Raw genomic sequence first — 72,089 nt, forward strand, 5'->3', positions numbered from 1 at the left:
GAACTGCCGTGTTAATAGAATATTCACACGTTTTAAATAACCCAAACAGGCACTAAACAAAAGTAAACATCATGCTTGAAGCCAATATTCCCCTAATGAAAAACCAACAAGTAGTTTGAGTTAGGAGTTTTGCATTGCTAGCCTGCCAGTGGCCAAGTTTCAATCTGAAGGTCAGGCAGGAATCATGCCCCACGGACCCCTATACCCCAGCCTATACCACACAGTGAGACCCAGGGACATCTCAGTGCCTTGCAGGAGAGGAAGCTCACGGCATCATCCCTGTAAGGGGACAATGAGACTCAGCCTGAGAGAGGGGCACTGAAGCGGTGTGTAGAAAAGGACAACGCAGCAAGAAGATGCAGAGAGCCTCCAGAGCCAGGCAGATAAATGTTAGACATGAAGATGCACCAAATATTGTCATACCGTTGTGGGTGTGAGTTTAAGAGGTTAACTATGTTTTGGCATGCAGCTTCTATTATGTGTCTGCTATCTGCCACCAACATAAATGGAAATGAAGTGCGTTGTGACCTCTGAAAATATGGTGTGCACACTCAACCCTAAAATTGTAAACCTAAGCCTGCCTCCATAGCTCCTTTCCCATCATTATCACCTATCATACATGCCAGTTTCCCTCTTCTCTTATAAAAACTACCCCTTCCTTGTAAAAAGAGGTTAAAAATTCCATCAGTGACATAGTCCAGACTTTATACAGGAATAAAATTTAAGATATTTGAAAAGCAACCTCTTAACGTGTTATTTTTACCTGATTGATATTCTGCCCAATTTATTCCAGATTAGATTATCTGCGTGATCTTGAACTGAATACCAGGAAATGATGCTAAAGTTGTGGTCAGGAAAAAGAAATTAAAGAAAAAGGATTTGATGAGAATAGGAATCCACCTAAGCTAAACTGAGTTTACTGTGAGAAGTAATCAGTTTTTTGTACATTAAAAAAAAAAAAAAAAGAAAGAAAATTAAAAAAATGTGAGGAGGATTTTGAAAGCAACTTCACTGTAGATGCTGATATTTACTTTAATCTCTCTGAACTAAGCATTCAACTAGGAAATGGTAGCAGACTCAGAATCGATATTTCTATGAATTCAAAATTGTGTGATATATTAGTCCTGAGTAAGATGGATGAGGCGCTTGTTGAGAGATAGCATTTAAAATTAAGGACCAGAAGTGATTATTTTTCTTAATTGAAAAAATGCTGTGAAGCTTATTACAACCAAACGGTACACCAGGATTAACTGATCCAAATAATCAAGAGGTAATCGCATAGAAGATAAGTGGCATATAAAAATATAATTTTAATTGTGGTCTGCTCTCTTTGAATTCATTGATAATAAACAAAGTTTTGATACATTCATTTTGTGTACAATGTTTCAAATTTTCTCTCATTGGGAGATGATGCTTGTTGCCTATTATCTAATTCTTCTCATTACTTCCCAAAACGTTTAACTGATGAATAAAACTTTTTATGCTATTTAGTCAGAATTAGAAGATAGTATTTAAAAATATACCTTAAAAAAAACATTTAGCATGAGTTGCCATCACATCCTCTGTACAGTTTCCTGTCTCGCCTTGAATGAAAGGTTTTTCCACCATTTTTTGGAGTTCTGCACTTACCCCGGTGTGCTCCCCAGGTCAAGCTTCGCAATGACACCATCACCCTGGGACAAGACAGAACAGTGGCAGAAGAGGAATTGAATCCATGTTTATTCACCTCCAAAACATCTAATACTACTAGGGTAGCACAGGGCATGTCACTCTATCCGAGAATACAAGATAAGACTTAGAAGATTTGAGGTCTCCTCAGGAGATTTTCCTTGTGCTTTGTTCTGAGATGTGGTGGGACTCTTCCACCGTAAGAGCAGCATGTGCAACTGCTAGAGCCCTGGGGAGGGGACACGTCACCTTGCATCACAGGTTGCCTTTGTGGTGCCGTGAACTGTGCATGAACTCTGACACTGATATAAATGTTACTGAAATATTAACAGTATATCATCTGTATTAACATATTAATATATTTATATATACTAAAATATTAACTACTATATTAATATTATATTTTATAATACATCGCCTACAATCTAAGGTCTGTGATGCAGTAAGTGAGCGTTATCAGACAAGAAAATAAAGATACTAGCCCAGGAGTATTGAAAGAGGGGGAAAAAGGACAAAGAAATAACCATCAGAGGAAAAGAAGCACCTTACTCTGCTCTGTTGAGAGGACTTTTGAGCTGCCAGACTCAGATAACTATTGAAAATAGCCACGTAAACATCAAGGCGATATAAGATTTTTAGTCCTATTCAATCAATATCTTGCAATTATGAGGGTTAGTCTAACTAGCTAGGCTGCCTAGGTGTTGGTTATGATTTATTTTGCTTACATTTAGTTCCTTTGGTTTTCTCTCCATTTTCCATTACTTGTGTCAAATAAACTCCGCTGTATTTAATCTAATTGTAATTGGTGCCTGTTTAATAAAGAACTTGGCAGGAGGTTACTGAGGGAGGAGAGCTGCTCAGGGACTGCAGGAGAGGCTGACGACCCACAGCGGATGCCGGGGGAGGCAGCTGGCTGTGCCGACAGGGAGCTGCTAGGGGATGGGCTGGGGCAAAAAGGGGAAGCCCCAGAGATGAGGTACGAAACCTGACCCAAAGATAAAGTTCTTTTTTCTGTAAACTGATGGACTGAAAAATTCAGACCTCGGATGAATTCAGTCCTTCACCAGGACTGAATTTAGCCCCAGCTGTAAGCAGATCCTGGCACAAAACACAAAAAGAAGGAAACTTGCCTTTGACATCACATTTTAAAAAAAAAAAAAAAAAAGAAACCAAATTTACTCGCTGGCTTTGAGGAATATTTTATCACAAGTTAAACGTTGCAATGATTCTTGTACTGCTGCTACTTCTTAGGGCTGCTGCAAACTATTACTAAGATAAATCAGCGTGGCTGTTAGGTGAGAAGAAAGCATAAGCCTCGATTATATGCATTAAGCTCCACACCTTTATGGAACAAGGATTTTGAAAGTGTTTTGCTTAAACACTGATTTTGCAGCATAATCCTTATTCTCTTGTTTTGCTCCTCTGTTCTGGAGTGGTTGTGCTATCACCACAACTTTCACTTTAGAACCTTGCAGAAACAGGAGCCCTTGTTCCAGATTTTGGTTTCCATGTGCTTCACTGAGTAAATGAGGCCCTGACCACATTAATTACTTTCACTGGGAAGCTCAACATGCTACCAATGTCTCTGTAATTATTCAGTATGCTGAGTGTTATCATAGCAGCCATGTGGATCCATTATCATTTTGCTCCTCTAAATGCTGCTGATCTAACCATTAGCATAGCTGCAACTCATGCTCCTAACTAATAAAAGAAATAATAGAGTTTAATTCCTTGTCTCTTTTTCAATTTTTCATGCTCCCTATCCATAGGCTGTTTCTTTCATAACCATTTACTAGCTTGTGCATGAGTCTCCATGCCTAAGATAATTCTTATGGTTTATACATGACTTGTGTAAACAGGTAAACTCCATATAGAAGAAAAAGACAGCCAAATTACCTTGCAAATATTATTTCCCTGCAAAAAGATCTCTTCCACTTGGGCATATCTGCAAAGCAATCTTAATGTTTTGTGATCTGTAAAGATTGTACAGACAGGAAAAGAAACAAGCCCAAACAAAGGAAAAAAAGCTGGGAAAAACAAGGTTGGACAGAGGTATTTAAGCTATGGATAGATAGCTTATCAGTTCTTCATTTTGTTTACTCCTTGTTCACAAAGCCTGATTAGTCCCTGACACATCATATGGGCTCAGTTACTGACAGTCTCAATGATTGGCATTTCTCAGCCAGGAGACTAATGAATAGCAAAAATGAATAATCCTTTGCATGTATGGTCACCCTTGTTAACATTGCTAGTAGGAGTACCAAAAAAAGAGTCAGACTTCTCAGAAATATTCAAGCAAACATGAAAAGCCTACCCATCTAAATGTTCGGGAAAAGGGAATAACAATAGAACACGAAAACTGAAGTGACTGATGTGCTTTCAAACACCGCTTTGCAGTATTCATGCAATTCTATTCAGATCCATTTGCTTTACCTAGCATCACTGTGTGGCTATATTTTTAATGAGATGAGTTTTACGCTTGAATCTCTTGTGTCAAAAAACGTTTCAATTAATCTTATTAGCTACTCTAAGAACTAATTTGAAATTACTCTCACCCAGCCCATGGTATTATGGAAACAGCAAAGACAGAAATCCAAAAAACACTGTGTATGCAGGTTTGCCAGAAATCCCCTTTTGTCACTCGCCGTTCAGATACAGCTACAAAAGTAATCAGAACTAAGAATTGCTGAGGGTCAGCCTTTCCATTTGATTAAAGATTTTGCAGTGTGGGGGCCAAAATTTCTGCTGGTGTAAACAGCCGTAAATCATTGATTTGGCTGTGGTGATTACTGTCAAACCTGTCCAAATTATCCACCTCCAGCAGGTAAAATATAAACATGCAGCAAAATAAAAAAAATCACTGTTACATGAAACTGCAAGCATAATTGAAATTGAAATTCTAGTTTTGAACTGTGAGATCCAGTGGGGCTACATACAGTGCATACAGATACAGAAAGAGAGTATATAAGTACTATGGTGCATCTTCTATCTGTACATACATTTATCCTCTTATTTTGTTGAAATCATCTTTTTTTTCTCAAGGTACTGCGGCAAAAAATCTTCCCCAAAATATCCTCCCTAAATATAGCAGTTATCGTAAAAAGGAAAATTACAGACAATTAAGTCAGTTCATTGCTGTTTTTAAAGGAATTATTAACAGAATTAAATTAATGAAAAACAAATAAATATCCTTCTTGGCTAAGAACTATTTCCTATTTAACGTTCTTGACACTTAAAAAAGGGATTTGTTCTGGAATGGGTATACTTTTAATGTAGCAACACAACCCTTAAGTATCCTCACTGCAAAAAGCATTTTTCTTTTACCTTTTTTTTTTCTTTTTTCTTTGAGAAATGTTAAAAAAGAAACCTCAATAGGACAGTCTCATTCCTTTCATCTCTTCTACCATATTATCTTCTGGTCTATCTTATTTTATACATAGTCTTTTGATGAACGTCAACTTGGGCAATACATGATATAGATCTATTTCTGATAGCACTGTGAGGACGAAAGTCTCAATTTTAATTAAAGCTCAACTGAGCCTCCTGCCTAGGATATATGATCGTTAACACCATTGCTGGTTTTATTTTTTTGTTGGGAAGCATACTGAGTTTTAAGGACACTGGGCATTTCAAGTTTACCCAGAATCTTCAGCCTGTTGTCCTACCAAGCTAAAACTTCTATGTTTTTAACTCAATGTTTGGTTAAACTGGAGGTGAAAATTCTGGAGTTGAATCTGGTAAGGGACATGAAGAGCTGCATGAAGGGCTTTTACAGGTCTATCAGCAGCACAAGGAAGATGAGAAATATGGGCTTGCTGCTAAATGGAGCTGGGGACCTGTGACAAGGGACATATGCCTGAAGAGGGCAGGGAGTAAAGAAGACAGAGCCAGACTCTTTTCAGTGGTGCCCAGTGACAGGACAAGAGGTAATGGGCACAAACCAAAACACAGGAAATTTGATTTAAAGATTAGCAGAATTTTTTTCACTCTGAGAGGGGTTAAACACTTGAACAGTTTTCCCAGAGAGGTTGTGAAGTCTCCAACCTTGGAGATATTCAAACACAGGCTGAAAACAGTCCTGAGCAACCTGCTGTAGCTGATCCTGCTTTGAGCAGGGCATCAGCTGTTGTGTGATTCTGTGAGGTTGCTGTCTCTCTGCTCAGGCATTAGGAAAGGTCTTTGGAGTGATCCATTATCTGGGTCAAGCAAAACTAACTACTTAGGTTCATTAAATCCCTCCTTTACTGACCACCTATTACCTCGGGCAGAGCTGACTCTGGCAGCAAGGATGAAAGAGAAGAGGTACAGGCAGTAATACCAGCTCCACTGTTTGCAAGATAAACCATTTCTAGCTGTCTGTACATCAAAGGGAACATAACCTAATTGTACAGAAGATGGTTGAAGCTGCTGAGCAGTCAATAGTGTTCCTCTCGTGTGAAATACTGCAGAGGAGCTGAGATCCTGGCTGGTGGGATGAACTGAAAGAGGCAGGAAAGTGGATGCTACCTTCGTGCAAGACCTCTAAACCAGGTTATAATCTATGCTGTAAGAAATAATCCTGCTTTTAGAGAGAGAAAAGCTAACGGGAATTTTCCATCTCCAGCTCCTTGATTCTTGGATAGATAATGCACCATCTATCTTGGATAGATACAGTCAAGGGTAGTCAGGCAAAAAATGTAGAAAACAATGCATTTTCCTAAATTCTGTCTTTAAGCTGTATTAAAAGAAAATAAATAAATATTTTAAAATATTTTTTTGAGTGAAGCTTATATGACACGTTTGCCTCAGGCTGTATGTGATCATGGCTAAATTGCCTTCTTTCTCGTTTAAGTGGTACAAAAGTAAAAGCAGGAATGATTATTCAGTACAAAAGTAGTAGAAGAAGTGATTTTAATATGCTTCAGCACACCTCATGCCCGATTTCTATAGATGTGCAAGTGGTCTTGAACTGATGAGAAAGAACATGACTGCTACATTAATCATTTGGAGACATACACTAATTTATAAATGCTTCTCTCCCCTTCAGCTTTCTGCCGAGTTTGAGTTCTGCAAATAGAATGGAAAGTGGAACTAAGTGTAACAAGCAAGCTACAGGGAATGTTTTTATTAAATGGATTTTAAAAGAAATATTTCCTCACCCACAGCTTTCCTTTTACATTCCCTCTGTCTATTTTTCTTACATTTTTAAAGGTGTATTTTAAAAAGGATTTATCATCTTGGTAGTTAAGCTACTTTCCTTTCAACGCCCTCTTGTCTGTCACTAAAATTTACAGTCTTGATGATACTTTCTGCAGTTGGATTACAGAGATCATTCAGTTTCTTTCTTTTCCCAATGTCAGCTCCGAAATGAGGAAATAAGATTAAAGGCTGCTCTTCCTTTTCACGATTCTATTCTCTTTTTCATCCACGTAAATGCAAAATTAAAAAGCTATCTGTTCATTACATCAGTTCTATGGGTTGAGACAGTGAGGCAGGTGCTCTTCACGTATCTATAGATTGCTTTAACCGGTATGAACACAAGGGAAGTGCTGAAGAGTTTTAGACCAGAATCGCCAAAGTGTATTCTTGACACACCTGGGGGGTGTCTCCACCTGGAGACTGGACTTCTGATCTTCTGGCCTGGATTGTCTCCCACTGGAGTAGAATCCATCTTACGGTATCTCGATTGTCCCAAAATGCTTTCCTGCCCACGTTGCATTCACTCTGTGGAGCTTTGCTGCTTCTAATTGAAACTTTCTTGATTCAAAGGGTCTCTGTGAGATGGTGTTTTAAATTTCATCTTAATCTTAACCTTCAAAAAAAATGAAATTAGTACGATTTGTGTGATGAGCTCATATCCCAATTCTCGGGTAGAGTGACCTGAGGTTTTGCTATGAAAGTCTTACAGAATTGAGAAAGACAAGTTCCTCTTCCCAGGCAATGCCTCAGGACCATCACAGCAGCAGATGGTCACCTCCCAGCTCTGCCATGCTCCCTCCTGCACCAGTGCTGGCTCTTCCTCTCGGCGGCAGCAACGGCAGCCGAGACGCCCTGCCTCTGTCTTGGTTTCAGGCTGCTCAGCAGCAGCCAACACCTGAAAGCTACGAAACAGCCTGTAAAAAAATGGGAAGATGGTTTTTGTACTTCGTTGTGTGCAAAAATGTAGTGATGTGGAAAGCAAGCTATGGAAGAGCTAGGAAGAAGGGGAGCCATAGATTAGGAAACACAGAAATTTGGAAGCTGTAAGGGAGACAAAGACAAAGAGAAAAAGAGCTACAGAAAGATGGGGAAGAGAGGTATAAGGGTTTCAGCTCTCTTGACCTGAAGACAAACTTTTCAGTCAAAATTTTCCACATGTTGCTATGGACATCTGAAGCTTCACTGAACATCTTAAAGAGGTGTCCAAACACAGGTGAGTTCAATCTCCTGTCACTGTTATCAGTCAGGAACCCTCAGCGACAGCCGTGGAGTTTTAAAGTCCAGGTAAAATATTCAAAGGACTGCATCAGCTTTTAGGGTTAAACAAAGTTCTCTATCCAGAGCCTTGACCCTAAATACATTTTACTGACCCCAGAAGAATAGTTTTTGGTTTATACTTCCAGCCCTGGTACCAATACCTGGAATTAATCTGGAACAGATTTGTAGTCTTTCCCTCCTTTTTCTAGTATTCTTTCAAGGCTGTGGTGTTTGAATAAAAGTAGAAATGTTCTTTCGGGACCACATCCAAACTCTTCTCTGGAGGGTTTGTCACAGAGACAAATGTGCATTCAATAGTCTTCTTCCACTTTGTAAGTGGTGCTGCTTAGATTTTTTCAGAACTGAAGTATTTGCCAACCCGCCCCCCCCCCCCAAATGTATTCAATTTTATCCTCCACACTCCTGCCAAGTAATTTGTGCAGGTTTTTGTTTTGCTAGATCCTTCCTCAAAAAAAAGGAATTTAATTAAGTTTAATTTAATGGTTCGACCTGAACTGAAACCAAACAAAAGAAAAAGAACAGGATTTCTAGTTCACCCCCAGAAACAACAAAAAACAAACCAACCAAACAAAAACAAATGAACAAAAAAACAACTAAGAAAATTCATCATTTTCCCAGCCCTACCTTTAAGGCTTATCTCAGAAATGCTACCACATTGTGGCTGCATGCTGAACAAAACTGTACTGTGCTCTAGTTCTGAGCATTACCATATGGTTTCACCAACTGCTTTGGATCCCGAGCACGGTGTGCTGCGAATTCCCCACTGGACCGGTGGCATGATTTCCCACCTAGGAATGTCATTCAGTGATTTCAAAGCCTTGCTATGTACAATATCATTAACAGGAGGAATGGCATGAATCAACACCATTACAAGGAACCTTGTGAGCTGAGCTCCAGAGGGGCTTGTTTCGCAGAAGTCGAATTTCCAGCAAACCACACACTGCATCCCTAATACACATCAAGCAATGTGAAGATAAAAATAACAAAGAAATGTTTGGATGTTTTAAGCTTAGTAGAACCACATTAAAAATACATTGAATAGAGCTATTCATTCTAAAAAGCCAGTGATAGATGGCATGAGGTTTTCTCATTTCCATTCATTTTTATGGAAAATGCTAGCAATTTTCCTATTGCATGGTGTTTTCATTATTAAGTCAAAGAGCCATGATTGGCTTATTACTGCAGGAAAAGCCAGCATTTGTCTCTATGATTGCACTAACACTGAGAGATGTCAAAGATGTATGAGCAAAATACTACCACTTACTAATGTCCAGCTAAAACATTCATTGTATGACTGCAATTTCTTTCGTCTTGTAGTTCTTGAAATTACAAGTGTGAAACCCACTAAGTAAATGAAATAAGAAGGAACGATAGCTGTGGAAATCAGTTTGATGATTTAGCTGTCCTTTTGTTGCAGATACTGTAAATGGACAAAATCCGTAGCGTTAAGTGTTGTATGAGTCTCAGCTACAGCAAGAATAAAATTGCCAAAGTCCTTTTTTGGTCAGAGTAGGGCTTTCTTAGGTTGTTTTGTAGCACCTAGGGCTGGGAAGAGGAGTGTTAGCAATCACTCTTGCTAATGCTATTTGTGATATTGGTTATGGAGCACACTGGCAGTGCTCGAGTATTTGTAACGTTTGGTACATTTCGCTTTAAGCATTTCACATTTCTTCGGTCGCGTTATAATAAGCATGCGACACCATAATCTCTTTGACTTATTTCTTCCTCATTATTTTTTCTTTAATTTAGTGTTTGTGTAGCACCTCAGACGCAGCAGTGATGAAATCCAGCAATGCCTCTACAGATGGTATCACCGTGAAGGGAAAGATAGGGTTTATTTTCTCTACTCCCCTTTAAATCCACACTCAACTGCATACCAGGACAATGGGATGAGAATTCCCATGACACATGGAGCTTCACAGGTGATCACAGCAACATATTTCTGACTGCAGTCATTATTAGTCTTGCCTCTTATCAAGAAATGCTGGCACATTTCTATAATTTGTAATTTCTTTTCAAAATACTCTACCTTCCTGCAGTGCATGAATTCCCTCTGCAGAAAGGCTGATACTTTATGTGGCTTGTTTGTTTACTTGTTTTTCACTCTTATGCTCATTTTAAAATGCCCCCTATTAGTTTTGCATTTGTTGTGAAGTTATGATTCCTTTTTAACTCACTTCATGGTGCTGTCATTTTGCGGGTATATTTTCTCCGATACATGTAGTTGCTGTTTCCTTTGTTTCCTCATACTTAATATTCTAAGTGCAGATATTATCAGTGGTGCAATCTGTGCCAGTCAAGCACTACAGTGAGGACATAGATAGATGTCAGTCATTTAAATTGCATATCTATCTATATAAAATGACAACTGATGAAGGACACAAATGAAGCAGATGATACCCAAAGAACTGAAGACAAATTTGAGTCAAGACTAACAGTGTTTTGAAATTATTTCAATAATGAAAGATAAGCTTTGAAATAGGGGAAAAAAAAGTGTGAATGTGTAGGTATTTCAATTTATGCTCATTTTATACATACATATATATGCGTATGTGTATATATATGTTATTTGAAAGTGAGAAGGCAATATTCCTGGATTACAATCAAATATTTATATTTTTGCATAGAATAAATAGAATAAAAATACCTCCTAAGTCTAGATGTTTTAGAATTTGCTGCTGAAATGCTGGTAGGCTTAAAACCAGCAATATTAACACACATAATGGATTTCATGCTGTGCTCTGGTACATCAGGGAGAGTTACCTATAGCTATTACTGGTTGAAAGGAAGATAAAGATTCCTATTTTCTAAATAAGAATCCCTGCCTTCAGTGAAGTAGGATTCTCAGCTTCACTTGAAAAGAAAGCGCCAAATTCTGCCAGATACGGGAAGAGATCTTTTCAGTGGAATTGCTCAGATTTGGGGGAGGAAGGATTAGAATTTGACCCCCTCTTACTTAAAAGATTCGATTTTAAAGTAACAGCTGGAGACGAATTGATAATTCAGCAATTGCTTTATCAACACCACGTAGCCTGCTTTTAAGCCTGTGCTTTCTCCTTTATCAGTCTTACTCCCAGCCCATGATTTGCCTTGCATTACCTATCTGTCCTTAAGATTTGGTTTGCTTCTTAGGCCAGTACAATCTGACTTTTCAAATGGCAAAGGTTTAAAACTTCCAAAGGTTAACGATCATTTTCTGAATCTCTTTCTAAATATCAAATAAAGTTCCTTGAAGTCAGCTGTGCCAAATATTATTCCCTGCTTTTATAGGAGAATTGCTTGGAAGGAGGAACGTTCCTGACAGAAATCCTTTGGAGGAAGGAAAATTTTATCAGAGAACAAGAACAAAGCTGTCAACCTAAAGGTACATAATTTAATCACACACGCGGTTGCAAGGTGAGAAAGTAAAGTCCCTAAAGTGGCAGTCAGCACTAGACAAGCTTTGGGATGTCTCCTATAAATTTAAATATTTGGATTATATTTAATACAAAGGTAGAACTCCATCAAGGCGGTGCAAAAATTGTTTTCAGTTGGTAAAGTCCATAGCAGTAGAATCTAGAAAGGAAAAGTCTGCACTATTTACTTCTTGGCGTGTCTTTCATAGTCAATTCCCAGTCCCTGCAGAAAACAAGGAGCTTTGATTTTCCAGAGCAACATATTGCTTAAATCTGCGTTGGTTTGCTAGGATCCAGAAAACAAGTTACTTCACTAGCTACAGCATGCCTCTTCTTTCTTTACTTCTTCACAGAATCCCTCCTTTCTGATGAAAGCGTTATAAGCAGAATTTGAAGGGGCCCATGTATTGGGTAGTTCTCAGCTTATCTACAAGAAGAGCCCTGGGCAGGAAGAAAAGCAGAGAGCCACAGGCAGATCTGTGGGCGGATCAATTAGGTAAAGGCTTAGGTAAACCACTTCCATGAAATCCATCTTTTGGGGCCTATCACCATTCATGGCATTTAAAGCAAAGCTGTCTTATCCAAAAGCCTTAATTGTAATGACAAATGAAAATAGCAGTAGATGAATCAAACAAACCCTACTCTGTGTTCCATGCAAAAGTGTCTTTTATTAGTTTGAGGAGTATGGAAGGAAGGAGTCTTCAGCCTGTAAGTAATTATTGTGACAGTTCTTGTTTATTATTTTCATTTCTCAACTTTTTCTTCAAACCCATTTTATAGCCCTGTAAAGTTTGATAAAATGGTATTTGGTACTTTATCTAAATATTGATCAGCATGTTTATAGGGAAATTACTGTGCCTTCTGCTTGAACAACGAGAAGTAATAAATTAAGCATTAAAAAAAAATTCACATGCTGAGTCCCATTTTATTTCATCATCTATAATCCATTACTTTTCTACAATTAATTTGCCCAAATGTGCCCAGTATTTTTATCATTTATCTACAGTTCTACTGGAGCCTGATTGAAGTTATATATTTTCTAGCGGATAAGCAAAATAACAGTAGCAATTACTATACATTAGTCTGATTGGAAACAGAGGTGAGGAGAGCTCTACCTAGTTAAGTGAAATTCAAGCCTGATATAACTCAGAGAAAACGGACTTGACATTTTTAGTCTAGTAACGAATGTCAGGACTGACTTCATTTTATCAAAGTCTTATTCCTGTTAGTCTCCATCCCACAGCTTTGTTCTTAAATTCTTGTTCATGCCTGTGGTTCATTGAGAAAGCACCATTCATCCACAAAAAAAAAATAAAATAAGTACTTTTGATCTGGATATGTTTTCGTTCTTTCTTCACAGTAAAGGGTAGGTGAGAAAAGGTATTCAGAATCACTGAAATACAGTATTACATCACTGTTTTTCACCGAGCACGTGTGATTTAAATATACATTGTTGTATTTGGCTACAATTTGCCTCTATCTGAACAAGCTTCTTTCAAGAATGTAAGGGGTGTGTTTGACTCTTCAATAAAATCACATAAATTTCACAAATATTTTCTTCACTTGAAGCACGTTTTTCAACCTTGGCTTTATTAGAAGCTTGAAAGAGGAAATGTGGGAATTATCCATCTGCAATATCGCTGCTGCACATAGAGGTCCCTGGAGAATTCCATGTGTAAGCTAGAGTAACCATTTTCTCATTACCTTTGTAGATCTTTTAATTCTGAACTTCTGGTGTAAATGTACACCACTGGTAAGGTCACTGCTTTATTAAATAGTTCAGTGATGCGATCTAAGCTTTCGCACAATCCAGGGCTAACGGCGTGAAGAACACAGTAAGATGACCTCTGTACATAAACTGGGCTTTTAAAATACGTGTGGTATTGACTATTTAAAGCAATAAACTGGCAGTACCTATAAGCAACATGAGCAATGGAAAAAAAGATGCCTTCTGAAAGATTTTTGCTCCAAGTTTGTTTAAACATAACAATAAAAAAATCTGCTTAGGGAGGCTGGAACAAACTATTCTACTAACCTGACTATAAACTGTTTAAATTTAGAATTTGACTACTCTTCTAGGTATTTTCTTTCACCTATAAAAATCATATCAATTGGCTCATTTGCACTTTACAGAGCTTCCTCTGCTCTACTAATAGATGCTATAAATAATTTAGGGCAACACTGGGTATATAGACTTGTTGTGTGTTTTCCCCTTGGAAACTAATAAGCTATTTTTCTTACCTTACTCTCTCCTCTTTGCAGATATGTTAGTTATATTATGCAGCCAATATTTCACCTGAAATGAGGAAAAAATCAAACCCAGCAATTTTAAATAGGTAAGCAAAACTGCAGGTAGACATATCATTTGTCTTTCCACTTCTGGATTGGACAAGCCAATTAGGTGAATCTAGCATCTTTGAAGTCCTCACAGCATCATTACCCACTTTTTGCAGACTCATAAAGGCAGAAGGGACCAGAAGAGATCTTCTGGACTGTCCTCCTACGTATCAGTAGCTGTTGTATTCCAGTGGAGTCTGGCAACGCATGACCTGTGCTGGGCAATGCAGATAATTCTGATATTCCTCTCCTGATATCAAGAGACAGCAGCTCTTCATCGCTTCACCACTTCGTTCCACTGGTTAACCACCCTGACTGTTAAAAATGAGTAGCTTATTCCTAATATGAATTTGTTTTTTAACTGCTAGCCATCCTTTCTTGTTTCTGTCTTCCTCTACTAGATAAAAGAGCCTTTTGTATATTCTTCCCCTGAAGGGACGTTATTTACACTAGTTATGTTGTCTTTCAGTCATTTTCTCGGTTAACTAGAGCAGACTGAGTTCTCTAAGGCATCCTCTCTAATTTGTGAATCATTCTGGCACTCTCCTATATATCTCCAATTTTTCAGCAAACTCAGAAAAGTATTTTTCCGTGGGGCTTTAATTCGGTGAACCAAGCAGTGGACATCAAACCAAAAGGTGCTCCTTAGTCCCACAGTCCTTGAGTCCTAACACAAGCCAGGAGCGGGGTGCAGAGGCAGAGGGGAAGTGCAAGGAGCCAGTGGGACGCCCCATCCAGCATGACAAGCAGTGAGCACACCCAGAGATTAACTGTTGACAAGTCTTTTGTAGGCATCGTGGCAAAGGCGAGCTCTGATGAAGGACTGGAAGGAGGATAATGATGTAGCTCCACAGATGTTTACAGGGAGCTTCACCCAAGCATAACTAATTAGCACTGATAATACTTACTATCTTCAATGGGCGTGGAGGTTTTAAAGGGTGTCTGAATGAGGTAGCTTGGGTACCCTAGGCAGCAGACAGACAATAGCGTGACAGTACCGCCGCAAACATCCCCAGCTTCTCCACACAGCTAATTAGCTAAGCCGCAGCATCACGTTATGCTGTTTTCCGTACTTGGCAGTATTATTCAGGGGAAGCAGAGCCATCCCTCTGCGTGGCAGTGCACTGGTGCTGTGTGGACATTCTCTGAAATGACTATAGGTTATGGATCGTGAAATATGGTAGGATTGTTTTATTTACTTTCCTCTGTATCTGGAAGTTTCCTGATAATGCATTGCCTTTTCTGGGTCATATTTAAGAATGGGAAATAGCATATTGATTTTGTCATGCCAGTGAAGAAATGTGAACCTGTCAACGTCTATGGTCACTCCATCCAGCAGGCTGATCCTCCATCTCTCTGCCAACTGTAATGTGTTGAAAAAATAGTTCTATTGGAGGGACAGAAAAAAAAATATTTTGGACAATTAATCGACATTCAGTCTGGCTGTAACAGTTCAACAGAGTGTAATAAAATTGCTTTTTCTTTTTACCCAGAAATGTTCCCTTCTAGTCTGAAACTAAACCATTTTGGCAGCAAGCTCTTGCAGCTACATAGCCACAATCACTTCGAACCAGTATCAAAATCTTAAACAAATATGATTTTAAGCTATCTTGTAGGAATTTCTTTTCAAATGAAATGTTCTGCATTTTGGATTGGTCTGTGTCCAGTCTATGTCTTTATGTCCAAATCTCATGGCTCTTTATTCTCTCTGTTTGCTGATTGTGAACTATATCAAAATTCAGCCACCAAACAGCACGGAAGTTCAGAAAATTTCACATAAGGGCCTGGGTCACTTATTGCAGGTGGGAGGCTTCTCTGCTGTCTACATAAAAATATGATATTTCAAAAGTTACTGCTGTCCTTGCTGTGTCTGAAGAGCTTTCTTGAGCTGTTGAGCTATCTCTGTAGACAAGAAGAAATCTTAGGTTTTATCCCTAGATATTCACATCATTTGCAAACCTGAGCTCAGAGAGTCCTGAGAGCTCTTCAGGCTTGTTACTTCAAAGATAAAGGACTGGGCCTGAGACCACAGTAGGAAGAGGCAGAGGGAAACCTCCCACAAGTGCTAGAGCACTGCTCTTGTGCTATAGAGGTGCAAAGGGAGAAGCAGGAGCAAAACATATTGCTTCCAGGATGTCCCTCCCTTCCCTTACAGCCACACAGCTATTCCAAACAGCACAAACCCTCTTCAAATGGCAGCATCTGCCATGTGCATGATTTCTGGAGGTCCATCAGAAATGGCCAAGAAATGGGCTGTGTTTACACTGGCACCCCCAGAAAGCTGCATTCCCCGGGGGAACTCCCTGCTTTGCGTATACCTTCAGCCAGCTCTGCCTATGTGTGTATGCCATGAAAATCCTATCTTGTATCTACTTCACTGAAATATTTATCAGAGACAAATTTGAATTTGGGGAGCTAAGAGGAAGTACCGGCAGCCCTTAATGTGAAAAACTCACTTTAAAGCCTTAAAGTGGGGTTCTGATTTATTGGAAACTGAGGACTGAACTGTCAGTAGGGATTTTCCGGGGCAGCAGTGCAGATCTTCCTCCCGTATAGAGTAGAATTTGTCTCTAGTTTGAAATCTAATCTCTTTTTGCTTAGAGAGAGCATCTTTAACTTTTGGTCTGATACAGAATATTTTTGACTCCTGGACTTCACCAGCCTCCACTGCTCTAGTGAGACGGTGGAGTAGAACCAGCTGAGGCAGCAAAAGGCAGCCGCATGCAGCTTTTTTGAGGACAAGACAGTAGCACAGACTAGTGAACTATTTCAGTCTTAATACAAACAGTTTTAAAGCCAGACTGAGCCTTTGAGCATGGAAAAAAAAGAAGTGATTTTACCCATTTTAACTTTTCTACCTATGAGTATTAGGTGCTTACATTTTGACTACACCCTCCCTCTGACTCAGAAATCACCACTGTAACCACATTATTCTGTCCTTATCTTCTGAGATGCAGAGGCTGATGAGAGATAAGGTAAGTAATCTGACCGGCCAATGCATGCTCTTAATTTTCTTAAAATAATTAGAGCAAGATATTAAAATATAAAGGATGCTACTCATTAATAAGAATGATAGAATAATAGTCTGTCTCTCTGCATGACTGTGAAACTAATCCAATCATAGATTGATTTCTAGGAGAAAATAAACAGCTATCTCTTTACCGTATCTTAGTTGCTTCTAACTTACATCTTGTCCCTAGGGAGAATTTTCTTGGTTGGTATTGCCTAATTATACTTCAAAATTTTGCCTTTTAGCAGATTGTCATCTCTTTAAATTAAGATCTACTATCTATTTAAATCAAGGGTCATTTTTCCATATTTGCTGATAGAAGGAAACTAGAGAAAAGGCTCTGAACTTCCTCCAGCTAATGAAGAGACTAAAAGGATGTACTTAGAGCATGGCTTTGGCCAGGCCACCTAACCTCAGCCCCACTGTCACAAAACTCCCTTTGTTTTCTGTGTCAGTACTGCTGATTAAGGAGAGAAGAACTTGTCCACTGATCCATTTAATATCTTCCAGATCCCTACCCTTCCCTTAATCCATCATTTTTTCAAGTGGCAACACTGCTCACCATCTCATCCATTACACACAGTACCTACCAATGGAAACTTCCCACAAATCAAACTGAACTTGAAGAACACGGGCATTAATGAAAAGAAAATATATAGAAAAGTCTGAAATTGAGAGCGGGGCTAGGGAATTGTAGCTCCCTAATTTTAACCAGAGGTCTGTTTTCTTTTACTTACTTCTTGAAAACATTTTACATGGGCTCTACTTTGTTTTCCAGCTGTCAGAGTTAGAAACAAATCTAGTTTATCCCCACTGGTTTTGTACTTTTATTTGAAACTTCTTCGTATTAGACACTTTTAAGTCTAGAGCACATATTTTTTTAACATTCAAACAGAATTTAGAAAGCTGAAGGAAAACATTGCAATGCATTTTGTCCATCCAGAGCTAACTGACTGCAAACATATAAACTGTAATAAGTTAAAAAAAATCTTTTTCTAAATCAAATTCACTTTCCTCAGAAGTGTATTTGAAAATGAAAGCAAAAAGCCTTTACTTTGGCATTTTAAATTGTGCTGTTGTTTTCAATCAGCTGTGACTTTCCCTGCAGGAAAAGTCCCAGTTTACACTGAATATAATACTTCAAGCTTCAGAACCTCTGATATTAGCATGAGTTGGAGAGTCAAGTAGGTAGGAATTGTTTCCTTTTTGAAGATTAACTCGCAAGAATTTTGTGCCTTTTTGCCACACTGAGAAGAGGGAGTCTTTTTCCCCGCTACTTTCCTCAAGAAAAAAAAGATCCTCGAAAACCCCAATAAGGAGGATGCCAGCAGCAAGAGGGAAGAAGGCAGAACAGAGTGTGAAAACTGTGTACAAAAGCAAAACAACAGTGAAGCCCTATCCTTTACTACCCTTGGTGGGAAATTAAGTCCAGTCAGTAAGACTGCTTTTCCTATGGTGAGTCCCCCAGGTTTCATAGACAGCTTGGTTGGGGTGCAACCAGACAAGCTGGAGGAAATGCAAGAAACCACAGAGAAAACACAACAGTAGAGAATTTCCACTTCCCTGCAGAGGATAACTAGTTAGTTAAGCTGATGATATCAGGACTGTACAGTTTGTGTACTGATCCCCTCACTTTTCTTCTCAAAAGAAAGGAAAGAACTGCCAATATTGCTATTACTGCCCCTCCTAATTAAGTATGTAATATGGCAAAACTGTTTCTTAGGTGGATTTTTTTTTTTCCCCAGGAGGATACAATTTTACCAAACGTAATAAAAAAAATTCGAATTTCAAACTAATGTTCACAAAATCACAGTCCTAAAGTGCTCACTGATACAGGACTGTATGAGGGATAAAATCGTTCTACTTAATTTGAAAATGGAAAAAAATCTATTTGTTTTTCTGCTTTTTACATATAACACTTAAAATTGTTGCCTACAGAAAGATTTCTACGTCCTCAGACAAATTTAATTTTAAATGCACTATGTGCTCAGTGGGGAAAAATCGCACAGCCGAATAGAGCTCACTCTATTCAGTTCTCATATTCTCCTTTCTATATTGCCAAGTCAATATGTGTATATTTTGTCGTTCTTTATACGGACTCCCTCGTTACTTTATTTTTCTTTCCTCTTATATTTCAATGCTTTCAGAAAAAAAATTCTTGGGAAAAACAGTTTGCAAAGGTAAAGGAAAAGTTCCACTTCAGTTTTCAAAGGCCATTTTTACCCTTCTTGACTGTTATATAATTTTCTAGAGTTTTTTTCAAAACATCCATATTATTTGGTAATTCCTACACTTTCATTTCATGGCTATATAAATCTATGAGGTAACTGTAGAATAAATTAGTTAATTGCATATAATATCACTCTAGACTTAGCTAAAAATTCCAATATAATTGCCTACACATAACTGTTTAGTTATCTAGCAATTATAGCATAATTGTTACACTGTTTCTTGCAAAAAAGATGTATGGAAGAATGGTTTGGTACTTTCAGCGCCATGACTCTGGCTATATGTGAATTCTCTCTGTTTGGAAGTTTTGAATTGAAAAAGATGACAATTGTTTAACCCACACTGGTCTTCATTTTGTTTAAAATTGTTTCCAACATCTAAATCGAGAATGTAAATTACGCTGGTTTTAAGCACATAGTTTAAAAAATCTTACCTCCAAAGTAGGTAGGACAAAGGTGCTCATTTAGAGTTATTTTCTTCAAACTAAATTCACTCCAGTGAACAGCAAATACTTGTGCAACTGTTCCAATGGAAGACATAGTACCTGATAAATTTAAGCAACACCTTCTTACCATAAAAACCACTGAAAAAATACACTTGTTCATACTTTTTCCCTTATGTTCATATCTTCATCTGCTAATGCTACTATATATATATCAAACATGTCTTACACCATCAACATGTCTTGATGTAAAGTGTGCATCTGCAGAGAAAGGTGAACGAATTTGCAATCTTCCAGTTTAAACTCCAGATTTCCCTCTTGTCATAGAGCTGAGGCCAAGAGAATGGGGCCGAGCTCGTCAGCATCCTCCTCAGCATCAGAAAACAGCAGTCTGAAAATCCTCAGACGAGGAGGGGATTGAAACAAAGTCTCTCTGGAGCTGGGTGGCTTTTCCCGGTAGGCTTAAACAGAGTAGGATTAAAGGGAGAAAAATGTACCACTGCCTGCAGACATGACATTAAAAGAAAACAGTGAGTCCGTGTTATCAGCTCCTACCAATTAACTGTAACTACATTAGACATTTATTGGATTTGGTTAGTACACAGTGCAGATAATTTTAAAAAGTTGTGGGAAAACTGTAAAAATTAACCCAAGTTATTAAATCAGATCTAGATGCTGGAGAAATCTTTGGTAGTTTTGGGACACCTGATATTTGACCCAGATCCATTAAGTAGAATTATTACGTTAGAAACTCATCAGAGTATAATCTCTGAGACAGAGTTCTCTCCAGTCACTGTCTATAACTACGGCATGGTATCAGGAGCGAAGGCTGAAAAAGAAGAGTGACTTGAGAAGCAGTGGAATAGAAGAGGAATAATCGGGCAATGTGGAGCATGAATTAAAAAATCTAAAGAGGCTGAAACTCTCCAGGAGTACAGCAGATGACTGAAAAGGTTCAAGCAAGTAATTGTATCTTTGTGAAGCCAAGGGGAAACCATGAAAAGAAAAATGGAATAAGGCGGGTTTTCTCATTTCAGTATTGCAGAGTATGAGATTAATTTAAGAATCAACAGTTAAATGAGAAAGAGGAAGCTAGTTAACATATTATGTTACTGAAATTTAACAAACATTGTAATCCAAGAAGTGGATTCATGTAGTACATATTCAAGAGACAAACAGACTGTTCTGAAAGCTTTGACAAATCCTTAACCTGAGATTAGACTGAAACAGGCATCATAAAGCTGTCAAAACCTGTAAGAAACGCACAAGTAAGGGAAAAAAAAAGAGCATTAGATTTACATCTTGGATTAGATTTAGAAAAAGAATACAATGATGCCAGGATGCATAACAAACTGATTCGACTGTAATGTTAGAGGGGAAAAAACTTCTTGCAGGTATGTCTCAGGCCATAGAAATGACCAGAACAAATCAGAAAACTAAAAATATGACAATAAAAAATCTAATTAGAATAAGAGAGCAAGAAGCATAATGAAAGAAAATATAGACTTTAGAGGAGCTCAGCCTTTCAGCAGAACCACTATATTCAAAGGAAGCTAAAATTTGACATAAAAGGATTGAAACTACCTAAAAGAAAAGATTTAGAAAAAAAGAAGAATTTGTGAGGATAGTGCATGTTTCAGCAACACCCTTTGGTTTTTCTGAAAATTAGAGAAGTACTCATTCCATATACATCCACTGCTCATAACCAAGTTAATGTGGTGTCTAAAAATGCAAGAAAAAAATTTAAAGTTAAAGCATAGCCTTATTTACAGGTGTGGATAGGAGATGTTCAGATAAGTCACAAGAAGAATCCTTTCTAAGGAGGGAAGATGAAGGCAAAGCAAAATCTTGAAAAGACAGAATTTGAACTGTTGCAGGAGATGGAGCACATATTGCACGGCTGAAAGAGTATCAGAACCTAAATCTCAGCGAGCAAGGTTATAGTGCAGAGGCAAGAAACTGAGAAGACGGAAAGTAAGAATGACAAAGAAAAAGTAGGACTAAGTGAAACTACAGAAGAGCAAAGGTGTCACAGGAGAATTTAGGGGTGGGGTGCCACAAGGAAAAAGCCATGGCACACCATCCCATAAAATTTAAAATTTATTTACTAACCAGGAGGAGTATTGTGGGTGGGTAGCAATTTTTGTGCACGTGCCATAGAGATACACCTCCACCAGCCAAGGCCTCGGGTCCAGCCATGAGAGTCACGGCAGCCTCGGGGCAGCAGGACTCCCCACAGCCGGACAAAGTGCCTGAGCCCTGACTGGTCTCCTGGCTTTCACACAGCGCTTCCACCTGGGGCTCAGCCTTCTGCAGTGAGCTGGACTCCTGGGGCAGTCTTCCCATCAAAGGGCTATTGGTTTACCTATTTATTGCTTTCTAACCTAGATGGTCAGCCTAACTTTCCAAAGGCATCCTGGTCTGTTACTCCAGGACTAATACCTTTGACTTTCTCTATATTTAAAGCCAGCAATCTGTTTCTACATGGGCTTCTCTCATCTTCTGATATCCCACCCTAAATGTATTATGAAGATGTAGTGTTCTTAAGAACCTTTTTGTGTTTTTTGGTTTCTTCCCCATGCATGCCTAAACCACTAAAGGTGGGCAGATGTATTTCAGAGGGTCTGGACAAGACTACCCTATAACAATTTGTGCTTGGTTTATTTTCCCTGCACATACCATAATCATCTAATGAGTAAGAGCTGGGCAGGTGTAGTCAATCACTTACGTGATTTGTGATTTCGGGTAGGCTTCAATACATCACACAAAGGAAAAAACATATTTTTAACAAGTCAGGAAGTTATAGAAATAAAAAGCTGACATTGTACTGGCACTTTTAACAAATGGAATTCACATCAGCATGAGATTCAAAAATGCTATACCTATTGCATATAAGAACAAGGAAACTATAAAAGGTACACAGTTTGCATAGAAGTTTTTCTACACGCTGGAAAATACATATTGATTTTGGATTATGATTCCCACTTAGCAGAAGGATGAAGAATAAAAACCACAACCATTACAAATTTGATTTCATGTAAAAATCAATATTTGCAAGATATGACACATGAGCCACCATAATGACATAAGAAACAAGTTTTAACACTTTGCAAAGGTTTATTATTTTAGTCATAGTCCAAGACAGGCACTGTGAAATGGGAAAAAAACTATAAAAATAATTTGAAGGATTCCTAAATGCCTGCGCTGTTAGCTCAGATCTGCACTTGGTCCTGGTAAGTTATAGGAGTGTACCTCTGGAATTTAAATTCTCACTGGCCTGATATTATTTAGAAGAGGAAAGCAAAGATTTAGACCAGTCTATCTCATTATACAACTGGTGCTATTAAAAGTAGAAGTACTGTGAATTCCTTTTTAGCATAATGAAAACAACAAACAGAAAGGTCGAATAGGTTAAACATGTCATGACGCAGCCATCTGACGGTGTGCATTCATATACCTAAAATATGGAGCTTTTTCCTATGAAGCCAGACCTTTTTGTTAAAGTGTTTAGACACCAGTGCCTGATCTAAGAGTAAAACAGGAAGAACAGAGCCAAGGTGAAGAAGTTTGGCGGAAGAGCAGCATGTGGACTAGGCGTTACCGAGGGAAAGGTCTAAGACAAGCACTGCAGGGACCAAGCACAGCTCTGTACAGGCTTAAATACATGCAACATCTCAGAGATCTCAAAGACATAAGGTACCAGCTCAGAGACTGGCTGAAAATACAGGTGCGTATTGTATTATGTATACGTTGTATAGTTATTACCTGTGTACACGTTTTTCCTCTGGAAGGGGGAGTTGTGAGAGTATGTGCTCCTTAAGAAGCTCCAAGTACTTTGATTTGAAGAAGCCCTGCAGCCTGGAAGGCTGGGACACCAATATCTCTTCCAGCCTCACAAGGGCCACTCTCACTTACACGTAAGTCTATTCATCAAAACAGCATTAAACTTGTAGACCTCAGTTATCACTCCCCAAGAACCTTTTTCTGACTGCATCATCTTCTTGTGTGATGGTGGTTATACTGATGTGTAGCCTGATGGGTGACCTGGCCTTGTGCAGAACTTCTAGTCTGTGCCTTTCTTGTTCACCACACCAGAATTAGGAAGTCAGATTAATACTTCTGAAGAGAGAGCAGAATTGCTTTTAATTTTCAATTTAAATTCCTGCCTCTTAATAAGGTGTATATGTAAATTATGTTTGTAATATTAAAACATCATAAAAATGTAATAAGTAGGGTTTTTTTCTAATTGTCTGCACCATAGTCATTTTTTAACAATGAATATAAAATCAAAGACATTAAAAATGAACTATAATTATTTTATTGCAACTGCAACAGAGGAATTCAAGAGACTGAAAATATACACAAACAATATATGGAGCAGAAATGCAGATCCCTGACATAATTGTCAGGCTGCATGAAAATGGAACTGGAGGCACGCACCACAAGTATAAAACCCTGACAGCACCCATGGCATGAGAACATCATCCCCAGGAATTTTGTCTTCACAGCACACCACCTTCTGCAGATGAGGGTAGGCAGAGAAAAGGTGACATGAACGGACAAAATGCAGAGAAAGGCTGCCAGAAGAGCAAAGGCGAAACTTCTTATTTGCTCGGTTGCTCTGGCCAGAGTCCCGCACATCTAGCTCTGAGAACTTTGTGAGAGACCGAAAACTCTAATTTTCTCCCTCAGAATTTGTGAACCTTCAACCACTTCTTGCTAAATGAGGTACTTAAGGTCACCCCAGAGAAGGCTGCCTTTCCCGAGCGCACATCGAGGGTGCTGAAAAGACTGATGTTTCTAAAACTAAAAGCTAAGCACAGAGTAAGCTGTACATCACGTCCTTTACTGCTGAATTATTTCTGAGTAGTACTGAACTCAAAGTTGAAGAGGTCAAAGTTTGGGAAACTCCAAATAGCTTAAATTATCTGCTGACAAGTTCGGTTTTACTTAAAGTGCAAGCAAGGGTACTATATACAACACAGGACCTATACAGGGCCTTCACCTTTTATACACTGTAATTTCCTGAAAGCAAGGACCATTCAAATATCCATACACAAGGTGGGTTCTTAAAATCTTTTTAAAAGTTCCATTGTTAGGTCTAAAATTGTTCGGAAATGTTTTTCCTTTAAGCAATTTCTAATGGCTGTCACTATGATTTAAAGTCTTCTACAGAATCTCTCACATAAGGTATGGCTGCCTAAATTACTTTGGACCTAATTTTAGATAAACTGCTATAGCAAGTGTTGAATAAATGCATGAGTAAGCAAAGAAAAACAAAACAGATATTTAACATTTGTGACTGGTGTTATCTTTCCAGAGTATTTGAATAGAAGTAGTTTAGGTCTGTTAATTAGGTTCCACACAAAAAATTCATGTTCAAAGACATTACATTGCATTCATCATCTCCCTAAAAGGCTTGTCATTGCATTACCACTGGCTAAAAAAACAATCTAATGCAGATCAATGCCAGATGCATTTCTCTATAAGACACTTTCTCATCCCTTGGCAGAGTAACGGCAAGTATGAGTGGAACTCTCAGGTCGAACATACATTTAAACCAAGATTATTTTGCTGGGGGGAAAAAAGAAAAAAGAAAAAGCACTCAAATAAAAAAGGTGTTGTCTTAAAAAAAAATGATTACTCTGTAGTGATATATATTGAAATTGGACCTATGAGGTGTTCTTCTGTGTTGGTCTTTCTGTTAATAAAACTTTGAGGAGATTGTTCCATGACAGCTCTGGTTTTCTGTGTGTTGTATTAACTTAAAAAAAAAATAATAATGCGACAACAATAAAATGTTCTGGTATTAAATCTTTTAATTTGAGGAAGGAGAGGAAGAACCAAGACAGTGCATCAAAACATTGAACTCTGAGGTTTTTGCACACTCACAGGTTTCCTGAACTGTCACCCTGAGTTAGTTATCAAGTATTCAGCCTATGCTCCTGTGGCATAGAAGAAGTATGTTCCTAGACCAAGCACGTATACTATAATGAGTGACTATAAAGCACTCTTTGCTTTAGTTACAGGGTCACAGATAGATATTATTCCCCTTATTTTCATTGTCAGTTTAATTTCACCCTTTATTTTATCCAGTCAGCACCATAAGAATCACATCATTTGTACTGGAAATCACACAACATCCAACTTTATCTAACTTTCGCCAACCACTGAAAATTGGTTTTTAGAGCTATCATTCTGCTTGGCCAAATCCCTTTAAAATCAATGGGATTTTCAGAGCAGAGTGACTGACAGATGGGGTCCCTAATCAATAGGGAGGGCAAATTTCGAATACAGATTAAAGAAACAAACGTCATAGGTCACAAGATGAACAATATTAAATACTCTATAGCAGGCATTTCTTTTCATGTATCAAATGTACCTAAAAAATCAATTAAAAGAAAAAAACATGCCTTCTATAAATAAGCAACAGCTGCATTTACTGTCTAAGCCATGTCTCTCATTTGGCTGAACTGAACTGCAGTTCAGCTCACATTGTACAGACACGGATGGGTCGCGATGCTGACACAAACCTCACCTTGTAACTCCTTGTCATGAGCTGGTTTCTGATTGTTATCAATTTAAGCCTCCCGAAAGCTGCTGTGATGCTGGTCACCAGTGGCAGCTCCGCATCAGCAAGGCTGGGGGAAGACGCGCCTGTGGCTTTCCAACCTGTCTGGCGATGAGAGCAGTGTATGAGGAGGGAGGTGGTTCAGCAGGGGAGAAGTAAGCTCTGCACTGGGAAGACAGGCGTCATCCACACCTTGTTGTCACAGTGCCTCTGGGAATACCCTAATGACAAATGGTGTCCCAGCAACACTGTCCCTCATTTGGAGTGTCCTCCTGGGTTTCCTGAGTGCAGTCCCGCAGGGATGCAACAGAAAGGCTCTCACTGGCAGGTTACCTTCAATAATGTGGATAGCCTGCATCAGCAACAACCCTGCTTGGGGCAGCTGAGCTCAGGAAACCCATACTCTGCAGTGCCATGGGGAATGTCATGCCCCAGTGACCCACTCATGGATGCCATGGGGCTATTAGGGTTGTACTCAAACTCATCAGGCCCTAATCAAGGTTCCTCTGCAGTGTCCCAGCTTGGAAAACTATTGCTGTTCTTACACATATTGAAAAATACAAAATAGACCACCTTGTAACCATCCAGGTGGGAATTCCCATACCACTGGAATGGGAATTGAGGTCATAGAATCATAGAATCATAGGGTTGGAAGGGACCTCTGGAGATCATCTAGTCCAACCCCCCTGCCACAGCAGGGTCACCTAGGGCAGATTGCACAGGAACGCGTCCAGGCAGGTTTTGAATGTCTCCAGAGACTCCACCACCTCTCTGGGCAGCCTGTGCCAGTGCTCTGCCACCCTCAAAGAAGTTCCTCCTCATGTTTAGATGGAACTTCCTATGCTCAAGTTTGTGCCCATTACCTCTTGTCCTGTCCCCAGGCACCACTGAAAAGAGCCTGGCCCCATCCCCCACCCTTTAAGTATTTATAAGCATTGATAAGGTCCCCCCTCAGCCGTCTTTTTTCCAGACTGAAGAGACCCAAATCCCTCAGCCTTTCTTCATAAGAGAGGTGTTTGAGTCCCCTAATCATCTTGGTAGCTCTCTGCTGCACCCTCTCCAGCAGTTCCCTGTCCCTCTTGAACCGGGGAGCCCAGAACTGGACACAGTACTCCAGGTGCGGCCTCACCAAGGCAGAGTAGAAGGGGAGGATGACCTCCCTCGACCTGCTGGCCACACTCTTCTTGATGCACCCCAGGATGCCATTGGCCTTCTTGGCCGTGAGGGCACATTGCTGGCTCATGGTCATCCTGTTGTCCACCAGGACTCCCAGGTCTCTTTCCACCAAGCTGCTCTCTAGCAGGTCAGCCCCCAACCTGTACTGGTGCATGGGGTTATTCCTCCCCAGGTGCAGCACCCTACACTTGCCCTTATTGAATTTCATATGGTTCCTCTTTGCCCAGATCTCCAGCCTGCCCAGGTCTCTCTGTATGGTGGCACAGCCTTCCGGTGTGTCAGCCAACCCCCGCAGCTTTGTGTCATCGGCGAACTTGCTGAGGGTGCACTCTATCCCCTCATCCAGGTCATTGATGAATATATTGAAGAGGACTGGACCCAGTACTGACCCCTGGGGAACACCACTCATCACTGACCTCCAACTAGACTCTGTGCCCCTAATCACTACCCTCTGAGCTCTGTCTTTCAACCAGTTATCTATCCACCTTACTGTCCATTCATCTAGCCCACTCTTCCTAAGCTTCCCTATGAGGATGCTGTGGGAGACCATGTCAAACGCCTTGCTTAAGTCAAGGTCACGCCACTGGGTGATCAGTGATGCGCAGCTTGTTTTTTACAAGTAGGAAGATGCCAATTTTGCAAACAGCAGCCTATTTTCTTTGATCTTTTTATTAATAAAACATTTAAGTCAATGAGGAATATTACCTCTCACACATATACGTATTTATCATGGGTGTTTGTAATAGACAAGAAAGCACACCTTCTGGGTACATTACATCTCTGCACTATTTCCCAAAGATGTATGAGGTTGTATAAATGCTCTTTAGCCACACGAAAGCTCCAATTACCGCAATCGTTGACTTGTGGATTCCAGGCTGCTGTGCCATGATCTGTAGTAACCACCTTTTCCAAGCTCTGGAGAGACAGCACTACCAACCTCTGGACCAAGGTGAAGTCTCTCTGCCAGACTGATACAAACTCCTGACAGTACAATCAAAGTGGCCTTTCGCTTCTTGTAAACAGTTTCCATGTGAGTTGGAATAACCCCATGATCCCACCAGGGAAGCAAGTGATGTGCCTCCATATAGGTGTAGCCTTCAGAGGTGTGGATGCAGGTGCAGTGCCCCTGGCTGTGCAGCCAAACCCCGGGAATTTTAGAGAACATCCCACCCCAGACTGTGACTGGGGGGCAGCTGAAGCAGCTGGGGCTTTCACCTTGACTAAGCTTTGGAGCAAGTTATAAGAGCAACAGAGACAGCTGGCACGTGCTTTTTATGGAGTTGTATGGTAGGTATATGCAAGGATTGCACATGGAAGAGGCAAGGAGGATGAAAGATAAGTTCTATGGCAAGGCTTGTGGAGAAGAGGCATCCTAAAGTGCACTCCTGGATGTAAGCATGACTTAAGTTTTCCACAAGCATGCTGGCAGCCTGCAGGGCAGGTGCTGCCAGGGATTCTCACACCTGGTGCTCTCTAGGAGAGGCCTCAGGGAATAGCATAGGACAGCATGGTGTCTGTGGCCAAACCCACCTGCGTGGGAGCTGTGCTCCAGCAGATTAAGGCGCTTCATCAGAATGGGTTTGTGTCACAGAACATTTCACTCTCAGCATAGCCATAGGGAGCACGCCATAATGAGCACTCATATAAGGAAAGACTTTCTCTGACAAGCTGGTCAGATCCCCCTTGGGTGATTGGGGTCTGATTCATCACTCTCTGCTGCTCTACCTTTGTAACAGAACAGATTTAATTTAAAACAACTTAATTCCATGTGGAAAAGCAGCGCAATACAGAAATAAATCAAGTGCTCTGTATTTACATAAAGACCAATACCCTCAGCCAACAAGAACTGGAGTGGTTCTGCTGAAGTCAATGGAGTTGTACTGATTTACACTAGCTCAAGATCTGCTCTAATATTTTAGAAATAATGGTCTAAAGCCTCAGATAATGTATGCCAGAACAACTCCATCAAATTTGTACATCGACTGAGGATCTGACCTTTTATTGAAATAAGTATGCTAGAATTCCCCTTTGGTTTGTTTAAAACATTGAAAAACAGTAACCAGGTTGTTGATTGGTATGCTACCAACCCAGAGGCACAGTAGTTCAGATGCTGCATGCTATGTGGCTGCAGTTTGTATATGTTTGCACCCAGCAACACAGCAGAAGTATTTCAGAGCAGTGACAGAATGGGTAGTAAGGAAGTAAACCTGCCCTATGGCAATCCCTCATCATGCATCTCTCACTTTGCTAAATTTCAGATTGAATACTGCATATGGATTTTGCCCTCTGGAGCATGAGGACCCATTTTCTTTTTTTTTTTTTTCTTTTTCTTTAGCTTCCATAAGTATTTCTTATGGCTCAGGTGCTTAATAAAGGACAGGGAAAAAGAAACGTGCAAATATGAAATTCAAGGTTCAGTGAATTTCATAAGCTTTTGGCATTTTTTGAGGTCTCTTGGCATAGCTTAGTTGCTGAGCAGAAGATACTCCAAGTCATCGGCAGAAGCACACACAGTTTTTCAAAGTCTGTAGGTGAGCTACCATTGCTCAGAGATGGGAAAACTAAGTGTCGAATATCCAGCCGATTTTTCTCCACTCCTTAAATCTCCATGTGTTATGATGACTGTTATTACTGAATTAGTGCACAGTCTCTAACAATGCATTAGACACTTTACAGAAATTCTAGCCTTGTTCAGAAATAGCGTACAATCTAAGGCACGCTCCCTGTAAATGCTCGTGGATGCGGATAAATTCAGATGACTAAGTTCACTTCTTTTGAACTCAATAGGAGTACTTAGGTGAGCAAATTAACTCAAAAATTAAAGGTCTTTGCAATGTTAAATTTTGAATTTAATCTCAAAAGTGAAATGTTGACCTCTTAAAGTCATATAAAGGACTGGGAACATTGAATTTGGTGGTAATTTTACCCCAATGGCAACACATGGGAAGGTCCAGGTGGAGAAAATGCTGAATAAAATACATGAAGAAGACAAGGTAAATTCAGTTTGGGCGCATGATTGTTATGATGGTCCAGTCAAATCCAGTTAAACGTTCCATTGTTGTTTTTCTTCTTAAGGAAATACGCATTACAGCAAAACAAGAGGAGAAGATAAAGAAGCCGGAAGAATCCACAGTAAGGTCTCTTCTGTGTCCACCATATAATACAAGGATTTCTAAGATGACCTGCAATCCGTGAGATGTCAATGCCACTCGAGTCAGTGCAGGGAAGCAATTCTAAGGATAAGGAGACATCACTAAAGTGACTTAATCACGAGTAATTACAGAAACAACCTTGCTTATGCATGTCAGGGAAATCTGAATCACTCTACCAGCTTCAGTCAAACTACTGATTAAGCAAGAAAGGAGCAACCTGCTGGATCAAAACCTTTTAATTTTTTCATGGTTTTATGGGATACATTTGAATGATTGTTTTCTTATTTAAAATCTTAAACGCATTTGAAGCCAGGGTTGACTGAACAGAACTGGAAGATGGTTTTGGTTTTGGAAGAATTAGTAACACAGACCATATTTTGATCCTGTAAAATTTGAGAAGCTTAGAAAACTGTCTCTAGTGCCTTTGTTTTGTTCTCAGGAGAAGAAATAGACAAGGCATTAAAATCTCTGAAACTGGTGAATGCCTGTCTTGTCTTTCACAGTTAGACTCAACTTGGCATGTCTACACTTCATGCTTGAGTATAAGCTGGCAGTAATTTTATCTATATTGTACCTGTATAATGCAAAATTATGATTGCTGCATGCTGCATTCCAATTTACCTTGATTGAGTAAGACACAACATATGGCCATATTATGTATTAACTGCTGTAAAGTGATACTGCTGGGAAGGTACCTTGCATGGAAAATGTTAGTCTCCCAGCACAAAGATCCAGCGCACCGCAAGCCATATCAAATACCTTGTGCCTGATGCTTTGACATACTGATGGATTTTGGTACCAGCTTGCAATCCATCTGCTAATCAATCCATATTAGCAATGAGAGGTGTCTATAGTAGGTTCTGTTATATGCTACAGAGGGTCACAGTGGTGGGAAAAGAAAGCTTCAAAAAGGTAAAAGGAGAGCTAGGAACAACAAAGTTGCTGTGATATGCACATTTTCTAGGTACTCCATTCTCTGCCTTTTTTGTCTTTTAACTGTGCTTGTGTCTATATTTTTCTTTCTTTTCACTCTCTGGTTGGTGTTATCTTAGGTTTAATTTCATTGTTTCTCTCTGCTCTTTGCTGCCCAAGTAGATTGTAAATCAGAAGACGGCTATGCTGAACTCTTACACTCTTTAAACCCACAGGACACTAAGTGCAGTTTTTCAATTACAAATACATTGGGATAGGCTCCAGCCTTGAGTCCAGTCCCACTGTAACTACTTTTGACAAGAGAAATTTGCTGTTAATAGCAGGAATATGCTCCTAATAACTTTCTAGAAGCATGTTGCTGACACTGACAAGTCCTCGATCTAGAGACCTTACGTTTTCCGACCATTAACAGAAGGCTTGAGCCTGAAAGACCATGCTTTTCCCTGATTGAACTGTTAGGAGAGACAGTCCTGTGAATCATGCCTTAGCACGACTGTACCGTGCTGTCTGACTTTGTGCTGCGCACAGGAATGCTTTTCTCCCTTCCCCTCCCCCCCCATCCAAAAATCCCTAGCTGTGTATGAACTAATGCCCCCAAAACCTACAGTTCTGTCGAAGTGCAGAAGGAAAATAGAAGGGAAAAAAAAATAATTAATCGATATACCGAAATCAAAAAGTAAACCATTCCCTTTGTTCTCAGTTCTGTGGGTGCAGGTGTACCTATTAGAAGATAATCCCCAATTGTTCCCTTCTTTGACAGGCTGATATGTGTGAGGATTTAGACTGTAGAGAATGAAAATGTCACACATACCTTTAGGCTTTTTCTGTATAGCTGAGTTTGATGTGATTTCATGGCTCACAGGGCTGGTTTAGAATTATCATAGTCATGTTCAATACCTGACCTCCCAAGGACTTGCTGGTGGCCCAAAAGCACAAAGTATGCTGTATGCTCTCTCTTTTACTGCTGCCTGTCACCATGTAACTAGTAGAAAAAAATTATATTTGAAGATTTTTAAGGAAGAGTTTATTTGCTTATGATTTTGATATTTAAAAACAAAAGAATTAGAACTTTATTTGGTAAGGAAAAAAAGGAAATTTCTTATTGATGCTCATCTTAGATGACTGGTTTATATTGATATGCACAGACATGTCAATTTTTGTTCTTAATGAGCATGACCTACAGTTTACTTCGAGTTAGACAAGTATTCTTCCTAGGACAAAAAAGTAACGGTCATTGCTTTACCCAGTTCTAGTTTACTACATTTAAGATAAGTCTCTCATACATGACTAGTAAAAAAATACATCCTTTACTCTAATGAACCCTGACTTTGCGTGTAATTATAACTGTCCAGATTTTGAATCTTATTCATATCATGCCTCTAGCATAAACCAGAGCTCCAGTCCTGCAAACATATGCCCATGCCTCACTTTACGTAACCTTACATATGCCTAAATTTACACAGCTAATCTGTGCCACTGAACACAATTTTTCTGAGAGAAAAATTAAATGTATTCATCAGTATTTTGGGGACCAGGGATTCCTAAGAATCAGTCTAAGAATAAATTCAACAGTGAATGTAAGATATCTAAAAAGTGGAACAGTATGTTTTAGAAAAGCATGCCTGAGCTATTGTGCAAAAGACAGACTCACAGAATCTTATCTCACAAAACATTGCTGACAAAGATCATCCAACAACGTTAGGTGGAGGAGTCTGCAGGGATGAAATGCTGTGATTACAAAAAGAAGAAGAGGGGACAAAGAAAAAGATGGGACAAATCAAATGTGTTATGTTTGGCAAATTGTTTGGAAGCAAGCCATCTTTTTCTTACTGTCACCGCTGGAATAAATGCAAGATGCTTTCATCTGTAACGGTGTTTTCAAGTCTGCAAAAAAACATTTCCCCACACAGTTGCCAAAATTATCACTTAGGAAGGAAATTGGGGAAACAGCAATAGCACAATTATAACTGTTCACTCTGCACTGACAAATAACAACTATCTAATTGCCATCACTGAGTTTGAACAGAGCGGAGGCTTTTTAAACAAAGAGGGCCAGCTTCGTCACCGGTGAATGCTGGCCTTGCAAGCCTACTTGCCATTCTCCACTCCTCTCCCTAGGGCCGTAGTCAGATGATTTATTTATGCACAGCTTGTTTGCACAACTGGAGGTGCTGAGCTGTGAAAAATTACAGATAAACATTTGGGGGTTTAAATTATGGACATCTCCTCTAAGGTACCTTAGACAAAGTTAACTTTGTGTGAACCAATTTTCAAAGCTTCAGAGAGATTCTGCTGAGTGTCTGAGGGCATCACATGTTTTCGTCTGATTTCTGCCTTCAAAATTTTTTTGTGTTTCGGACAACAAATTGTCTTCTTCCAAGACAGTGTACCTGGAGTGACACATTCTCCCCCAAAGTTTATTACCTCCCCTCAGGTAAGCAGTAGCCAAAAGTTTTTAGCATCCAAAGGTTATTTGGGGATTAGTATGAAAAAAATATTTCTCTCTCAGACAAATCCTAAAAGACACCTATCCACGCAATAGAAGTCATTGTTTCTGAACATTCTTCAGGAACTGATACATTGATCTTATTTTTTCAAAAAAATCTGCCTTTTTCAGCAGTCAGTACTATTATGGTCATTGCTTTCAGGAACCACCCACCCCACAAAAAAGCAAACAAAAGAATGTGCTGAATGTGTCTCATCATTTAAAAGAGTAAAACATTTTTGTGGATGGGTTCACATCTATTTCCAGGTATTAGAGGTTTTAGAGCCTGCTCATCATCCCTGCTTTCTTTTCTGTCCAAGGTGAGCAGTGATAATGAGAAGTCTTCAAAAAATTGTTAAACAAAATGCTTGAAATTTCTTAGAAAAAAAAAAAAGAAAAATTTCACAGTGCTCATAAAGTGACTTTGATTTGAATATTTAATTATGAATTTAGTGATTAAGGTTTGGGTCCCATTCATTCTGACAATACTCACTTTCCCCTCCGCATTCTCTTAGATCATGCAATGTTTCACACTTAACAATGAAAATTTTACTGCACAGCACATTAAGTTGCTTATTTTCTATTAAGTGGTACTGCTTCTCTTTCAGCTGTGAAATGTTACACTCTATTTCCTCACACGGATGGAGTAGATGCCGCTAGGAGGAAAATATTGACTCTTATCTCTGCAAATATGTTTCAAAATATTGTGCCTTTGACAAACATACAGCTGAACCGAATTCATATTTCTGATAGAGAAAGCTACAACAATGCCACAAATGTTTACTAAAATTGGAAGTTTTACTCTTACACTTGTGCATAATATGCACTGTAAAATGGTTGCAAAACTGGGCCTAAAAGCTTATACATTTGGAAAGATTGCCCTGTTCTACCATCAAGGTGCATAAGGGTCAGACCAAACAAACTTATTGTTTGCTAAACACCTGAGAAAGCCAATTGACTGTGCCATGGGAGAGAAACTATAATTAGATGTATCATGACTGTTGTATGGCTCAGTAAAAAAGTGCATAGACAACAGTTTTACACATTTCCTGGAAATTATATCGAATAGTACTAAATTAATTTAGTCCTTAGTTTGTAAATGTATCAGTCAAAAGTAGTCCCAAGGTGAAATCATACTTTTGGCTACTGCTTCCTGACTGATTCTGTAATGACACAATTGGATACAGCGATATCAAAATTTGGTCTTGCCAGACATCCAATGTGTACTTGGCATATCCAAAATATCTGGAGGTATCTACATGGCTTAGATATGACAGTCCTCATCAATCATCAGTTTTAAAACAGTACCACACTAATCACCCCCCTGATTCTGACAATTTCTTTTAACCTGCTGATTTATGTTAAAATGATTGCCTGTGGAAACTGCTGAACATTAGCTTCTACAAGTTATTTCAAGTATCTTGTGAAGATTGGCACTAAATGTAAAAGATGATTACTACAAATTCTGACTTAATGATAGCCTGTCTTTAGAGTAGAAACAAAACACGGTTTGTATGGGTGGTTCTGTCTTACAATTGTTTATACTGGCATTTTTTCAATATATTTACATGAAGCAATAAAAATGAAACTTGGCTTGCTGCAGTATTCAATTTTGATTAAAGAGATGATGATTGTCATGAAATAGGAGTAACCTGAAATTGAAATGACCCTTTCAATAGTCTGTGACTCTTCAGATAAAGACAGTTTTGTTTGCATCACTACTTTTCTCTCTAAATCTCAGTACTTTATTGCTAGCCTACGTAAAAAGACCTCTTTTGAGTAAAGCAATACCCACAATTACTTATCGGTGATTTGTAATCAAGGAGCTTTTTCACAATTTCTTTTCTCAGTATAGAATGGACCACAGAATGAAAATCCATTTTGCAACAAATATTGAGGATTTTAACACGTTTCCTTTCCTGACTCTAATAAAAATCAATTCTGCAATCATATTTAGAAAAAAAAAATGGAGTTATTCAGACTGTCACCTTGACTCGCTGCTTGAAAGTTCTTTGTTTCTTTATCTATAGCTTTTTACTTTGAACTGACACAAAATTTTCACAAAATCTTCAGATAAAATCCCATTTAAAGTAACAGTGTGGCTGTAAAACTTCATGTTGTTATTCTTTTCCTATCCTCCTCCTCCACCCTGTCCCCAAGAAAAAGTTCAAACATTCTGCTGAAGAACAGGGCTGGCCAGAATTTTTAGGTGAAGTGTTTCATTCCAGTAAAAGGCTGAGTACTGAACATGGAAATTGATCTTACAGTATTTTATAAGACAAATCTCTATCTATAAGGCATCTTAGCTGCAACTTCTACAGCTTTTAAGTTGATTTGCCTCACACAAAATGTACAAAATATCAATACTGGGGCCAATCCCTTTCAGCATCTTCATTAATCACCTGGATGATGGGACAGAGTACACCCTCAGTGAGTTTGCAGGTGGTACAAAACTGGGAGACATGGTGATATGCCAGAGGGTCATGCTGTCATCCAGAGGCACCTCAAAAGGCTGGAGAAACAGACTGATGGGAACCTCATGAAGTTCATCAAGAAGTGCAAAGCCCTGCACCTGGACAGGAATAACCCCAGGTACCGGAACAGGCAGGGGCAGGAAGGCTTGAAAGCAACTTTGAAGAAAAAGCCCTGGGACTCCTGGTGGACAAGTTGACCATGAGCCAGCAGTGTACCCTAGTGGCAAAGGTGGCCAAGAGCCTCCTGGACTCCGTTAGGAGGAATGTTGCCAGCAGACTGAGGGAGGTGATCCTTCTACTCTCATCAGCCCTGGTGAGATGCATCTAGAGTGCTGGGTCCAGTACATGGACCCAGTACATGGGCTCCCCAGTACATGAGAGACATAGAGCTACTGGAGACAGTCCGGTCAAGTGCTGCTAGGATGATTAAGGGACAGGAACATCTCTCCTTCGAGGAAAGTCTGAGAGAGCTGGGACTGTTCAGCCTGGAGAAGAGAAGGCTCAGGGGGATCTTATCAATGTGTATAAACTCCTGATGAAGGCGAGTAAATAGGACACAGCCAGACTCTTTACAGTGGTGACCAGTGACAGGACAAGAGGCAATGGGCACAAACTGAAATACAGGAAGTCCCATTTAAACATAAGAAACTCTTTCACTCATATGGTGGTTGAACACTAGCGCACGTTTCCCAGAAAGTTTTTCAAGTCTCCATCCTTGCAGATAGTCAAACACTGACCAGATGCCATCCTGAGCAGCCTGCTCTAAATGATTCATCTTTGAGCACAGGGGTTGGACCAGGTGATCTCCAGAGCTCCCATCCAGCCTCATCCGTTGCATTATTCCATAAAATGAACCACGTTGTGCGTCAAATGCAAAGTCACATGCATTACTGTGTGAATGTCTCCTAACGGAAGTAAAGCCTGCAAAACAAGCCCTCTTTCTTTTAATATGTGACTTTTGTCTGTTTTCCCTGCTGATCTTCAGAATTGCATTCTTTGTTGGAGATTCAGTTTATGAGTGTTACCCACTGTGAATCAAGAGCATGTGCTTTGCTCTAAGTGACAGGTTGTTATTTAGACTTTCTCAATTAGCTGACCTGTTCCTTCTAACTCTGCAATATCAGCAAAGAAATATTTAGAAAAGAGCCAAGGGGCAGGGAGCTAGACCCTTTTGCTCATCTCACTTGTAGGTAATCAGTTCACCCAGGAGCTGTCATCTGAAGTCAATCCACTGGCTTTACAAAGTGCATGCAATCTCAGAATTGTTTCCTCAGAGGATGCTGCATCTAGCAAACAAATTGGAATGAAGCTTATTCACCTGTGGGCCATTATAACAATAGTGGCAGCTTGGTAGGGCAAGAAACATACAGCCAATTTAATCTGCAACTAACAGGCTAAATCTATTTGGCATGGGAGAGAAAGAGAAGAAAAGAAGAAAAAAATAAAAAGCAACAACCCAGGAGCTAAAGATTAAAGACAGAAATGTCTCATAGGAAAAGCTATTCTTTCTCTGTCGCTGAGAAAAGGACCCGTTTTTATTTCTGGTGGGGTGTTTTTTTGCTTTTTTTTCCCCTGAAGTGCTCTTGTTTCTTTGCCCCAGTGTGCTCACTAAATTGATTTCCAGCAATGGCTGAAGAGCGTCAACACTCCTTTATTTGCAGGACGTCAAGGTGCATGCAGGTTCCCTCTAGGCTAACTAGAGGGAAAAGGCAGTGGCCTGTGCAATAACCAGACATCTGCAGAAATACTTTAGGCCTTCACGATTCTCTTGGGGGGAAGAAAAGCTTCAGGCTCCTTCAGCCTAGGAGAAGAGCAGATAGGTAGATAGCTTCAAGCCTCAGTAGTTCTGTGCTAAATACCACATAGAAAGGGAGGTGCTCTGAGAACTGCCAAGGGAAAAATAATGGGAAGGATGAAAATCATTGGGAGAACTACTATGAATTTATATTTGTCCTGGGTTACAATCCTATGGCTAGTGATGACGTATTGCTATTTTCTACAGTCTGTTGCAGAAATCTTGAATAGTGGCTAGCGGTTCTGTGACCAGCGTAACTCTACAGGTATGTTTCCAAACCTTCCTCTTCAGATGCTAACCACTCTAATTCCTCTTGGTGAAAGTCTCCAGGCACTGTTTTGCAGTTATTTCTGGGTAATGTGATTTATTTATAATGCAGCACAGGCTCTGTTGTTTCAAGGATGAACCAATTAAGTATATTGTATCCCACATTAAATGGAAGAAGAGGAAAGTCACCTATGGCATGTGGTCTGCTTTGGCACACCATTTCAGCACCTTTTTGAAAAGGAAGTACCCATTAACCATCTATATCCTACCATCCAGCCAGCAGAGCAGGAATTTGCTATTTAATTTCACTTTCCCTGGCTGTCCTCAGACACATGCATTACAAAATATAACGTGTGTAATTGCATTGTCCTTGTTTTACTGGCATTTCTTGTCTCATAGTGACATTAAAGGCTGAACATATCTACAGTGAAAGAACCAGCGAGAGCTTGATTAATACTAATATTGGTATCACACCACTGAGATGAACTGGTCTCAACATGAAGAGGAATCATGGAAAGCATGTTTTGGAGTTAAATCACTCCCTCATGGTCTGATGCCTGGGAACCTATAATGGGAAGGGGAGGGTTACAGGTAACATTTCTGTTTAAGAGGCTCCTAATTGCTCTCTTTCAAAAGTCTTTATTTTCTCTATGTCTCTTTTCACTGAAGAGGACCAAATGAAATGTCCCATGATGCATTTCAGTACTTCCATAGAAAGGGATCACTTTGGGGTGGCATAAAACTTTTTTCATTTCTATTCCCTCTCTATTTACTTTCTAATGACCTAAATATTGTTCCTCTGAGACTCTGTAGCATGTCTGAGGGTACGAATTTCCAGGATTCTGTGGAAAGCATAACAACCCAACTGCTTTGGTCTGGGCTATCCCATGATCCTACCTGCACAATCTTCTGCCATCTCACTGTGACTTTGTTTTATTCTTCACCAGCTTTGCCTGATATACTGCATTGTTTCCAAAACACTTCCAGTATTTGTCACATTGAATAACAACTATCTTTATTGTAGCCATTGTGCATATCTCTCTTTTTCTCTCTTACACTACATTTGTTACCATCTAGGATGCAGGCTATTTGGGAAATGTTATGGGAAACATTTAATTTACCTTCTTTTTAGATTCAATTGTGTGTTTCGCAGATCATATCCCTGAGCTCTCACTGGATATGTTTCTGGTATATCCCTGTGGCAACCTGTTTCTATTATGCCTCTTTGGGCTTTTGGAGCCTTGTGTGGAAATGCTAATAACATCTGAGTGAAACCTTTAGGTTTTAAAAGTATAGGAGCCTCCTATAAATCAAGCTAAATATCTACTCAATTATGTTCCTCAAAAACTATCTACAGTTTTAAATTAAACAATGTAATTTAGAAGTAAAGTTCTGCCTGATAATAATAATTCAGAAAATACACGGCTTCTTTTTGACTAATAGATACAAATTATCCGTCATTCTAAACCTGATATTAATACTAACATTGGTATCACACCACTGAGATGAACTCCCCGCTCATGAAGTGTTATCATTGCAGACATCTGGCAAATTGGTTGTTAACTTCTAACACAATTGATACGCCTTTTATTATTACAATATTCTGTTTCAACAAAAGAGTGCCCATTTCCCAGTGATGAACCATTTTAATGATTTTATGTAGAAATACAGCTAATGAAAAATAATGGCAAGGGACTTCTGAATTCCTTTTTTCTATTCTCCATTCCAGCAGTATGCATTACAATATTACAAAATTATGTCTTATGAAGATGACACACAGGTATACTTCAGTCTCTGTTTCAGGCTGCCTACCATAAATAGGAAAAATTGTGTTAGTATCAGGAGAATGTCCTACAATGCTTGGGTTGTCCAGCAAATAGAAGCATTTGAATAATTTATTCTTTCTATTACATCTGGCATATATGTTACCCAAAGCATTCGTCTTTTCCAGTTACTGTTCTCTCTTGATATGAGCATCCAAATGAGGAAATGAGAGCTCTATCTTAGCCTAAATTTTAAAATCAGACTAATACTATTTCTAGGCTTCAGAATATGCATAAAATACCAGAAGTACAACTGAAACCTCTTATTATCACTGTCACTCTATTACATTTCTTTCTTGAGCATCAGCATGTGGCAATTATAAAAAAAATACAGTGGAATATAGTATTATTGAAATGTTCATGCTTGATCAGCTCAGTGGTCTATTCAGCTGAGTATCCTGTCTTTAATGACAGATGTTTCCAAAGAAAGTATGAGGACTCAATGATCCTGTAAGCTGTTTACCAATTTTTCCTATAAGTTCTTTCATTTAAGGGGTTGAATTATATACTGAAGTGTGAATGCTTATATCTCTTTTCTACCCTACTGTATCTGCTACAACATGGGAAATGATTTGACATTCATAGAGGGTAGAGAGGTCAACAACTTGACCGGACTTCAGGCATGGTTAAGAGCCAGGTTTTGATTCCTGTTACCAAGCCACCATATCTTTTGTTCTATGATTTGTTTGGTTGGGGTTTTTTTTGTTGTTGTTGGTTTGGGGTTTTTTTAGTGTAAAATAACTGATGGGAAGGCACAAGATGGGGGAACAGCTTTATGGCAGTGTGCACCAGTCTGACACTTTCCAGTTGCAGATTAGATTACCTAAACTTTTCTTAATGTGCTTAATGTGTTGATAGATTTTTATATGCACAGTTAATTTCCAATATCTATATTGACAATCTCAAAGAAAGAGATCCTCACATTTATCAGTTTCTGTATGGAAATGCTCTGATTCCAGTATGCAGGAAAAGGCATCAACTGCTATTTGCTCCACCTGTACCATGTTGGGGTTTTTTCCAGTAGGTGGGTGATAATTAGCCTTTCTATTTATTTCAGCCAATTTAACTGATTCCAAAATATGGTTCAGTGATCTGCTCTGTCTTGGATAGCATCCACGTGGTTTCAAGATAGAGAGGCATTTGCCACTTTCCAGTCCCACAGGATGGTAGCTGATTTTAATGAGCTTTTTAAACATTATTTTTTTCAAAACCCTAAAAAGTATTCGGTCTTGAGAACTTACAACTTAATTTATCAATTCGTTCCAGCACGTCTCACTAGAGAGCTTGCAGGACTCTAAACACAGAGAGGAGGGGGAAAAAACAGCCCAACATGATGATAAAGTCCAGCACTTTGCTGAATGGGCTTGTAAACGCAATAAAACCTGAAACAAAGTACTTCTGGAAAGTATGCAATTTGTCTGTGCTCTAGGAAGCACACAATACAGTCCAAGAGCAGTGTAAGGGGCTTACTGTTCTGCACTGAAGTAACGTAAGAATCTTGCTGCAGTCAGGTGGGGGTCCTGGAAAAAATGTGGTGGGAGAGTTGTGAACGGAAAAGAAGAAAAATCTAGTGAAGAACAGAGAGAAAACGGAGTGAATTCTCTCTTGCAACACAATATAGATTAAATCCTGATTTGAGGGGCGGCGGGTTGGAGTGGGTTACATTTTGGGTGGGAAACCTCAGGTTGTAAACGCAATTTCTTAGTACACACAATGTACCTGCATAAGCATTTTTATTCAAGACATGGCCTTTAAGCAAGCATATTTCTTTGTGGAAAGATAAGTACATGCTGCTTATTTTCATGTTGGTATTGAAGAAATCATCATTTGTGTTAAACTCAGTTTTAGTAGTAACTTAAGTGTTATTTTACTGTATCATCAGTAACAAAGACTCTGTGTCGAAAAGCATTAATAAGCCAATTATTTTTCTTTACTTTGTCAAATTAATTTACAGAATTCTATTTTGAATAACGCAGCAATTAAAATTTAGTTGATACAGAGCAACATTAACATAAAGGCAGTTTTCTATGCTTGCTGTGACAGAGCATAGGACTAACAAAATTAAAATGTGTACTAAATGTCATCCATTATTCTTTTAATGCCATCACCCTATCCTGCCAACTAGCAAGTTCACTAACACTAGATCTTAAATCACACATAAGCTGAAGCAAATACCCTGCAGTCTACCCCATAACAGCTATATGCAATAAATTCTATTAACCTATATCATGTTTCTCTGAGGATAAATATCACCACACCATGAATCTTCTACTAAATAGACATTTCAAATTTGCCAGGAAGGAGTCAACATTCTGAATCAGTCAGGACCACGTTAGGAATTGTGATACAGTTCATTACTTGGGAGATGTTACACAGCATTAGAGACTTCCAGAGGCTTAATTTGACATGAAGCCATCAAACTGTGTAAAATAAATTATAAGAAAACAAACTTCAAATACATTTACCTTCCAAACAGATCTGAATTGTGCACACATATTTTCTTCCTGAGCCTGCAAAGGTGGAGTATGATGACAGATAGATGTTTTAATATAACAAAAAGAAATCTCAACGTTAACCCCTATTTTTTCTTAGCCGTTTAACTCCCAATTAAATGTAAGGAAAAGAAACACTAAAATATTTTAGTGTAGCAGTTACTGCTACTGAAAAATGCAAGCATTCTTGAATATTTTTTCTATGCCAAGCTTATACAAAACCAGCACAAATTATGTACTACAATATATTTGGAGAATTTTGTCTTTTCTGTTGTCCATAAATCACTGGTAAGAATTCCGTATGTTTCAGTCTTATGTAAATGTATTTTAACCTTTTAATTGCTTGCAAGCTGTGTTTGTGTTTGAAGCATTTTTTTCACTGAAGCCTCCATTCAAGGTTTATTTTCTCTGAACTCTTGAAGTACTAACTACCCTCTGAGTATGTACAAAACCACATTAGAGGAAGTTTTTCAGGTCAATATGTCTCACTTTTTTTCCCCCCAGTTTCAAAAAAGGACAATCACGGGTGTCATCTTCAGTACTCACTGAATGACCGAAGGATACACATAGGACGCATAGACACAGTAATACCGAAAATATACAGGGAGGCAGTTCTTTGTAGTCTGTGAAGAGAGGTAGAAAGGACAACGAATGAAGCCAGATCCTTCCCTAATCCCTCTGGTTGGACACAGATATCACCTCTGCGTATTCAGGTGAGTAAACGGTGCTGTTGATCTACAGACAAAGGGACACAAAGTTGAAAAGCAACCTGTTGTTCTTAAGAGCTGAAAACAGATCATTATCGTTTAGGGCATGTACCTAACCTGTTACCTGTAAAATTTTATAAATTCTTTAATCACCCAGTCTTTATTCTTGTCCATTGTACCCCTTTCCTTTTGTTTCAGTTCATGCCCCAGTTCTGCAAAAACTTACAAAACTCTGTTGAATGTTAAACCTTCTCAGGAGTCTCAGTCACCTCAGTGGCTCTCTGCTTCCAGAAGTGAAATACATTTTTGATCTTCACAAGCCTGACACTATAAACTTATACAGTCTGAGGCAGGAGATTCATTTATGCTTCAGTCTGGGTGTTGTTGTAACTGACGAAAATAAGCAATACATAATGGCATATGATATCATTTAAAAATACAACTAGTCAGATCAAGTGTCAGAGACCTGTAATTCAGGTGCTGAAGATTAAAAAAAACCCCAAACGGCCTTTCTTGTTGTGCTTGTGCCATGGGACCGATTGTATCTTTTGCCTGCAAAGTATAGAAGGGGTGGGGAAGGGGCAGTTTGCGGGGGGGGTCAGCAGGGCACAAGGCTGCCTGCAACACAGGTCATGCTATTTGGTTCTGTTGAAACCTATTGCAAATCTTCCTTGGCGTCCAGCAGGCTGGAATTTCACCTCCTGAGTTAATGGGAACAGAATGAAAACGAAGTGCCCTGCCAGAGTCACCCCACTCCTACCTGCACATCTGACTTGCTGTAGTCTGGAAATGAATTAAAGGAGAATTATTTTTTTTCAGATAGAGTCTCTGAGAGCTACATGTGATTCTGAGGTGGAATTACTTGCACATGATTTCTAACTTTTCTTTTTGGTGTCATTTGAAGGATAACACTCTCCTGAAGGTAGTCTTCCTATATTTATAAATTTCTCCTTTTCCTCCTCTACAAGGGAGTACTCTTTTGGGATAAAAAGGACCTGCTGAGGAAAGACAATTTTTATTGCTATTTCTGATTTACTATGTCAATGGATACGCAGTCTTTAATGGAAAAGAAACTTTCCCCCACTTCACCTTCTACCGGCATTAGTCTTGATAAGGCTCCTCTGTGTGTACAGGCTTGGCGTTTGGAAGAGGAATGCACCGTTCACTGAAGGAATGAGGGGATCTGCCTGCTTTCTGTGCAGTAGCTTGCTACCCTACCATACACTTTCTAAAAACTCATCAGAGAGCTGATGGACAGCAGGATTAGCCGTGTAAGTGGTCTGCAAAAGGATATGGAAGCCAAGTGTAAGGACAGGTGCCAGGTTCCATGCCTAGAAGGAACAATCAACCCTTGCTGATTGCACAACTTTTCAAAATAGATGAAGTAGCTGTTCTGCAGAAAGGTACCTGGTTACTCTGTGAAAATTAGTGTGAATAACATTGTGCTGTTGCAAAAAGGGTAAAAGTCATCCTGGGACATACAAACGAAAATATACTTTATATAGAAGATACAGAAGGTAAAATTTATCTTTCGTTCAGCATTGGTAGGGCTGCAGCTGAAGTGTTATGTCCAATTTTGGTCACCACTCTTCCAGACAGATGTGCATTAATTTCAGAGGTATTCCAGGGCAGATCAAGGAGTGGTGATCTAAAAATGCAACTTCTAAGGAAAGTTTGAAGAAACTTTTTCTGTTCATTCTGCAAGAGAAAAGTGAGGCGTTGTAGAATGACATTCATCAAATTTGTGAGAAGCTGTGGAAACTAAGGAGTTTCTGCTCTCCATATCTGTGAGAACAGGACAAGAAGTAATTGGTGACGTGAGGGATTTAGGTTATTTTTTAGAAAGATTTTCTACTCAGAAGATTGATTCACGAAGGAATCAATTCTGTGAACTTTCCATTGCTGGCAGTTTTTGCGTGCTCGTGTTAGACAGCCATCTGCCCAGCATGACAGAACAAGTACAGGTAACTTGGAAGAACCTCTCATGTTCCTTTCCTTTTATTTCATAAAGGTATTAATTTATTTCACTTTTTTCATTGTATTTTATTACAATTCTGTAACCTTTGAATAAATAGTTTTGGTGAAAAAGGCACAGGCTGAAGCCATGCTCCAGCAAAACAGATTTAAGAAAGCATTTGTACTTCACAAAGTAAAATGCTCAGGTGCTAACCAAACCTAAGTTTGACAAAAGTAGGGTAAAATCAAAATCCAGTAGTGATAATAGTGCAGCTGACAGATTGGAAAACAAACATGAGTAGAAATGTTGTTTATGTCGGGTGAGCAATGACTCAATTATGTCTCTATTACTATCCTTGAATAAATTATTAGTGAAGAACAGAGCCAGAGGCAATAATAAGGATTAGTATGGGGAGGTGCAATGCAATAGTAATTAGCATTCTATGTTTACTATTTTGTATTGTGTCTACAGTATGACATCCAAAATGCAGTCACGTAGAACGTATTTCATTCTGCACCACATTTACAATATCATTCTCCCCGCAAACAAAAGGATTTTTAAACTAGAAATGGTGAGACAATGTCATCTTCACTTTGTATCGAAAAAAATGAATACGTAAGACCTATCCACTCACATCCTTTTTAAACAGGACCTTGAAAGGGATCTCCTTTCATTTTTAAAGCCTATTTTTGCAAGCAAACTAAAATTGTCTAAATATAATAATAAAGATCAGTATTGACTAACGATTGTTTCTAAGTTGGAAGATATTTTGCATTCTCAGGTGTGGCACAAATGCTTTATTGCAGAACCCCAAAGATTTTATATAGTTCTTGCAAATGTGTCTATCACAAGTGTAAATCTCACAAGCCACATGCTACACTTAATTTTAGCTTCCAAAGTGGAGTTTGAAACCAAGTTTGAAGTCTTTGAGCATTAAGGGAAAGAACAGTCTCCCTGTTTGAAACGCCATTGTCAGTTCTCTCACCAAAAATATGAATCTAAAGTTTGAAAAAGTTTGGCAACAGCTGAAGATTTGAACTTCACAGCTGAGCCTCATCAAATATTGACAACCACTGCATAAAAGATATAGGTTATTCTGCAGTAGATAGTATGTATTCCCATTGACTATCTCTTGTGGAATTAATTTGAAAGTAAATCACATGGGCAACCATAATAAAAACAAATAAAATATTAATTCAGGTATTTTTCTAAAGTTTCTAGCTTGGAATTCTTTCTTTATACTTTTTAATGCAAAGAATTCCATAGGTCTCAGGATTAGCACACATTATCATCTAAAATATTACTAATAGGATGCTAATGTGCTCTTACCTTTCATTTTCATAGCAATCATTGCAAATTGCATACGATTTACATAATAATTGGTATAATAATTCAGATTAGAATAATTGATGTCAAAAAGCATAAATATGTATATTTTTTGTTTCAGTAATGATAGGTAACTTGAAGCATTAGGCATTGATATGTATTCCCTTTTACTTAATAATCGATTGGATGTACTAAGGTATGAGGTCTAAAAAGGAAAGAACAGTTGTAGAGATGTACAAATGTAGCCAGTGTTAACATGGGACTTCTTCTGTGTTAAGTATTCAAAATATTCATCTCAGAAAAAGAATATTTTAGGTGGCATTTTAACTTTTTATCAGGGGAAAAAATGTCTCAACTGTGCCCATTGCTTCCATGTATTGTATGATATATCTAAGCTACTAATTCTCTACAGTGCAAGAAAAATACTATTAAAGAGGGTACGGCCAACAAGCTTGGAAGCAGGACTACTCTTTACATTGTTTGGGCTTTGCAGAAACTCCTGGACAGAAGCAAAGATCTTGAGTGCAAAGAAGCTGCCCCAGCAAGTGTGGGAGATGCCTGGTGAGCCTTTTGGCATTGGCAGCAAATGCCAACCAAGGCAAAGGAAAGGAGAAGACTTTTCTGGAGCCTGGAAAGACCAGTGAAGATTTATTGCAGTTCAGAAAGCTACTGAAAGCTTTTGGATAAGAAAGCATGAGAAAAGGACCAGTGCACAGAGAACATGGCATCTGTGGGAGATATGTAGGCTTGTAATGTTTTAATACGTCATCTAACAGATCTGACTTTTCTCTGTTCATGGCATTACTTTTTCCGTGTTATTAATTACTAGTTACTCTAGCAAAATACAGTGTTAGAACATTCTTTGGTGTCTTTTGGCAGCTCATATCAAAAAAACAAGCATGGTTCCAGCCCGGGGCTCTGTGCCAACAGCTGTTTCATCCATAGCTTGGCTTTGCTGGGGATCCTCATTGCCTCAGCAAAACCTGTCCACCTCTCCTGTGCTCAGAAGGAATAGTGTCAGTCCTAAATATTAGAAGTTGTAAGGCAGGCCCCCAAATTAACAGGATACTTCAGGAATCATGCAGTTTAAAAGGAAAATTATGTCTCATTCTCTGCCTCTAGCCTGTAGCCCCATGGGGTGCACCTGTGTTACATCTTTAGGTTTTTCTGTGTTAGTTGGTGAGTTTCATACTTTTTTTTAAGACCCTCATCAGTCATCACTGTCTTGCCGCTGAAACAAAAAAATGCTAGATCTCTAAGAAACTTCAACTTAAAATCGAATTGCAAGCCTTATCAGCCCTGACTAATTCTGATTCCAACTGCCCAGGACTCAAAACTCCCATTAAAGTCCTATTCCATGTGCAAAATAACCGCGGGACTTCTCAAAAGCTGTTTTTGCCCAGTGTGTATTTTAAAGAGCAGTTCTATTCAGAACAGTAAAAAGCAACGGGCCTTCTCCCCACGTGCATACAATGTCACTTCTGCTCCCTTCAGTGAAGAAAATAAGTGTCTAACACCTTTTATTCCTACTGGCCCTGAAAAACTAACCCCTCTGAAACACCTGATATGTGACTTCTTATTACTTGGACAATAACAAATTATTTGCCGAGTTTTCACCAAGTGACCAAGTGGTCATGCAAATATAATTTTATTATGATAAAGGAATAGTTGGAACAAGAGAAATAATCTTTTTATGGTTTTTAATGGGAAAGAAAGTAATGTTATCTGACTTGACTTTGGAGATTGGATTGAGTTTGCAGGACTCAAAGCTGAAAAAAAGTCCTGTTTTTCTCCCAGTTAAAATGAACAATTCAATTTGGAACCAATTCAAAAGCAATAAATGCGAACACTATGATGCTATTTCTACAAAACTGCTTTTCCAGACTGGAACTACACTTTTAAGTCAAATTTTTCAAAACATGTCAAGAAAGTGATGAAGTACCAATGGAGTCTGTACAGCAGAAACTGAGGCGAGCCATATCCTTCCATTAAGCCACCCTCACGGTCCCAATCTCTTCCCTGCTCAGAGAGTGACAGGAGATTACTGAGGTTCAGCATCAGCAGCCCTCCTTACCCAGGGCAGCTCCTGGGCTGAGTTTATCTTGGCTTGCTGCTCAGGAATACAAACAGCAAAGGGAGAAAAGGCCATTTCATGCATGTCGTTCCTCTGACTATGGTAACACTGAAGGAAAGAACTCTATTTATTCTCTCATATAGTTGATATTATTAAGTGCACAAGATAGCCCTTCGTTGCATACTTGTTTCTCTTGTTGCTTTGCTGTTTCCTAACAAGCTCCAGATGCCTGTTATAAGTAAGTTCTGTTCTTATTGAAATAGTGGGCTAAAATGAAGGAAAAAAAAAAAAGGAAAAAAAATACCCTAAACAAAACCCAATGCAGCTATGATTGGATAGCATATTTCCCATTGTAACAGAAAAAAAGATATGTTGGGTTAGATGCAGATTAAACTAGTTGACAGTTCATCACAGTTATGACCAACAAGTACTTAAACAGCTAAGAGTATTTTTTAATCTTGGAAATGAAGGACAGAAGTACATAACAGATCAGTGTGAGCAATCCTAATAGAGAAATATGCAAGCAAAGAGTTATTATTTTAGGCAGATTTCATAAGTATATACTGCACTTCATTGTATGAGTTAACTTCTGTTTTTTAAAATATATTCTCTGCAATACAGGAAATAATAAATGTTATAACCTGTTATAAAAGAGATGTCTAGTTAAGGATTACCTCTTTTTTACCCTTTGTGTAAGGAGAAAAATTTAAAGAGGAGAAGGCAGAGCACAACCCATCCCACCACTTGGAATTAAAAGACAGTCCTATGTCAGTCATCATGATCTCTTGAGAAGAGACAGAAATGAAAAACAGACGACAAGGGAAAGGGATGAATCCTACTTAGAGATTCCAGGTTCAGGCAGGGGTGTAGAGGCCTTTGCCTGGAAGCCCACAGTTCAAGCGGAAGCAGCAGAAGGCCGCCCTCCTGCTCCACCTGTGAAGAACCGTGGAGGTGAGGGCACAACCTGGAGCTCCCTGAGCTGCCCACCAGCTTCAAGGGGCATCCAATCCTGCACGCAGTATGATCTTGCGGGTCTTTATTCTCTCCCACTGACTGAGAAGAGGGGAGACAATGTACAGTGGGAGGAAGAAAACCATCCCTTACACAGGCTGGGGTTAAAAATTCAGTCCTAGGGCTGTACTAGCTCTGTTTATACAGCAGCTGTAAGCAGGGCACGTGCGACTGTTCGTTCCTCTTCTGTCACGATGGCTGCCTCCTGGACAGCCTCGAGCACGCCGCTGACATGAGTGCCCTCATCCACCACGGTGTCCTGGGCCTGCAGGACCCTGCACAAGGGGTGCTCCAGCAGTGCCTGTCACCGAATTCAGAAGTCTGTAAAACAGAAGGGTCAGGAGTCTAGTCTGAAGGGTCGCCGTCAGACCACTCCTTTAGAGACATCCTAGAGGTAATCACTTATTCCTGGAGCCTACCCCATCGCTTTCTTTCCCATCTTGCCTTCCCCCAGAGGTACGAGAGTCGTATAAATTTGCATTTATACACAAATCCAAACTGTGGACAGTTGCTACAACTTCTTCTAACAATATTATTTACACACGCACTCGGTGCTGGATGAGAAAAGAAAGTGTGAAAGGCTTTCCAGTGCTCATCGCAGGAGCAGATTTCTGTAGGCAAACGTTCATGACTGCCATTCAGATTTCCTGCACCATAGATTTAAAGAGTGATGTGAATAAAGCGAGATGTTCTTACTGAATATCTCAGAGATCTGTAGTAGAAGAATGACAATTCTGAATATTTACTTTGCATGTATTTTTGAAATGATCACCCTAGCTGGTATTTAACCCTTTTACCTGTTGAAATTTTGGTTGGTTCATGCATTTCAATGAGAGCAGAGAAGGGTCAGAATCTCCCAGTAAAAGTATATGAAGGTCCCATAAATTCTAGAATTCTGTCTAGAAGCTGAAAGCACTGGTATTGTCAGTTTTAAGAAAGCTTCTTATCTGCGTGAATCAGACTATTTCTGCTGCCAACTGTATTTAGCAGGTGGACTATATTATATGTTTTGAAGGCGGGTATTTCCAGCTTACGATACTCTACTTTAGACCTCTGTTCTTGCAAAACAATTTACAAATTTTAATATTGTCTCACCATATTCCACACTTGCCTTTGAAATTATCACACCGTGAAGCTCACACAAGTAGCTGCAAGATACTGTACAAATAGTGAAATTTAAATACAAGGCACATTTTACATTTCAGAATATCTAGTTTGAAGAGAAGTTAGAAAGAAAAGGAAAAAATGTGAAGTCTCAGATATTAACTGAATCTGAATATAAAAACATGACACCTCTCTAATATAGTATGTCATTGTACCGCAAGATGTCATATCAGTACCCTTCCGTTGTCTGTGATAATAGAAATCATTGCACCTCTTATATTATTTAAGACTATAACAGAGTTAAAACTTGGGAAAATGCAGCGGGAAGGAAATTGCCTGCATATTTTGATAACACATGGGTCTAATGTATTTGTCATATTTTAACTCTTTTACAAAAGAATTCAATCATGTATCCAAAATAAACTAATGGTTGGTATAACAGCATGGATTTTAAATTAAACCCAGAACTGTAACAGACACACAATAAAGTGTCTGAGATAAAAAAAAAAAGTCAGTGAACTATGGAATTACATTAATAAATGGATCCAAATGAAAATATGGTATTTCTGGGTTTTGAATGCATGTTAAAGATAAAATATGTGAGAATAAGGACAGCAAAAACATGACTGGTTACCCTACCTCTGTTGTATTCACTGCTGGATAAACTGAAAGCTGTGTTTGTGACTATAACTTCATGTATGCAGCCATTGCTCTCTGCGTCTTTCTGGCCGTAGTTGCACAGCAAATCGAGCTGTGATCGTGCTGAAATTGAGCAAGTCATGCCAAGGGCTTCAGCAGGGTCAAAATTTGCTGAGAATTAGAATGGACCAAATGGGTCACTTTAAGCAAGTTTGTTAAATTTGCATTTGAAACAGGTGTTTCCTGTGGAGGGAAAATGAGAGGCAGGAACAAGGTTCTGGACTTTGCTCTCAGGATTTCTTCTCCAACAGAAATTTCATGTAAGAGATGTATCATTGCAGAGAGCTGGATATGAAAGCTCAATGATTCTTCTTCCTAGGTAAGTGCTATAAACCATAAGGTGAGAGTTAATCTTGCCAGGCACTAACATTCTTGCTTCCTTCTTTGGTTGTGAGTGCCCTGTCTTATCCGGGCTGCTCCAAGAAGAGGGCTCATCAACCTCCTGGCAAACTCTGGGGCTGTGACAATTGCATGCCCTGTCTTCCTTTGGTGCAATTGAACTGTAAGTCTATTTCTTTCTTTCATACCTACCTGACCATTATATAAAGGTAGGCAGCACCAGAAAAATCACGCTCTTTGTTAATGCTAGGAGGCTGCGTTAACCTGCTTCAACCTGCCTCAGGGCTGGGCTTCAGTGGGAGACTCTGGGTCATTCTCCTGAACAGTCACTTTAGAAATGGTTGTCTAATATTAGCTGCAAGGAAATTTTCAGAGGAAGAGGTGATGTATTGAATACAGGCATTACAGGGTGAGGCATTTTTTTAAAACAATATCTGCCTGAGACATGGGAGGATTTTAAACAGACAGGCTCCCCAAACTTCTGAACTTTCACTTGGAAATACAGTATGCTAAAAATAAAGTATTCGGTATCCTAACAAATATCATAGAATCATGGAATGGTTTAGGTTGGAAAGGACCTTAAAGATCATCTAGTATATATATAATGTGTGTTTTATAATCAGGATTTTTTATCTCCTTATGTAAGGATATGCATTTTTTAATACACAAAATCACAGTACTTCCTTTGTTTGTGCTCTGTGATTAAATGCTCAGGTAACCACTATGACAAAGTGGGCCAGGCATCAACAACAATATCTAGAGATGCGCTCAATCTCTGCATTCTCTGATACATCCTTTTTCCATCCAGCTTCATCTGTGTGTTTACATACACATAGAAATAAAGTACAAAAATGTAGGTAACTAGCACCAGTTCCCCAGCACATCACTGCCAGATTAGCTATTCCATAAACTGGTTCCCATTTTTCACAAACAAGCACGTTAAGATCATTTAAGTAATTCTCAAGGTGTTGTATAATAACGGCACCAGATCCGTGTGATAGTAACCTCTTTCTGTGGTTATGTCTTCACCTGATCTTGTCACTAGAAAATGTCTGCGAGGCTCAGTTGCTGGAGATGGATTTTTCTTAAGAATAATAAAAAAAAGAAAAGAAATTAGAGAAGATATTGCACATGAAATAAGAACAACATGCCCTTAAGAAAGGGCACGTATTCTAACATGAATTCCCTAGCAAGAAAATCCCACTCATCTGCTTAGCCTTTCTATACTAAGCCTTCACGTGTAATAGTTTCTTACAAATCACTGCACAAGTTTTGATACTGAAGAAAAAGTAGATGTATGCTTTTCTTCTCATTCACATAACATACACGCATCAAAATAAACTTTCATGTTTACTCCATGGAAATCACTGCCTCCATGAGATACAATTGTGCAGGATTTAACATGTGCCTTTCTTTTCCTCTAACAGATTCTCTGTTGAAAAAAAAAAAAGACACCACTCAATAAGTGCAAAAAGCACTTGATAAAACCAAGTAGTTCCATAAGTATTATGTCAGCCTGGGGTTCTTGCTGGCCTCTACTAATTCAGCTGGCTCACACTGAAGCCTTTTACTCGGGGAGGTCACTAATGTGAGCCTCCCTCCTCCCTCTTTAGATACTTATTTTCAGAAACTTCTTGGAAATTACTCTGTATTTCATTATAAAAGGCATTTGGAATCAGTCAATATACTGAAAAATAATTTGGGCAGGAAGTTGCCATAAAGGCACACAGCACACTTAGAAATACTTTATGTCTTTTAGAAGCCAGGCAAAAAAAAAGCAGAGGTGATCCATTGTGCAAACTTCTGATTTTCTCAGCTGCCTACATTAAATCTTACTTTTTGGTTAATTCAATAATTTTTATAGCACTTTACCTTCAAAGTTCTTCCTTTAGAAAAGGGCAGCAGAAAATTTATGGAAAATAAAGATATGCTGAGTTCAGTTTTCTTATACAGCAGAGGAATTATTAGTCTTCTGTAATATAAATTACAACCAGACTGAGTGTTTAATTAAAAAAAAAATTGCAAATGGAAAAGCAATCATATTGCTCTACTCCAGAGATCTTTTGATACGGAGTTTAAATGAGAAAGAAAATTCAATAAAGATCTTACGCTTTGACCTGGTTTCACCAAAGGTTTCATTTTTATTACAGCTTTGTCATGCTCTCTTGAGTCTGTTTGGCTTTAGCAGCAACACACAGAACACACATTAACCACATGGAAACTTTCATCTTTTTGATGAACTAAACATATTCTCTTTGTTTCTTTTTCTCGCATCATTGACGACAGGCTTTTGTGTCCAACTGTGATATGTCCTGTTCAGAACATACAGCCTCTGGATGAATCTAACAACAGGCAATTGACATCTTGATGGCTTTCTTGTCCTCCGTAAGGGGATAAACAAACCCATGCATATGCGGCCCATGCTTAAATGGAGAGCAAAACTTGTTCTGACTAGCAGGGCTTTCCTACACCTGTTACACTTAATACATATGTCAGGCACCATCTGTTAAAAAGGCTCTTTTTTCACTCCTTGTGCTTTAAACAAGACACACAAATAAAGCGCTAAGGAGCTCGACCATTGCAGAGGTAGCGAAACGGTGCTAATGGCTATCCATCGAGGCCTGGGGTTTCAACATAAAAACCACATTAGAGCAGAATGAGATCTAAATCAGTGGATTGTTCTGTTTCCTAGCTGCCCGCATTACTCCCACAATATCGCAATGAATTCTCATTACTTTATTTGTGGTGACCTAACGCTACTGTGACAAAGCACTAATTGCTTTAAAACGTTGTGATGAAATATTCAGTCAGGAATTGCTGCTGAAATTAACATTTGTTTTAAAGAAGTCTTTGTCCTCATATCTTTTTGATCTTTTGATTGATATGCATTCTTCCCTTAATTGTGGGTAATTTTGTGAGCTATTGCCTCTATTTAAAATGCTCCTTTTATATTTGTCCAATTACCTTGATGATTAGATAACCTAAAAAAATAAAAATAAATACAATTTCTAAATCTAATTCTTTGGTAATTTCTTTATGGCGTGTAACTTCTGTCTGCAAACGGATCCACTGTGTACAAGCCCCTTCTTAGCTATATTGTTTCTTAGTTTGAGTAAATCCAAATGAATTAAACTCTCTTGGCTTTTTTCTGAAAAGCGCTGTATTATGTCTAGGGAATATTTTGAGTCGTTTTCCTTCATTGCCAACTGATCAGTGGAAGCAGCCATAGGAATTTACTCTGCCTTTCTGTAGCCACTTGACTGTGCAGCGTTTCCTGTGAATCAGGCTTGGAATCTGGAAACGCCTTGGGTGGCAGATCACGACTGACTTTCTTTTTTGTGAGATAGGGAGATTTCCAGTTTCCATCTGACGCAAGTGTAACAGCTCTCATGACATCCTTATGCCTCCCAAAGACCCAGTTCATCTTTCATTTTAGTTTATGTTGTAGTCAGGAGATTGCCTGAAGGAAGCCTAAATGGAAGAAAAAAGAAAGCTGTTTTAAATAATTTTTTTGTCTATATACATATCAAGATACAGCAAAATTATGTAGATTTCTGAACCTGAATATTGTTATCAAATGAGGTTTTGACTGACTCTGCTAATGCATGAAGTTGTGAAAAGCAGTGTGAGACCTAATTGGTTTAGTAAAGTTGGTGAAGAACAGTTTTGCTCTAAAATATCATCTTTCCTGCACTTAAACCTAGACAAAAATGGAGCAATTATTCTGCTTAATTTGTTTTCTCTCTCTCTGATGTGCTGAGTTGTATGACTGCACCAGCTGATATGCAGAAAAGTGGGAATACGCTCAGCAGTCTGACTGTGGAGAGTGAAGATCTTCCTGACTGCTGGTGTTACCGTAACAACAGTGAGCGGAAACCCACCCAGGAGTGTTCCCATTCCAACTAACTACGGAATAACACTTAAGCTATAGAAAATGGTTGTATATGCTTGAGTAAAGCTACTTTGCTTTGTGGATGCAGCCCGTATCAGGTAGAGAATTGACTCAAATAGCATGTTCGGGGTTTAACTGCTCTAACAGTTGGAGGCACATAAATAAAACCTCTTAAAAATCAGGACTGTCCCTTTTGGCACCTAAGTCTGCAAGAGATCCACCTTAACTCCTAACAGAGATCTTCTTCTTATGTCCAGCTTCCATGAAAATTTTCTGAGCCACTCTGCATGGTAGGAAATATCTGTTCTGGATCATGTGCTCTGTTACTGTCCTGATTTAGAGCTGTAGGTGGATGACTACCAAGGCTCTGCATGAGTCCTCAGAGCCACCCAAGATCCTGAGCACAACCAATGTCGATAGTGATGGAGTTGCCTCTCTCATGATATACTTGTAATCGGAGCACATCTGAAGGAAGTGGTTTACCTGTATTCTGGGCATAGCCATCCTCGGCTTGTTTCAAGCCAAATTCCTGGCCCAAAGCCCTGCATCACAGTAATTCGGAATGAGAACATTTGACATTTTCAGCTAACGTAGAGCCACACTACTGCCAAGAAAGTAAAGTTCATGGGACCAAACAGAGCTAGCAATAAACAACCTAACTCCATTGTAATGATTAGAATAATGTCCTACTCTTCTGGGCTCTGCTCCCAGGACTTTCTGTACCATTATTTGTTCAAAAAATGTCAGAGCGCGCTGTGCTAGTACTGCATGAAAATGAGTGCTCAAGACAAAGTGGTAGAGAACCTTCTGCTCAGTCCCGGGTGAGTAACCAAACTACAAGTTTGGTTTGAAAAGGCTAAAAGCAAGGTGCTGCCATAAGGTTTGGGGTTTTGTCTATTTTTTTGCTTAAAATCAAACACTATGCATAGTCCCTTAAAAGCAGACATGTGTGAGACTTGGGTCTTGAAAAGAAGTAGGTGTCTAGCATTTTCCTTCACAGGTAAATGAGAGAACTAGCCCCCTGCCTTGGATGTAATATGTGACTTCTGGAAGTTTTCTCTTGCACCTTTCCAATGACATTTACTTTAGGATCTCTGGATGTTCCCAGTACGAGGTGCTCAAATGCAGGTATATGCGTGTCTGACTCAGGCCCATTAAAACTAACCCAGGAAGACTTGCACAACTTTTTAGGTGAAGATTTGCAGATTAACTAAAACAAGAAGCAAGTCTTTTTTACACAGTCCATTAAAAGCTACCATTATGCGAATTTTCTTTTTTACATAAATGAACTTTGAGTGATAGACTCTACTTCTCAGCAAGTTGCAAATAGACGCGTGAGTGGCACAGAATTTTGTTTCTCTCTTATTCTTAGCCAAACTGAGCCTTCCAATCTTCTGTGGCAAGCTCTGCAGTTATAACCACTTATTTAGGAACATTTAGTGCTTTTCTGGGACCATGTCTCCTACTTTTCTTCTGTTAATGGAAGAGAGGAGTAGCACCCCTACCAAACTCTGAACTTCCTAATCTGTACAACTTCTATAGACTAATAAGCATGAGACGGGGGTATATGCATATTTACTACTACCTAGACTTTCAGGGTAGAAAGTGACAGTGCCCACAAAGAAGAACAAATTCAGGAAACACTAACAGCCTGCACAGCAAAATAAACTCGTGTGATGCCAAAAATAAAGCTCAGCTCTGCCATTCACAAGTGGATTCCAGTAGTTTATGTTTAACTATTTGTATGATGTTATTTGTTTGATACAAAATATTTTTCAAAGAGGCGATTGAATAATGGCTATAGTTAAATGTGTTATTTTCAAATAGTAATTAATTTAATCAGGTGAAATTCAGCTAAATACTTCTCTAACTATCACGAGGTTCAAATTCTAGGGATAAGGAAAGTGAGTTTGTACCAAAATGAGAATCATTTGTAGCAGAAAGAAAAGTATTTATTTAAAACTCTTTGCTTTGCTTGCAACTGCAGCATTGCAACTTTGCAAAGTCTCTCAAACTTCTGACAGTCATGCCTCCTTTCTTCCTGACTTCTTTCTTACCAAGTATCTGGGATTTGGGCAAACATTTTAATTCCAAGAATTCCGGAAGCCAAAATACAATCATTTGGGAACCTAGATAAATACTTTTGAGAATTATTCTGGATCCTGAGTGTTTCCTTGCAGAAATCTTAAATGTAGTCTGTATTTTATAAATGTTGAAAACACCAAGTTGTGTTCAAAACAGTGAACTTGTATTCTAAATTTATTACTTAATCTTAAATATACACAAATTAGTTTTAAAAGGTGGAAAGAGAAGTTGTAGTTGACAAGTATTTGATATTCAGGGTTGCAAAGTGAGTCAAGATAGCAGTATTTAATTTTAGACTGGTTCCTGTCTACACATGCATTCTTATTTGAGCATAGACACATTTAACATCTGTGACAAGCTAAATACAGCTTTAGATAAGCAAAGGCCTAAACATGTCAGGAAGCTCAGAACAGGAACATGTTACTGAGCCATGCAGTGGCAGTGAGTGTCTCCACCAATCTCCCCTGTTCTTCTGCACTTAAAATGGTCCTTTTATGCTGTTTTATAATTTATATACTATATTGCTTAAGGCTTGCCTTTGGATAACCATCTTTTGACCTAGTTATTTTTAAGCAAAAGAAGAGAGTCCACACATGAATGGATATTCAAGCAATTTTAGGTTGGAGCAAGAGAGGCGTGAACCAAAGGCCCATTGGAAAAATGATGAGGTCAGAGAAGAGGCAGAGGAGGAATAGTTGTATAATAAATGAAGTCCATCTTTGCTGTCATTCATTCATGACACATTCATTACAGAGCAAATGTGCTTGTTTCTGATTAAATCTGTTTCTATAAACAGACTGTTCTGTGCCAGCTTTTCGTTCAGTGTATTTTTTCTGCTATTCCTTTCTACTTCTTCTGCACCACCACATGCAAACCAAACTTGATTTCAGAAAAGGTGGAAAACCACCTTCCCCAATAAATATGAAGAATTCATTATGTTACCCACTGCTATTCGTACACAGTTACAAATGATTAATTTAAGAGAGATAATATGTTCAGTCTTAAGGATTTGGGTTGTATGAGCATGTTTAACATACTGGCGCCATCGCTGAGTATTTCAGAGGCATCCTGGTTATTAGAATTACTAGAACATCTCGCAAAGACTGTCTAGGCCATCAGTCTGGTAGACAGCGTCTCTAACATATTCTAAAAGCATACATCTCGATATGTTGCAAGATTCTACTCTAGCAAACATATTAAGTGAGGCAGAAGCTTGATCCACCCTCAATAAAAATGCCGAACTTTTCTTTCAGGTGGGAGTCCTACTCCTCAGTCAGCCTTTTGCAGGACAAACATACTTGTCCCTCTTAGAGCTCACTATTCCACTTTAGCCATTACTTTGCCCCCAGTTATCAGACAGTGCACGAGATCAATGATACCAGGATACTAAAAAACATAGAACAAGCATGACTTTTTTTCCTGGAAAAGGTCTCCAGGGAGATAACACTTTCAGATGGCACTATAGCCCAGATTAAACTGAAAGACATCGTTAACCATCTTTCTCTGAATTTTTCTCAGCTCTCCCATCTATAAACCTGTAAAAGCTAGTACACATATAAATTAAGCAGGCACTCTAGGTTTTCGATAGCAAATAATCCATTTATGTTACTGAATGTGCGTGTGTTTGTGGACAAAAAGCTAACTGTAAATCACAGAACATGAGTAAAGGGAGATGTTCTAGTTAACACTAGTTAGCACAATAGCTGGTAGTCAGACAAAAAAAAAAACCAAAACCAAACAAACAACAACAGAACAGAAGTAGGTTTACTTCTCTCTCAGTACATGATTGCCTGTAGCCTCTCCTTCAAAGTATTACCTTTTACAGCCACTGCACAGTTTTGGGTTGATTTCGATGCATGCCCATAAGGGTTGTCCCCATATACAGGTCATGTATTCCTCCCTCGTGAATCCTGATGTTCAGTTGCAGCTCAGGTGGCATTATGCTTCTTGAGCTAGCTTTTTCTTTTCTTTGCATTTTAGTGTCGATTTTGTTTGCTGCCTGCTTTGTGATATATTTTCATTTTCTTAATGTTGTGCCTGGATATCCTGCATTGTTGATTTTTCATAAATAATTTTTCAGATAAATTCCCCGGTGTATGACTACTTGGCCAATAAATAGAGATAGCAACTTCAAAGCAGAGATTTTAATTGTAAATGAATACATAAAATTGATTATCTCAAGGGGTTAGTGATACAGTACTTTAATGTTGTGCTCCCGTTATCTCACCACCTAAGATCTGAATCACTCCTCGGAAGTGCCTGTCTCCATTTTAAATAAAGGTTGCCTAGGGCAAGTAGCCTACAAATACAAACATTTCAGTTGCATGACTAACATTAAATGGACTGAACCCAGGATCAGAGTTTGTCTCATAGGTCAGGATAATGTATCACCTTCAGATGAGAGTTATTTTGTCTTCACACAATCTTTAACTTCTTACCTGTGTAAACCGTGGATCAGTTACTGTGGGGATAATATGTCAGTTCACGAAGTTATGATGGATCTGTCTTGGAACTTCTCCTCATCTGAGGTGAATGAAATTCGTACTAGGAGGTTTGAATGATTATCAAAATTCACTGGCAGTAATAACTTTGAAAATTGGTTAATTCTTTTCACAGTTGCTGGCTGAGTTTGATAGACAGAATTAATGTAACTACATTCCGTTAATTCTGTAACTAGATATGGGAGTAGGCATAATGTTACCAGGTTCAAGAGGAAAGATTTCATCTTAGTGTCTTTCTAATTTTATAAATTCAAATTAGCTGAACTATCAGTTGTGATTTCCAGAAAAAAAATAAAAAACCCAATGTAAATAAATTCTACAGTGGATTTACTAAACATTCATTGCAATGTATAGTCCTGATTCTTAACCTTAATGCAAGAAATAGATGATGGTTGTGGTAATCCAGAATATTTATCCCTTTAAGACTGATGAAATAAATAAAAGGTAAGTTATGCTGGGAAATTAACTCACTATATAAATGCTTCTGCTCCTATTGATGCAAAACAATTCTATCTAAGAATGGTTCCATCTAAAAAAAAAATAAACAAATTAAATTACTAATATATTTATTAGAATAACCGCAACATTATAGTGCAATGAATGAAATCTGTATCACACGTGCCTAGTCTGTGGCCAAGAAAGGAGATTTGGCCCCTCCAGATAAAAATGAAAAACTTGTCATTAGCAAGTAGAAAAGTATGGGTAAACTTGACAGTATTTAAAGGAGCCCTTGGTTAGTCTTTAGATTTGAGTTCTAAGACAGCCTGTAGAGTACATATCTGACTTACCTCAACAAGCAACGTTATTGTCTTTTGAGATTATGTCATTAAAAGTCTACAGTGAAACCATGGAAGATTTCATTGAATGAAATCATGGAGGATCCTAAATAATGACAGTACAGATTTGCCCATATTAAACTAAGTATTGATAATTGTGCAGGTTTATACAAAAACCTGAGACCATTGTACAATAACTTTGAGGTTGGAAAATATGAGGACGCATTCGCACTTTGGGAGTTCTGAATTTGCCATTAATAAACAGCAATTAGTCATCCTCTGATGAAAACAACACCAAACTCAAATGTGCAAAGCTTTCCTGAGTCACACACACCGCAGCTGCTGTCACAAACAGATCAGGCTTATCATGCTGTAATCATAAAGCTTACAAAAGCTTTAAAAATAAATGTTCACATAAAAATTTGAAATTTCTTCATCACCATAATCCTTAAGTAACATTAGATTATTATGGAAAAGAATCTTCAGGAGTGTTTACAGAGCCTTAATTGTATATACCTACTTTTAACGAAATATTTTGCTGCTGCTATGTTTTTTCTTTAACAAATCTCTGTCTACCTTTTTTTTTTCTCATGGTTTTGCGATGGACTTGGCAGTGCTACGTTAACGGCTGGCCTCAATGATCTTAAAGGTCTTTTCCAACCTAAATGATTCTATGATTCTAAAATGTTAATGATTTACCAGGGAGACAAGGGAGGTGCTTGACCTTCTGGCAGTGTCTAATGAGACACTTCCTCTGAATAATATGATAAGGGAAATAAAACATCACTGTACAACACCTGCGACATCACAGCTTCATCCAGAGCTACGTCTCTGCTTTTGTCTTGCTCTAACCACTATGCAATGGTGCACAACAAGAGCGAATCTGGTCTCCAGTCTGAGTTCAACTGCTCTTACCCCTGGAAGAATCGTTTACTCAGACTTCCTTCAGAGCTTAGAGAAGAGCATTGGCTGATTCAAGAAAATTCAAACCAGTGTAATGATATATGCACAGTTGTAAACATCTAATGTAGGCTGTAAGCCTACGAACTTTGCTTTGTCATGCCAATAAACACTTGTTTTGTCCAGAGTTTGAGTAGATAAGAAAAACCAAAAGGAATCCTTAGCCACAGTTTGCGCACTGCTATCCTGGCACTAGTAAGACCAGCTACTGAGATAGTTTCTCGTTTGATTTGGCAAAGTGTATACAACAACACTGTAACAGTTCCATACATTAAAAATGCAATCACATGCAAGACCAAACCCTGAAAGTTTAGTGTCCTGAAAAACAATGAAATTGTGTGTGACAGCAGTTGCTTGGGTTAGTTCTAAACAACAATATTGCTGGAATTCATTTGGCTCATCACAAATGCGTGCATAGATTTCAAGAAAGTATGGCTGAACAGGATAAAAAGTCCTGATTGGTTTTATCCTTTCGGTAGTGAGGCAGAAAGTGGGAAAACACCTACTTGCATCTATTATAGCTTTGGGTTACTGGAAGGTATCTTTGCAGACTTTGCTGGAAAAAAAAGGTTTATTGAAATAGCTAGTGTATATTATACAAAGAAAACGTCCGGTCTCTTTCTTTAAATGTCATTAGTTCAGTAAAGGACAAACAACTGTTATGGTGACTTGAAAGTAACTGTTGGATCCTGAAATACTCCTGCCACAGAAAGCAAATGTTTCTGGTGCCTTGGACACACAGTTTAATCTCTCTAGTTCATATTTTTATTTGTAAAATTAGGATAGCACTATTTAATTGCCTTCCTTAGTGGGGATAGTAAAAGTATTCAATAGTTAATATTTACACAGTACTTTGATTATGTAGAATTCTATGCAAGTGACAAGTAGTATTAGTAGTTTTTTTTTAAATAGCAAAAATTTTATATTTATGTATTGTCTTCCACTTCTTCAAATAAGCAGAAAAGCATTGTGGATGGGAAACATGTAGAACATAATTTCACGACCAAAGTGAAAGCCAACAAGAAAACAAATTATGAGAAGTAAATGAGTATGCTAAATGGAATATAATTAGCTTTGACTTATTTTATCCATACATATTATCCTTGACAAGACAAGCTGATTGTACGAGCTCATTAACTCGAGTCTGTGGTTTGAGACCTGTTTTCTAGTTCAGGAAGATGTGTTTCATTTTGGAGAAATCAGATGAAAATTATTTCAGCATTAAGCCAAAAATCTCTATGGTGAAATAAACTTTTTCCGGAGTGGGTTTGTCAAACCCTTCAGTAATATCAGAAATCTTCCAATTGCCTCCATTGTAAAACTCCCAATAACTTCAACAGAGGCAAAATTATTGACTAGCATGAAACACGCTTGAAAATTGCTCTATCATATTGCTGTATGATGGGTTTCTTTTTGTATAATAATTTATGCTCTAGCATCTCCAAAATTAATATAATTAGTGTCTCATAGGTCTCTGTGTTAATAATCTCCTGTAACATGGTCTGTAATGCTGAAAACAAACAGAACATACTCTGTGAGTATTGTGTGCCTCTAAAGGAGCCTAGTGCCAGCCTGTTTAGGGCTTTACAGAATGTCATGTCTGCATTGAATGGTGTCTCTAAAGGAACAGCAAGCTGTTAAAGAAATTGAAGGACGGGGGTCATCTGCCTGTATCAGTTGAACAAGCAGAACGCTGCGTTGTACATCACCAAAAGACTCTGAACTGCCTTCCTGTGCAGGAAGGACCAGTACAGGCCATGTTACAGGAGATTAACCTGAAGTTAGTGATGCCGTAGATAACTGTAACTCTGTACTTCAGAAAGGAAAACGTCACCCTGCAAATCAGCTTACCACAGCCACCTGAAGATCAGAGCTGATGGATCCAGAGGAACTCTTGAGTTGTCAAGACACCCGAAGAAATTGCATCTTCCTACAATTTCCCTCTAATAATCGTAATGGCAATCATAGCCCCCATCCATCCTTCCCGTACAATCAAGTACTCCCTATACCTACACCTGCATATTTACAGGGAGGCAAAGGCAGATAGATAACACATTCAGCATACTCTCTCAGCTGAGAAAGAAAGGGTAAAATCTCTGCTTCACAGACAGGAATATATAAAACTGTGCATTATAACGATGCAGGTGGTATCACAACCACAGAAAAGTCTCAGGCTTTCTTTCTAGTGTATTTTTTATTTATGCATAAGCACACAGACACACACACACTCACAAAAGTATTTGGCAGCTGTTTTGAACAGATGGAGTCCTATAGATCTCCAGGGGAAGAGCCTGTGGAAACATAGACAAAATACATATTACCATCCTTAAAATACTCTATGAAAGTAATAAACTACTGAAGAGAACTCTTACCCACATGTCCAAACTGAGTCACAGCTCCCAAATAAGCCACCAGTACCTTAGGGTCAGATAAAGAACAGTGTGATCATTTAACATGTGGTCAGCTGCATAACCAAAACAGTTACTGCAGATTCTGGGCAACAACCACACAACAAAACTGATATTCTGGAAACCAAAGGAAACCAAAAACCAAGATTTTTTTTGAATCTTGATTGTGCAAACAGGATTCTTAAAACTTTCCATGACGGAAGAGATTTTTATATAGAAAGGCAAATGAAATTCACACACACTGATTTTTTGACTCATCCAGGAAAAAAAAATAATCCAGTACCTTCGAGAAGGATTGATCCTCAGGCAAAACAAAATCATACTAGGAAACATTGACATTGCTGACTTTTACCATCCACTTAATTCTCTCTATTTGCTCTCAAAAATTCTATCTCAGAGCTTATTTTGTTTTGCAACTATATCTCTGTGAATCCAAAATAAAGTGGCTTTAGAGTTCAAGGAAACCTCCAACATGGATTATAATATCTGCACAGAAATACATATTTGCATAACAAAGTATCTATCTTGCTATAATCCTAGTTAAGAAGGAATTTTTTTCTTGGAAGCTAGTTCAGAAAGTTATACTGTCAAAATGTAATCAGAGTTGGATTCCTTTTTTCAAGTTTAGTAACTGCATGCAAACAGATTTCAGAAGAATTTCCTAATTGAGCAAAAGGCAGCAGCGTCATGGAAAGATAATCCATATTAGAGATATAGATCATAGCTTCTAGAAAAGTAACTAATGGTAAAGTAAACGTCTTCAAGCTGTCAGTAAATGTACCTTAGAGGATTCTGAAGGATTCTAAAAGGTTTTAAAGATTAGGTGTCGTAAATTAGGTATCAAAATTCGTCCCCTTTGTCATTTAAAAAGTATTATTTATCCAAGCCTATTTTTCTGCTTTATATAAATCGCTCTTCCAGATTTCTCTGAAAAAAAAAATGCATTAGGTACATAAGTCAGGAACAATTCTGTTTTGCTGTATTTTGCTCAGCTTACGCTAGTCTTCGAATTTGTTTCAAGTAATGCAATCAAATATTTAATTCTGTGGTTCATTTCCACGATTTAATTGTTTTATGATTAGTCTTTAAACATTTAGAACTTGATTCAGTTGATTTCCCAAAAATCTCTAGTGCTACCTAAGACACCTGAGGATATGGAAACCGGTGATGAGTGGCGTTCCTCAGGGGTCAGTACTGGGACCAGTGCTGTTTAACATCTTTGTCGGTGACATGGGCAGTGAGATTGAGTGCACCCTCAGCAAGTTTGCTGACGACACCAAGCTGTGTGGCACAGTCATCGCACTGGAGGGAAGGGATGCCATCCAGAGGGACCCTGACAGGCTTGAGAGGTGGGCTTGGGAGGCGAACCTCATGAAGTTCAACAAGGCCAAGTGCAAGGTCCTGCATCTGGGTCATGATAATCCCAGGCACAAATACAGGCTGGGCGGAGAATGGGTTGAGAGCAGCCCTGAGGAGAAGGACTTGGGGGTGCTGGTGGATGAGAAGCAACCTGGGCTGCATCAAAAGCAGCATGGCCAGCAGGTCGAGGGAGGTGATTCTGCCCCTCTACTCCACTCTGGTGAGACCCCACCTGGAGTACTGCGTCCATCTCTGGAGCCCTTACCACAGGAAGGACATGGACTTCCAACCCTATGATTCTATGATTCTATGGACCTGTTGGAACAGGTCCAGCAGAGGGCCGCGAAGATGATCAGAGGGCTGGAGTACCTATGCTATGAGGACAGGCTGAGAGAGTTGGGGTTGTTCAGCCTGGAGAAGAGAAGGCTCCGGGGAGACCTTATAGTGGCCTTCCAGTAACTAAAGGGGGCCTACAGGAAGGATGGTGAGGGACTCTTTATCAGGGAGTGTTATAATAGGACACGGGGTAACGGCCTCAAACTGAAAGAGGGTAGATTTAGATTAGATATCAGCAAGAAATTCTTTACTGTGAGGGTGGTGAGGCACTGGAACAGGTTGCCCAGGGAAGTTGTGGATGCCCCATCCCTGGAAGTGTTCAAGGCCAGGCTGGATGGGGCTTTGAGCAGCCTGGTCTAGTGGGAGGTGTCCCTGCCCATGGCAGGGGGGTTGGAACCAGATGATCTTTAAGGTCCCTTCCAACCCGAATCATTCTGTGATTCTGTGATTCTGTGATATCGAGTCTCCACACAGAAATGACAAACATAACACAGGGCTTACAAGAGGAGACTGATTCCCTCTGGTGACCCAGCTAAGGGTTGAGCAGGATACTGCATACGTTATACAGTACTACACGTATACATGTGGGCAACAGATTCAAGTGCAGAGGGTATATCAGATGTACTCACCTCCTTTCAGAGTCTTTGCTCTGGGCCTTGGATTGGAGATACAGGTTTAATTTCTCTGTCTGCCTACAAAAAGTTCTTGTATGACCTTGAAAGATGCCCCTTCCTCCCACTTTTCCTTAATTGCTCATAGACTCAAGAAAGGCAAACGGTATTTTTTCATCATCTGTCTTGGATGGCCACATCCCCACAAGCATTTAGGTGTGAACTCTCCCTATATATCTCAGTGGGAGGTTAAGTATCCTATGAGAAACTGAGCAACCTAAGTCAGTACTTAGAGCAGCTCCGATGTTAATGCAGAGGGCTTCATATGAGCATCAACAGTCCTGTCAATTTACCCTGCACATGTAACATATGGTGTGATGGTCATGAAAGCAAAAAGGCCTTCTTAGCTCACTCTTCTACTCTTTCCTCCCCCAGAAATCCATCTTTTTGGATCCAGGCCAGTGTATTTATGCAGTACTTGTGATCTTTACCAGGGACAGTATACACAGAGAAAATATAAATGAAATATAAAAGGCTAAGCTCTAGCCATAAGTCCATAAGTTTATGAATGGAAGACACGAGAAGGCTATGAGCCTAGCAGAAAGCAAAATGAATGCAGATTTACCCTCAAAAGAGCTCTTTTAGCCTAGTAACAGAGAGCAACACACTTTTTTTATACGGGGTGCAGTCATTGAAATGGCTGTAGGGAACATTCCTTTTTCCTGCCAGGGGCAGCAAGTGTGTACACTGGCCCATCTGGCCCTCACTCACTCTAGTCCAAACTAGTTGCCCATCTCATTGTCTGAGACAAGTAGGATGCATTACTCCCTGGAGTGCCTAGTCCGCTCTACAGTTCAACAAAGTCAGCCCACAGGGCTAGTCTAGGCTATGCACTTAAGACTCTGAAGAAAAGATGCATGAAATTTTTCCCCCACGTGATCTCCTTGAACCCTGTGGCTTTCTGTCTGGGTTTGCATCGTGCCAGTGCTGTGCCTCAGACAGCAATCTAGACAGCGCTTTTGTCTTCCCAGCCTTCCAGTGTCTAGCAGGAATGTATTAAAGAAAGTATTTGCAATATATTTAAAACCTGATTTCAAAAACCAATTTAGTTAGCTATCTCTCTACTAACAAAGCACAAACACTTAAAAGCAAGGAAATGAATAGATGCCATCACAAACTGTCCACTGCTACCTTAGAAATTAATGCATATATCTCATCAAGTGTAATGAAATGCGTATTTCATTATAATACAGTGACCTTACCACTGACCCACAGAGAGGTGGGTATTATTAGATGGGGGCTTTTGTTATCTGGATTTCAGTAGCAGAATATTTCCTTTAAAGAAAAGCTGTTACATGGACAACACTAGCAGCTAATTATCTATTGACAGCAAAATGCCATGGTAAGATACTTGTGGTACATTAAGAAACTGTGTATATCCTCAAGCAAGGGCAGAAGAATGGTTCCAGTTCACCCAAGATTTATGGATGGATTCTGCCTACTGGCTTTAATTGTCTCACATAGATGCTACAATCAATACTTGAAATGCCCTTGCCTGGTCCTAGCAAGATGACTCTGATTACCTAAATTACCTGCCTATGTGCCTACACTCAGAATGTAGTCTACAGAAATAAATTAGAAGAGTTGGAAGCCCTGCAGAGTGAATCAGAGTGGGATCATCTATTTTGCCTTGTAATCAAACTGTTCCTAGTCAAGCCCTTTGCGCAGTTGCCCCAGCAGGTCTGCCGAAGAGGTGAACCTCCACTGACTTTGATAGCTCTGAGTGTGTGCAAGGACTCCTGGCCACAGGTAGGTCCCCAAAATCCTCCTTCCATAAGGCACCTGGGCGGTTCACTGCAAGCTCTCTCCTCCTCCACCTCCAGGATAAAAGTTGGAACCACTTTAATTAACTTCAAAATGTTACCGCTTGTGCAAATGATAATCGGAGCACTGCGGGGTCTAGCTTAGTACATTCATGTGAGACCTGGAAGACGTTTCTGAAAGTCCTGGGCACCTCCGCAGGTGTTGGTATTGGTAAGAACTCAGGTGCTTACAGGACTCAAACATGTATTTTGACAAAGAGTCTGTGTAATTACATTTTGTGTTTATTTTTCATAAGGGCCATGCTATGTTTACTGCACAGTTGCTGTTAAATGTATAATATTTTACATATGTATTTCACTTTGGTTTACAGTTGAAGTGTTGTTTTGCAATAAACTGTCTGTCTCTGCTCTTGGTAAGAGTAATACAGGAGCACTGAAGCTCAAGAAATTCCTGTATCTTAACTAAATTTGGGAACATTGTGTCTGTTTATGTGCACAGAAAAACAGGTCAAACTTATTTGTTTATTCTTTAGGCAGCACCAATTTTAGATTATTCCTAACTATTCTTTTATTTTCTCTTAATTGCTTGGGATTTCAAAATGTATGACAGCTGCTGGCCTCACTGCTTTGCCTAGTAACAATGAGGAGACTTTATATATTGTGTTTGTTTATGCATCTGGCATTTTAGAAGGTAGGAAGTTTCCTCTGATTTACTATTTTATTTAGATAAACAAAGTAAAACTTGACATACATCTTTGCTTCTTTTCTTTATTCTTTTATTTAGATGGATAAAATAGAAGTTGACATATGTTTTCGTTTATCAGTATTATAAATACTACCCGTGCTCCAGCAGCACTTGAAGTCGCCATAGCGATACGAAGCCCTCCAGCCCTAGCTGCGGTATAAACATGCCAAAATATACTCCCTACTGTCAGAAGAACCCTACGACCTAAAGAAAGAAGGGGGATACGGAAAGGTTAGGCAGAGATGTTTCTTGTCGGTTAGATAGTGTTGCCCCATTTCAACGGCGTGCTCCCTGTCTATGCAGGACAGAGCACAGTTGAAATGCCTTGGTCTTTGCACTCCTACTTGCCTTCCAGTTTTCATTTTCACACCAAGTTATCTGTAACAGAATGTGGTATGAGGGGTGGAAAAACATGGGTGCAAGTTAATACTCCTGCATGCATGCAAGCAGGACAGTACTAGGGGAGTGAGAGGGAGGAAGGAGGAAGGGAGACAGAGAGGGAGAATGGGAAGCAGAGACCCGAGAAGAGCAAGGGGAACACTTCACTGAAGTATTGTTGGGCAAGCAGCAGTGCACAGTTTCATGGCAACATAAAAATGTAAGACAAACATCTCCCTGGAAGTACCAAAACTGTTACTAACACTGTGCAGTGTGTCAACCCCATTGTCCACCATCAGCATATATTTTCCTCCCTCTGGTGATGGTGAGAGTCATTCTGTACCTCTTCTCTGACTTTTTCCCAGACTTCACTTCTAGCTAACTTTGTGTCTAGACTGTTCATAATACATTCATTTTTAATGCGCCTCTGTACTAAAGTCTCTTCTTGCACACCTTCTGTCCGATTTTTTTCCCATCATTTCAACACCATTTCTTCACAAATCTCATCCAATTTGTGACAGTGTTTGCTTTTGTTGCATCTTCATTTCTGAACTTTAATAACTAAACCCAGATTCTGATCTCATGTCCACACGTACAAACCTAGACCAGGAAGGTTGTAGTCACTCTGGCTTTTGTCTTCCTCCTAATCTGTTACCTCTGACAAAAATTTGGAATTTGTTCTCGTAAGTTCAAAAGAATATGACAAAATCACCACACTTAAATAAAATGACAGTTCTCTCTCTTTGATCCTGGTTCAGCAAAGTCCTTGCACCATGCCTAACATTTAGCCTGAGCATAAATCTCATTAAAATCAAGCACGTGCTTAAGGGCCTAAAATAGGCTCTCCTGGCAACAGACATCTGTAACTAGTTAGAAACATTTAACCATCCATAACTATCTTTCTGCACTGTGCTCCTGCTTCTATTGCTGCATTATCAATCTTCATTCCTGCCTCTTTGTGCCTGGACAGAAATTGCTTTGGTTCTTGAAAATCTAACTCACGCAAATTTATTCCTGTCCCCTTTCCTTCCTCTTCTCTGTGCATGTAGAAATCTTTCCTTTCTATCAGCAAGCCTCATTGAAAAGCAAACCAAACTCACATCCCCTGTGCGTCACAGTGACTTTGAGCCCTCTTTCCTCTGTCTTCTGTAACTTTTTACCCTAGAAATTCTGCATGCCCCCTGTGGGAAATGTGGATAGTGCATGATTTTCACCTTTTCAGTTTCAGGTGATTCAGCAAGATATTCTGTGGATCCCGTTAATGGCTTCAACCTCAGAAGTACAAGCTTTCAAACCATGACAAGCTTTTGAAAATACTTGTTTGCAATAGTTTTTTAACCTCTTTTTTTCCTGGATTGCTTCCTATTGTAATCAGCAATCTTCTCAGAAATACTAAACCCCCTCCAGTAATATTTTCTCCTCACCAGATTTTTCGTATAAAGATTCAAGCTCTGATTTGTTTCTATCTCTCCTGTTTTGGTTTTTTTTTTTTTAGTTTTTCTTTTTTTTTCATTTTTTTTTAAGTTGTCTATATATCTAAATAAAATGTATTCCATACACAGTATCTCATGTCTATTTCCAAAGGGGATAACTAACAACAGTAACTCAGGGTTGCTTTAATCTGTATGAATTCTCTAAAATCTGTTTAGACTAAAGCTACAGATGAATTTTCAACTACCTCTTTTACTTGAATCCTTCCCTCTCACTCTATCACCATCGACAACCAAACTTATGTTAACGGCACGTTTGAATTTCAGGGCAGATGTTGTTAACGGGGAATGGTTTTTGCCGAGTTTTACAAGGTGAGTGATGAGTTAGCTTTCAGGATGAACATGATCAGGGTGCAGGAGGTGGACCCAGGGGCTGGATCTGAAGCCAGAAATTCTGCCCCATTTCTTTGGTTGCAAGCCAGCAGAAAGTTTCCCTTCTGTGACTTCTGGGTGGTTCCCCCTTGGCCTTTAATGCACAGATGATGAGATGGTGTGATGGAAGTGTAGGATGTTTGTGTTAATGCAGGTGTAAAGCCAAATTCAGATAAATGTTTAAGAAGAAAGGATGCATGCAGTCCTAAACCAGAACTTTGTTTAGTAATTTATTTTTTTTTTTCAAATCGCTTAGGCTCAGATCCTTGAAAGTATTTAGCATCCTAATTTTCAATTAAAATCAGCTAAATCGCTCCATGAAATGAATGCTTGTTACACGCGTAAATACCATTTAAATCGGGACCTTTGATCTTTTGAAGGCCTTTTTACTGGCCTCAAGAGACATCAGTTGAACTAATGAAAAAATTACC

This window comes from Chroicocephalus ridibundus, chromosome 1, assembly GCF_963924245.1.
Source record: "Chroicocephalus ridibundus chromosome 1, bChrRid1.1, whole genome shotgun sequence".
Taxonomy (NCBI): domain Eukaryota; kingdom Metazoa; phylum Chordata; class Aves; order Charadriiformes; family Laridae; genus Chroicocephalus; species Chroicocephalus ridibundus.